This window comes from Triticum urartu, chromosome 1 (assembly GCF_003073215.2).
Source record: "Triticum urartu cultivar G1812 chromosome 1, Tu2.1, whole genome shotgun sequence".
NCBI classification, from domain to species: Eukaryota; Viridiplantae; Streptophyta; class Magnoliopsida; order Poales; family Poaceae; genus Triticum; species Triticum urartu.
Window position 1 is genome coordinate 76534551 of NC_053022.1, and position 72089 is coordinate 76606639.

The following is a 72089-nucleotide window of genomic DNA, read 5'->3' on the forward strand; positions in this document are numbered from 1 at the left end:
AGTTTGGATGAACCATTGATGATCAATTCGGACTAGGTGCATGCGATTAAAATTAATTTTACCTAAATAGATGGTGCAAAATAAACTACAACAACTAGATTTGCAACCAAGGGATGCTGACGATATCTTCAAAGAACATTACAACAACAGCTAGGCTTCACAGTGGTAAGCCAATGTGTTTTAGTACATGTGAAATGTAATGAGAGTGGGCTGCTTTCTTGGCTTGTGCCCTCAATGTGTAATCCTACCGAATTACAAATAGTTCAGTTGTCTGCTTTGCTATATTGCTTGATTCGAATGCTTATTTGTTGTTACGCTATACCTGAGTTGGCCAATATGTCAGCAGTGCCTACTGTACTATCGTAAAGAAATGCATGCCTATTTCATTTGAGTCCTTAACTTTCCTCTCAACTTCATCACAAGACTGTCTTCATAGTTTATATGAGGCCACACTGTTAAATGCTTTCTCAGATTATTTCAACTGCTTAGATGCCTTGGCAACTTAAATATAGCGGTTGTACACTCCCTTTCAACTAGGGATGTCAACTGGGTCCGGTTTAATCCCGATTAAAGTCCACTAGTGGTATGATAGTTCAAAAGAGTTTTTGTTTTTGTGAGGAAAATGAACTAGGGAGGTAGCAAAAACTAACTAGATGGGATTGACGGATTTCGTTTATTTGCCACTTACATCCCTAGTTTCATCTTACCATTTTAACTTCTTTTCGGCTGATGCTGCTTCGAACCATTTAAATATAGTTTGCCATGCTCGGCAATAATTCGTCCGTCGTTTACCATGTGAGCTTACTGCCTGCATCATACGATAACTATCTCTTACTGATGTCCAGCGGAAACCTTTCAGGATGCCGTTCACACTAGGACACAATGTACAACCCCAGAATCTATTTGTGGAAGCAGTGCGCCATCCATGTTACGATGGTAGCAGTTCAGAGGCAACACCGCCGGCGAGCAGTCTGAGCACAGATATTATAGTGCTTGAGGCTCTACTAGAGGTAGAAAGAGATGGTGTGGCTGCCATGAATGAGGTAATATTTATCTTGAGGCTGGAAATTACGGAATTAGCGGCACACATTATGCAAGCAACCCAAGAATTGGAGGAAGTAAGAATGTTGCATTTGAAGACGGAGGAGGTCCTGCTGTTTCTGCTATCTGAAGCCCAAGATAATCCCGGTTCTTCTTTAGATACCAGTTCAAATTTTCATTAGATTATTGTACTTGCATGTTGTGTCATGTCTCTGAATGGATTATGTTGCAAGACCCCCTATGTTGTCCATGTGTTGTAATGATCCGAATTTTTTAGGAGAGGTAATCCTCAGAACTTGTATGATTGACATAAGGTGAATTGTTTGTCGTGTGAGCATATTGTATTGGATGAAATAACTGTTTAACTCAGAGTGTATCCAACATACTGAATTCAAAGATCACGGCATTTCTAAATCATAATCATATGTAAAGGTGGAATAAATCTTTGTTGTGGTTTTGAAGAAATAAATAACAAAACATATAATTCTGTGGATATTCGTAATCGAATACAAATTGGATTTGAATTTAGTTTGCCAGGTCCCAGGGCAAACGTGAATGCTAATTCTCCCAAGTTTTGAACGAAGCGGCTAAACACCCACTATAATTTGTGGGCTGCTCGAAGCAAGTGTTTGCGAGATGGAAATTACTGTCTACCCCTGACACTTGACATCCTTATCGACAGGATTTACACTGCTGTCTATAGGGGTTGACTAGTAACTTCAATCAGACGTGACACGACGGCCTCTGAGCCCATTCAGACACGGTGGGCACCAAACGTGGGCGGCAAAACACATTTGATTCAAGCTCGTCCGAAAGACATGTGTCTCTTCCTCCATTTCCCCATTCATACACGGTGGGCGGCAAAACAAACTGTCCTCGTCCGAAATTGATGTAGGCTTATATTTTAAATAGGGGCAGATGTGTAACTTCCATCAGACGTGACATAACCGCCCTACCTGTCAGCCCCGTTCATACACCTTGGGCACCAACCGTGGGCGGCAAAACACCCTCTCCTCGCCCGAAATAGTTACCGGCAAATATTTGGGAGATGCGAGATTACCGTCCTATCCCCAACTGACGCGATGTCCGAAATTTTAAACGGGGGATAAGTTCGTAACTTTCCCCCATTTCAGAGAAGCGCGTCCCAAAGTTTGAGATCCCCCTCCCCTCCATTCCCCCATTCATACACCGTCGGCGGCACGACAACCTCCGCACTGCGGCCAGCCTCCTCCGTCCGCCACCCCATCCTCCACCTTGCCGGAGCCGCTACCCCTACCCCGTCGTCCACTGCAAGAGATGGACGTTTCTCATCCACGGCGCTGGACCAACATCCTTTCATCGCCTCCTCTCGCTTCATCGGCACCGTCGTCCACCTTGCAGTTGCCGCTCCTACGACCGCCTCGTCCACGGCAACAGGATATATCCCCTGACCCGGCCGTCTGCCGTCTAAAGTCTTCTTCTCTGCCGCCGACAGCCATCGCACCCGCAGCACCCTCAACGTATCAGCATAGGCCTACACGGCATCGCAAGAGAGGTGGTACTCTTCCATATGTGCTTAAGTTATTGATCTCACCCGAAAAATAGATTGTAATTTGTTTACTGTACTTTTCTTGTCCGTACCAAATCATAGTGGCTAGTTGAAAGCAAACATTGGTTGCGAAGTAGCTTTGTCCGGTTTGCACCTTCAGATCCGCCATGGCACGGGCACTATACTCGTAAAGCTTATGGTTTCCCCCCTTTATATTCACTACCATCATCGTAGGTGCTTCGTGTCGTGCTAGCACTGCTCCTTAAGACCTCAACCCAAAGCTTACGTGTTGAAATACGAATCTGATATGATGCTCATATACTAAAACAGAGAACGTTTAATTGGTCACCGAATGTTCCTATATTCGTTTCGAAAAGCATGTGTGCCACCCACTGGTCCAGCTAGTTCCACTTTCCTGATTTTCTCTTGATGCTTAGGGTTTTCCCCTTTTATCTACTCTACTATGATCTGCGTAGGTGCTTTCTGTTGTACTAGCATTACTCCACCCTTCAAGCTAAACAACACAACACTCAGAATTCTAAAGCTTAGTTGTTCAAATATGATTGTGATATGATACTGATATTAGTTAACCGACACATTTAATTGGTTAGCTAAAGGTCCCACTTGAGTTTCCAAATGCATGTCACGACATATAGAGAGACATCATAATTACATTTCTTTGTCACTTGTTGACCGTACTTTCTTATCCATACCAAATCTTAGTTGTTATTTCAAAGCAAACATCGGTTGCTAACTACCCTTTGTGGTTTGCAGCTTCAGTTCTGCCTTCCCACTGCCACAGTCAACACTGTACTCCTCATGCTTATGTTTTCCCCATTTTATGATGACCATAATCAGCCTACATGGTTCGTGTCGTAATAGCATTACTCCACCCATCGAGCTAAACAAGCTTAGTTGTACAAATTCATATCTGATATTATTGCTGATATTAGTAAAACTGAGAGATTTTTAATTGGTTAGCTAAATGTTCCTACTTTAGTTTTGAAATGCATGTGAGCCACATATGGAGAGACCGGAAAGAATATTATTTCTCTGTGCGCTCTGGTTCATCATGGGTGGCCAACCGACATTGTATTAAAAGACTTGTAATATCTTCAATCTTCTTGCTCTTCTCCTCTTCTTTAAGATGATACTCTTCTCTTGTGGTCGACTGGTCAGGTCGAGTTGTTCTCCCTTAGTATATTTTGAATCTGTCAGGTTAGGTCGACTTGTTCTTCTTTGCTATATGTTGAAGCTATCATCTGCGAAGTGTCATCACTTCTGGAGCTCTCATATTTTGAGTAGTAGGCCACATTATATTAATGAACACAACAAATTACAGCATGCATGGCATCTTTTAAAAGAATTGCAGAGATAGCACAAAGGGGTTTACAGGGAGGCAGTATTGGATTAGAATCACTTCTGCATTACAAAGAAAATCTCACTTGTTTTTATGTTTTCATGCATGTCAGATATTGAACATTATCAAAATGAATATGAGAATGGGTGCACGAGAGGAATATTGCGGAATGATCCACTGCCTAACAAACTTGGCATGGTGGAGGATGGCCTATCTTATTCACTCATCAAGGTGCTTGCTCTAACTTTGCAAAGTTGTATTGGTCGCACATATTTTGCTTCTGACCTCTTGCATTACTTCTACTTTGTTACACCATCTGCTTAGTTTAAGCATCATATATGAGTATATGCCATACCTATCCATTTTCTGTACCTATTCCATGTGTCGTCACACTATGTTTTTCCAGTCAAATGTTGTTCTTTTGTAATAGGTGTCCAAAAGGAAGAGGGTGAGTGCAGGTCGTCAAGGAGTACAAACTAGGTATTTGGAAAAGGTAGTGATACCTGTTAAATCAGATAGATCAGCAGCCACAGAAAACACAGGCCCAACTGTACCACACTTTACCCCTACTCCAGTGGCCAAACCCCTATTAGAACTGCCGGGAGCCCAGCGTCAGGTACTGTCTATGATATCAATTCAAAATTTGAACTCCTAAATTTCTGCTTGTGCCTTACCTTCTCTCTTGTATGAAAACTAATTTCAGATGAATCTCCTTGCTCAAAGGATCATACGATCTCAAAACAGTAATGAGCTCTGCAATGCTCTTGTCAGTACCTCTCTCCCTTTTTCCTTGTAACGCTGTACTTAATTAATTGCTATTTGATTATGTATCATCAGTCTGCATCTGAGCTTCATTATCCTCTGTTTCTTCCAATATTATTTGATCTATATTTACACTTTGCAAAATGTAGAATAATGGCAATGCTTATAAAGAGTTTTCTTTGGGGAATTTATTGAATTATCCTTCCATCAACATGGAGAAGGGCTTTGTCCAGCCCGTGTTAACATGTAATGTAAGTTCATCCTTCTCAAGCCTTCAAACTTTGTTCTAGTATAGATTTGGATAGGCATCATTTCCTCCACTGTTGTTTGCTTTGCTGTTTACATCTGATTGGATGTTTGCAACAACTACCAGTTTCAAATTGTAGTTGTAAAAACATGTTCCTTATGCAGAACAGATCCATTTATTTGCTTATATAATTGTGAAACCTGTTACGTGTCTCCTTGTTTCTCTTTCAGACTCGTATCTTACGCCAGGCAGAACTTTAGTGAAGATAGTGAGCCAAACCATCTTGAGGACAGCGAGATAACCCCAAGGTCCTGTCTTGATGAAGACAGTGAGTTGAAGCTACTCACTAGCAGGTGTGAGACAACCTCTATGCAGCCACTGCCTCAATCAGTTCGACTTCTTCAGTCTTGACTTAAAGCGGAAAGGCTTGCTTTAGCTCAGCTCCGACTTGAAGTCAAAGATGCAATGAAGATGTCAGAGGACTGCCGTGCGCACCATCATGCCTTAAATCTAGTGTTGATGCATCTATCGTTGAGACAACTGAGGTCTACTCAGCTTCTTCAGCTATTTGGGGGGGCCCGACCTGGCCAGGCCTAGTGCCTTCTGAAGTGCTCTCAGTTTTGTATATTCTTTTGTCGGCGCGTTTATTTTCACTGGTGGCGAACTTTGATGCCCAGTGGATGTAATATGTGTGATAGCCGTGATAGCCTAGCGTAAGTTGCTTGCTTATTTATTTCCTTGTTTTCTTGTTTATTTATTTGCTTCTAGTCATTGCAGTTCTTTTTCCGATGTTTGCTAGTGGCTGCAATAACCTAATTTTTAAAACTAGGCCACAATAACCATGGGCTAATATTTACTGTAGTGACACTGGGCCTCCTATGGGCCATAGAAACAGTGGGCCTTCTACGGGCCGTAGAAACAGTGGGCCTTCTACGGGACGTAGAAACAATGGGCCTTCTACGGGCCGTATCATCAATGGGCCTTATACGGGCAGTATGATCGATGGCCAAACATGGGCCAATAACAGGCCGCATTATGGCCGTAAACGGGCTAGAGTTGGAATCGTCCGTTGATGGGCCGACCATAACGGGCCATCGTTAATAGGCCATATTTGATGACGCTATGAAAATGGCCCAACGTATTAACGGACCACAAACGGGCCGACTGTAACCACGGGCTGAATTTGGCCCACAAGCAGAAAATGACAGTAACGGGCCGTAAGTAAACGAATGCTGGAAATGAGCCCAAGAATAAATGGGCTCTGAGAAGGCCGAAAGATAACATGGGCTGGAAACGGCCCAACGGAATAACGGGCTGTTAATGGTATAAAGTGATACACTGTTCATTACGGGCCAGTTTCACCACGGGCCGTTAATGGGTGTAAAGTGATACACTGTTCATTACGGGCCAGTTTCACCATGGGCCGTTAGTAGGCCAAGAGTTACATAGGGCCTCATATGGGCCGAAAGACGTCATGGGCCATACATGGGCCAGAAGTGAAAACGGGCTGGAATCATATTGGATGGCCTAGATTACACTACTGGGCCTAATTCGGATAGGGCGTAACGGGCCTTGGGTTAGCGGGCTGTAAATGGGCTCTATTTGAACAGGCCGTTAACAGGCTTTCCATGGGCCGGCCTGCTAGCTTTTGACCAAGTCAAATGGGCCAGCCTTTTCACAGGAATGGGCCTCTATTGGGTCGTGCCACGTGTCGACGTATCATAGGCGCCTTCCGTCAAATGAGTGGTTGACATCTGTCCCAACGATGAGCCGACACGTGTTTCCTCCAGCCAATGATGATTTTACACGTGGAAAATCCCCATTGGTCGGGGCTGTTAACGGGTTATCGGATCCAAAACCCGACCCGATAGCTTAACGGCGTTCCGTTACGGTGGATGCCATGTGTCGGTCACCCTTGACGAAAGCACTTCTGTGACGCGCGATTTATCGTCATGGAAGTGGACACTTCCGTGATGATAATTTTGGTAATGTCATGAAACACTTCTACGACAGCACAGGTATGACTATCTTGATTCTGTCATAAATTTGTCATGGATGTACATGCATGACAAAAAAAGCGACCTACTGTGACAAACACGTATCATCACGGAAGTGTATTTTTTTTGTAGTGCATAGTGCTATGTCCATGGCTCGCGCTCATGTATTGCGTGAAAGTTTATATGTTTGAGATTACTAAAGTATGAAACAATTGCTTGGCTTGTCATCGGGGTTGTGCATGATGAGAGCATTCTTGTGTGACGAAAATGAAGCATGACTAAACTATATGATTTTGTAGGGATGAACTTTGTTTGGCCATGTTATTTTGAGAAGACATGATTGCTTAGTTAGTATGCTTGAAGTATTATCATTTTTATGTCAATATTGAACTTTTGTCTTGAATCTTATTGATCTGAATATTCATGCCACAATTAAGAAGAATTACATTGAAATTATGCCAACTAGCATTCCACATCAAAAATTCTTTCTTTTATCATTTACCTACTCGAGGACGAGCAGGAATTAAGCTTGGGGATGCTGATACGTCTCCAATGTATCTATAATTTTTGATTGCTCCATGCTATAGTATCTACTGTTTTGAATGTTTATGGGCTTTATTATACACTTTTATATCATTTTTGGGACTAACCTATTAACCCAGAGCCCAGTGCCAGTTTCTATTTTTACCCTGTTTTAGGGTTTCGAAGAAAAGGAAAATCAAACGGAGTCCAATTGACCTGAAACTTCACTGAACTCATTTTTGGAAGGAAAGAAGCCCAGAAGACTTGGAGTGCATGTCAGGGGACCTGCGAGGAGGCCATGAGGCAGGGGGGCGCGCCCTCCACCCTCGTGGGCCCCTTGTGCCCCCCTGATATACTTCTTCCGCTTATATATCTCCATATACCCTAAAAACATCCGTGAGCACAATAGATCGGGAGTCCCGCCGCCAGAAGCCTCCGTAGCCACCGAAAACCAATCTAGACCCGTTCCGGCACCCTGCCGGAGGGGGCAATCCTTCTCTGGTGGCCATCTTCATCATCCCGGTGCTCTCCATGACGAGGAGGGAGTAGTTCTCCCTCGGGGCTGAGGGTATGTACCAGTAGCTATGTGTTTGATCTCTCTCTCTCTCTCGTGTTCTTGAGGTGATACGATCTTGATGTATCGCGAGCTTTTCTATTATATTTGGATCCTATGATGTTTCTTCCCCCCTCTACTCTCTTGTAATGAATTGAGTTTCTCCTTTGAAGTTATCTTATCGGATTGAGTCTTTAAAGATTTGAGAAAACTTGATGTATGTTTTGGTGATCAACTTGCGGGTTCCGCCCATGAACCTATGCATAGGGGTTGGCACACGTTTTCGTCGTGATTCTCCGGTAGAAACTTTGGGGCACTCTTTGAGGTCCTTTGTGTTGGTTGAATAGATGAATTTGAGATTGTGTGATGCATATCGTATAATCATACCCACGGATACTTGAGATGACATTGGAGTATCTAGGTGACATTAGGGTTTTGGTTGATTTGTGTCTTAAGGTGTTATTCTAGTACGAACTCTAGGGCTGTTTGTGACACTTATAGGAATGGCCCAGCAGATTGATTGGAAAGAATAACTTTGAGGTGGTTTTGTACCCTACCATAATCTCTTCGTTCGTTCTCCGCTATTAGTGACTTTGGAGTGACTCTTTGTTGCATGTTGAGGGATAGTTATGTGATCCAATTATGCTATTATTGTTGAGAGGACTTGCACTAGTGAAAGTATGAACCCTAGGCCTTGTTTCCTAGCATTGCAATACCGTTTACGCTCACTTTTACCATTAGTTACCTTGCTGTTTTTACAATTTCAGATTACAAATACCTTTATCTACTATCCATATACCACTTGTATCACCATCTCTTCGTCGAGCTAGTGCACCTATACAATTTACCATTGTATTGGGTGTGTTGGGGACACAAGAGACTCTTTGTTATTTGGTTGCTTGAGAGAGACCATCTTCATCCTACGCCTCCTACGGATTGAGGCCCAACAACGTCTACAAGAAGAAGGTTGTGTAGTAGACATCAATAATCAACAACCATCCTCAACGATCCATCCTTCTTCTCCACTAGAAGTACTGGTGATCCCCAAGGTGACGAGCTTGGGTGAATATATCCTTTATCCAGTAACTCCTTAATCCGCTTCTTAATTTCCTCTAAATCCTGTGTGGGCATCCTGTACAGTCTCTTAGATATTGGCCCCGTGCCTGGCAAAAGCTCAATCAAAAACTCGATGTCTCTATCCGGTGGCATGCCTGGCAACTCTTCTGGAAATACATCCGGGAAATCCTTCACCACTGGTACTTCCTCCTGTACAACTCCTGATAAGGAATTTACTTGAGTCCTAATCGACACATGCCGGGATACATACTTGATCCTTCTTCCTTCTGGGGTGGTGAGCAAAATCGACTTACTGGCGCAATCGATGTTTCCTCCATACATCGATAGCCAATCCATACTCAGAATCACATCCAAACCTTGCGACTCCAAAATTATTAGATCTAAGGGGAAAACATGCCTACCTATGGTCAATGGCATCTGAAAACATCCTTGGTTTGCCATATACTCTGCTCCTGGCGAGCTCACTAACATAGGTGTACTAAGAACTTTGGTGGGCAGTTTATACTTATTCACAAATCCCCTTGATATGTATGAATGCGATGCACCAGTATCAAAAAGAACGACTGCGTAAATGACTTAACCAAAAACTTACCTATTACTGCATCTGGCTGGGCTTCAATCTCCTCCACGTTAACGTGGTTCACTTGTCCCCTGTTGAAAGGGTTGGGCTTCTTCCCATAACTTCCATTTCCGTTTCCATTCTTAGCTTCAGGACATTCATTGGCGTAATGTCCAGTCTTCTGGCACTTGTAGCAAGTAACGTGGCTTAGATCTTTCTCGGCAGGTGTTGCTGGGTTGAACGGTTCTGGCCGTTGCTTCCTCCATTACTATTCCCATTCTTGGGGCCACTATGGTTGTGCGAACTTCCTCCCGTGTGATTGTGACCTCCATGGTTATGCTGAAGGGGTCCTCCCGAGTTCGGGGAAAAACGGGGTCTCTGCTGAGCTCCATAATTATACTTCCCTTGTCCATACTTCCTCTTGTGGTTGTCAACCTGCTGCTGCTTCCCTTCAATCATGAGAGCTCTATCTACCAACTGTTGGTAGTTATTAAAGGTTGCTACCATCAACTACATGCTCAGCTCATCATTCAGTCCTTCCAAAAACTTCTCCTGCTTAGCTGCATCCGTAGCAATGTCATCTGGGGCATAACGTGCTAGCTTGCTAAAGTCATCCACATACTGGCCAACGGTGCGTCCTCCTTGGCGTAAGTTGCGGAACTCACGCTTCTTCATGGCCATAGCTCCTGCTGGTACATGGACAGTGCGAAAAGCCCACTGCAACTGGTCCCATGTAACCGTGTTGATGGGATAGGTGACAGTGTAATTCTCCCACCATGCTGCTGCGGGTCCATCAAGCTGATGTGAGGCAAAACACACTCTTTCCGCATCTGTGCATCCTGCAGTGGTCAACTCCCTTCCAATCTTGTGGAGCCAATCATCTGCAACTATCAGCTCGGTGCTACTAGAGAACAACGGTGGATTCAGCCTTAGAAAACGGGCTAAGTGATCAACAAGTGGTAGTGGTGGTTTGTTGTTGTTGTTGTTGTTGCTGCTGCTGTTGGTTGTTGTTGTTTGTTGTTGTTGTTGTTGTTGTTGTTGTTGTTGTTGTTGTTGTTGTTGTTGTTGTTGTTGTTGTTGTTGTTGTTGTTGTTGTTGTTGTTGTTGTTGTTGTTGCTGTTGCTGTTGATGTTGCTGTTGCTATTGTTGTTGCTGTTATTGTTGCTGTTGTTGTTGTTGTTGTTGTTGTGTTGTTGTTGTGTTGTTGTTGTGTTGTTGTTGTTGCTGTTGTTGTTGTTGTTGTTGTTGTTGTTGTTGTTGTTCCCCTTATGCATTCTGTTGCTGGATCAACTGAGTGAGCTCCGGTGAGAAAGCAAATCCATTGTCGCGTCCCGGAGGCATCTGATGGGTTTAGAAAAGATGAGAAAATAGTGTAGAATGAGGTCTAGGGGGGAAAACACTACCCATATGCACATGATACAAACACAATCATATCACTCAATCAATAAAGCAAGGGCATACAATCGGTCTAGAACTATCGTTACAAAAGTGCTCGGACTATACTATATACATGGTGGAATACTACTACTGTCTTGGTGGTTGACTAGAAAAATTGATCGGTAGAAGACTCCATAATATCCGCTCCAGCTTCATCAACAAAGTCATCATCACTATCGTCGGGGTGTGAGTCGGTGTCGTCGATGATGATGTAGTTCTCCGGGCAAGTGGAATCGTCATCTTCTCCTCCTGGCGCGGGGTCTCCCATGAAGACTCCTAGCTTCCTTGTCAGGTCGTGATTCTTCTCCACTAGTACGACGATTTCCTCCTCATAATCTTCGCGAGTTGCCTTGAGTTCTTCTTCAAGGTCGGTGATCCTTGTCATTGCCTTCTTCAGATCTATCATGCTTGTGCACATCTGATTCTCCTGGCGACGTATGTGCTGGTTTAACTCCTGGATGAAAGCGACAATTGATCTATCCTTCCTGGTGCTGATCATCTCCCATTGCTCATCTCGGTGCCCACAAATCTGGTAGATAGTATCCTTGAAATCCTTGTGGTAAACTTCTCCAATGTGTCCCATGGTGATGTGGGCTGCCATACTCTTTCCTAGACTCCAGGTTGGTGCATCAAAGGAAAACTCTATGGGCTCAGTGACTGGCATAAATGTCCTTCCTGGAACTTGAACTTGAATCATCCAGCGCTCCTCTTCTGGTAAAATGGCGTTGTAAGTCCCGGTGAAGCTTGGTATTCCGATGTTCAGGTACCTAGTGACTTCCTTCAAGTGGCGTCCAAAATGTATGTCTTCATCCGATTGTGCAAACTTATTCATTGCGTCCGCCATCCTAAAGAGTAGAAAATGGAGAGGAGTCAGAAATGAGAAGAGAGTAGTGATCTAGGGCTTTAGCTTAGTGGTCGTGTCCTACAGTCAGCGTGTGCTTTGATACCATCTTGTAGCGACTAGACCTCAAACAGTCTGATCTCTGTGCATCAGTGTCATCCCTGGATCGGTAATGCTGACACACACAGTACTTGAGGATTTATAACAGAGTAGCAATCACACACTTATTACATCGAATGTCTCAAAAGAGAACTTATTACAATAAATATGGCTTAAGGCCATCTAATACGATAACAGCGGAAGGCTTGGAAGATAAAGTGAGTCCATCAACTCCAACAGCATCACTGAGTGAAAGAAAACGATCTATGGCTCCTTACTCGTCGTCTAAAAAGTCTGCAACATGATACGTTGCAGCCCGAAACGGGTTAGCACATGGAATATGCTGGCAATGTAACACAAGAGAGTAATGAACAGAATAATGCTATCACCACATGCATATTTGGCTGGTGGAGGCTGTATGGTTAATATGTTTTGCGGAAAGCCAATTTCTCCCTACAACAAAGGAATACATTTTATTTAACTATCATGCTAGTTGTTAAACATTGAGAAGGTTCACCCAACTCAATCCCAATTAAGCATAATCATTAAACCCAATCAAATTATATTAAGAGTGATGAGATCCACATCATAGTCCAAGAACTAGATACTCAAGATGTCCATAACCGGGGACACGGCTAACCATGATTAGTTTGTACACTCTGCAGAGGTTTGTGCACTTTTCCCCAGAAGACTCGATCTCCTCCGTTGGGTTTCTTGCACTACATAATGTTTGAGAAACGGATGACCGAGACACAATCTTTCCGAAGAGGTCCCTTTAACCGATGATAGGCCTGTACACCTACAACCCCCTACATCTGCTAGCCCATCATGGAAAGGTTTCCCACAACTTACTCAACTATGCCAGAGCCCATAATGGCATGTGGCTGCACACGAAAGTTCCTAGCATGAATAATCTTATGATCCCTTTGAGTCTGGGTGGCAGTCCATAGGAGAATCACATGGTACCCCGGGATTTCCAAAAATATAGGCAACACTAGGTTCCCCAGGTGCCTCAATCCACCCAGATGTGTATTAAAGTTGCCACCTTAAGTTAACCATTAATTAACAATACTCACATCTGTCATGAATACACTCAAACCCAAACCACGTCTACGAGCATAACATAGCAATATAAACAACGTAGAAGTAACTCCCAAAGGTTTGGTAATAAATAAGACAGTAGGTACTACCTCATCTACTTCCCAAAACCCACATATTAATCAGATCCTAATCATGCAATTGTTTGAGGATTGATCTAATGCAATAAAACTGGGTAGTAAAGAGGTATGATCAATGTGTTACTTGCCTTGCTGATGATCCGTGAAACCTAGAGACTCGTAGTAGCACGCTTCGCACTCCGGGTACTCAATCGCAATCAAACAAGCATACAATAAGCAATCAAGCAAAGATGCACGGGTAAAACTCAAATAAGAAGATCTAACCAGAAAGTTCAACTTAAGAACTCCGGTTTGCAAAAAGAATCAAATCAAACGAAGCAACGAAACTCAAACTGCGAAAGAAACAAGCTTCGGTTACTAATCTGGACTAAAGTCTAATTTTACAGTAGCAAAAACTTGTTTAAGTTGATTAGACAGAAAGAGGGTTTCGAGATGAAACTCTAGGCGCTTGAATCGCCTGATTCCGATAAACGAGCGAAAAGTTAAACTAAAACGAAAATCGTATTAGAAATCGCGAACGAAAATAATCGCGAAAAATCCGAAAAAAGAAAAACTGACGAACAGGCTAACGAACGAATGTTCGCTGTCTGCGGCTAACGGGCGAAAACCGTTCGTTAAAATGAACATACAGACGAACGTCCGCTATATAATTAAACCGAAAAAACCGAACCTGATCTGAATAAAACAGATCCAGGATTTTTTTTAAAAACCGTTCTGTTTTCGAGAAAACCGGCGGCGGCTACCTCGACGAGATCCGGCGAGGGCGGCGGCAACTCCGACGGCGGCGGCGCACTCCGGCGGGCGTCGGGCGGGGCGGCGGCGACGATTTCCGGCGGCGGCGGCGGCACACGACGGCGGCAGCACACGGCGGCGGCGCGGGGCTAGCGGCGGCGGCGGCGGCTCGGGCGGCGGAGCTAGGGTTCGGTTGGGCTGGGGAGGGGTCCCGGGCGGGCCTTACAAGAGGCCGGCCGGACGAGTCCGGGTCGGATACGGCTCATAGGTCGGTTCACTTTTTTTAAAAAAATCCGCTCAGAAAAACGAATAAAAAAATTACTAAACGGACTCCAAAAATCCTGAAATAAATTTTCCCCGTCCTATGAAAATCTACTGGACAAGGTGGACATTTATTTAGGACTCTAATGCGATTTAAAAAAAACGCATATTTTTCCTAATTCAAATAAAATAGCGGTAAAACTCTGAATAAAAATCACATTTGATTTCAATATTAACTCTCCAATATTTCTTTATTTTGAGGAAGTCCTTTTATCCCCTCTCTTTTATTTTTATAAAATAAATATTCGAAGAGGAAATAATTAAAATCAAACGATCCTATTTTCAAAATTTGAGAAAACTCAAATATGAAAATAACGAAATCCCCAACTCTCTCCGTAGGTCCTTGAGTTGCGTATAATTTCTAGGATCAAACCAAAATGCATTAAAAATATGATATGCAAAGATGATCTAATGCATAACATTCCAAATTGAAGAATTTGGGATGTTACAATTACATAAAATTTACCTTTTCGCTTCGGAATCGCCGATAATGTGTTTATCATGGAAGATATTAAGAATTCTCGGTTGTGATGTTGACAGGAAAGGCACACCACTCAAAACGTATTCATCTCTATTTTAAGCAATGAGCCCTGGCACCTGTGCAAATCCATGCTTCCCTGTACGAAGGGCTTATCTTTTACTTTTCTATTAATTTTATTCTTGTTGGGTCAAATTTCTTATTCCAACCTATTCTTTAGTTGGCAAGCATCATGTGGTGGGGAAAGATCCAGACATATATGGTGATACGTCCATTTTGCATCATGCTTATCTACTATTATTTATAATGTTTTTATGCATAATAATGATTTTTGGAGTAATTCTAATGCCTTTTCTCTCATAATATGCAAGGTACATACAAAGAGGGAGAATTCCGGCAGCTAGAAATCTGGACTTGAAAAAGCTACGCCAGGCTACCTATTCTGCACAACTCCAAATGAGCTGAAACTTCGCGGGGAATTTTTATGGAATAAACAAGAAATACTGGAGCAAATAACCACCGGAGGGGGCCACCTGGTGAGCACAAGACACCAGGGCGCGCCTGGCCCCCCAGGCGCGCCCTGGTGGGTTGTGCTCATCCCAGCCCACCTCTGGTGCCCATCTTCTGGAATATAAGTCATTTTTCCCTAGAAGAAAATGAGGAGAGGACTTTCGGGATGAAGCACCGTTGTCTCGAGGCAGAACTTGGGCAGGAACAGTTTTGCCCTCCGGCGGAGCGATTCCGCCGGGGGAGTGATACGTCTCCAATGTATCTATAATTTTTGATTGCTCCATGCTATTATATTATCTATTTTGGATGTTAATGGGCTTTATTTTACACTTTTATATCATTTTTGGGACTAACCTACTAATCGGAGGCCCAGCCCAAATTGCTGTTTTTTTGCCTATTTTAGGGTTTCAAAGAAAAGGAATATCAAACGGAGTCCAAACGGAATGAAACCTTCGGGAATGTGATTTTCTCAACAAACGTGATCCAGGAGACTTGGAGTGGCCGTTAAGAAACAAGCGAGGAAGGCACGAGGCAAGGGGGTGCACCTACCCCCTGGGTGCGCCCTCCACCCTCGTAGGCCCTCCGTTGCTCCACCAACATACTTCTTCCTCCTATATATATCCACGTAACCCCCAAACATCCAGGAGCACCACGAAAACCTAATTCCACCGCCGCAACCTTCTATACTCGAGAGATCCCATCTCGGGGCCTTTTCCGGAGCTTTGCCGGAGGGGGCATTGATCACGGAGGGCCTCTACATCAACTCCACGGCCTCTACGGTGACATGTGAGTAGTTTACTTCAGACCTACGGGTCCATAGTTATTAGCTAGATGGCTTCTTCTCTCTCTTTGGATCTCAATACAAAGTTCTCCTCGATTTTCTTGGAGATCTATTTGGTGTAATCTTCTTTTGCGGTGTGTTTGTTGAGATCCGATGAATTGTGGGTTTATGATCTAGATTATCTATGAACAATATTTGATTCTCCTCTGAATTCTTTTATGTATGATTGGTTTATCTTTGCAAGTCTCTTCAAATTATCAGTTTTGTTTGGCCTACTAGATTGATCTTTCTTGCAATGGGAGAAGTGCTTAGCTTTTGGTTCAATCTTGCGATGTTCGATCCCAGTGACAGAAAGGGAACCGATATGTATTGTATTGTTGCCATCAAGGATAAAAAGATGGGTTTATATCATATTGCATGAGTTTATCCCTCTACATCATGTCATCTTTCTTAAAGCATTACTCTGTTCTTATGAACTTAATACTCTAGATGCATGCTGGATAGCGGTCGATGTGTGGAGTAATAGTAGTAGATGCAGAATCGTTTCAGTCTACTTGTTTCGGACGTGATGCCTATATACATGATCATACCTAGATATTCTCATAACTATGCTCAATTCTATCAATTGCTCGACAGTAATTCGTTTACCCACTGTAATACTTATGCTCTTGAGAGAAGCCACTAGTGAAACCTATGGCCCCCGGGTCTATCTTTCATCATATTGATCTTCTAACACTTAGTTATTTCCTTTTCCATTTATTTTACTTTGCATCTTTATCATAAAAGTATCAAAAATATTATCTTATCATATATATCAGATCTCACTCTCGTAAGTGACCGAGAAGGGCTTGACAACCCCTTTATCGTGTTGGTTGTGAGGTTCTTATTTGTTTGTGTAGGTGCGTGGGACTTGAGCGTGATCTCCTACTGGATTGATACCTTGGTTCTCAAAAACTGAGGGAAATACTTACGCTACTTTGTTGCATCACCCTTTCCTCTTCAAGGGAACACCAACGCAGTGCTCAAGAGGTAGCAAGAAGGATTTCTGGCACTGTTGCCAGGGAGATCTAAGCCAAGTCAAGACATACCAAGTACCCATCACAAACTCTTATCCCTCGCATTACATTATTTGCCATTTGCCTCTCATTTTCCTCTCCCCCACTTCACCTTTGCCGTTTTATTCGCCTTCTTTTCCTCTCTCCCTCTATCTCCGTTCCCCTTTCCTTTTTCTATTTGCCATCTTTTGCCCGCTTCTTGTTTTGCTTGTGTGTTGGATTGCTTGCTTGTCACGATGGCTCAAGATAATACTAAGTTGTGTGACTTTGCCAATACCAACAACAATGATTTTCTTAGCACTCCGATTGCTCCTCTTACTGATTGTGAATCTTGTGAAATTAATGCTGCTTTGTTGAATCTTGTCATGAAAGATCAATTCGCCGGCCTTCCTAGCGAAGATGCCACTACCCATCTAAATAACTTCGTTGATTTGTGTGATATGCAAAAGAAGAAAGATGTGCATAATTATATTGTTAAATTGAAGCTATTTCCGTTTTCGCTTAGAGATCGTGCTAAAGCTTGGTTTTCGTCTTTGCCTAAAAATAGTATTGATTCATGGAATAAGTGCAAAGATGCTTTTATCTCTAAGTATTTTCCTCCCGCTAAGATCATCTCTCTTAGAAACTATATGAATTTTAAGCAACTTGATCATGAACATGTTGCACAATATTGGGAGAGGATGAAATTAATGATACGTAATTGCCCTACACATGGTTTGAATCTTTGGATGATTATACACATTTTTTATGCCGGATTGAATTTTGCTTCTAGAAATATTTTAGATTCGGCCACGAGAGGTACTTTTATGGAAATCACCTTAGGAGAAGCTACTAAACTCCTATATAATATTATGGTTAATTATTCTCAATGGCACACCGAAAGATCTACTAATAAAAAGTACATGCAATTGAAGAAATTAAATTTTTGAGTGGAAAGATGGATGAACTTATGAAATTGTTTGCTAATAAGAGTGCTCATACTGATCCTAATGATATGCCTTTGTCTACCTTGATTGAGAATAATAATGAATCTATGGATATGAATTTTGTTGGTAGGAACAATTTTGGTAATAACACGTATAGAGGTAATTTTAATTCTAGGCCGTTTCCTAGTTATTCCTCTAATAATTATGGTAATTCCTACAACAATTCCTATGGAAATTATAATAATATGCCCTATGATTTTGAATCTAATATTAAAGAATTTATTACTTCGCAAAAGAGTTTCAATGCTTTGATTGAAGAAAAATTGCTTAAGATTGATGAGTTGGCTAGGAACGTTGATAGAATTTCTCTTAATGTTGATTCTTTGAAACTTAGATCTATTCCACCCAAGCATGATGTCAATGAGTCTCTCAAAGCCATGAGAATTTCCATTGATGAGTGCAAAGAAAGAACCACTAGGATGCGTGCTAAGAAAGATTGCTTTGTGAAAGCGTGTTCTTCTAGTTTTGATGATAATAAAGATGAAGATCTAAAATTTATTGATGTGTCCCCTATTAAATCTTTGTTTTGCAATATGAATCTTGATAATGATGGGACTGAAGATGAGCCACCTTTACCTAGAAGGCGTTCCAAAAATTCGGAGTTTTTAGATCTTGATGCTAAAATTATTAAAAGTGAGATTGAAGAGGTTAAAACTTTAAATATCAATGAACCCACTATTTTGGTTTTCAAGGAATTTAATTATGATAATTGCTCCTTGATATATTGTATTTCCTTGTTGCAATCCGTGCTAAATTCTCCTCATGCTTATAGTCAACATAAAGATTCACTAAACATATCGTTGATGCTTTGATGCAATCTTATGAAGAAAAACTTAAGTTGGAAGTTTCTATCCCTAGATAACTTTATGATGAGTGGGAACCTACAATAAAAATTAAAGTTAAAGATCATGAGTGTTATTCTTTGTGTGATTTTGGTGCTAGTGTTTCCACGATTCCAAATACTTTATGTGATTTGCTAGGTTTCCGTGATTTTGATGATTGTTCTTTAAACTTGCACCTTGCGGATTCCACTAAACCTATGGGAAGAATTAATGATGTTATTATTGTTGCAAATAGGAACTATGTGCCCGTAGATTTCATTATTCTTGATATAGATTGCAATCCTTCATGTCCTATTATTCTTGATAGACCTTTCCTTAGAATGATTGGTGCAATTATTGATATGAAGGAAGGGAATATTAGATTCCAATTTCCATTAAGGAAAGGCATGGAACACTTCCCTAGAAATAAAATTAAATTACCATATGAATCTATTATGTGAGCCACTTATGGATTCCCTACCAAAGATGGCAATACCTAGATCTATCTTCGCTTTTATGCCTAGCCAGGGGCGTTAAACGATAGCGCTTGTTGGGAGGCAACCCAATTTTATTTTTATTCCTTGCTTTTTGATCCTGTTTAGTAATAAATAATTTATCTAGCCTTTGTTTTGGTTGTGTTTTTTGTGTTTAACTAGTGTTTGTTCCAAGTAGAACCGTTGGGAAGACTTGGGGAAAGTCTTTTTGATCTTGCTGTAGAAAACAGAAACTTTAGCGCTCACGAGAATTGCTGCCATTTTTATTTGGAAAGTGATATTTAGTTAATTATTTTTGAAGATTATTAATAGATAAATTCCTCACGTACAGAAATTTATTTTAGAATTTTTTGGGGTTCCAGAACTTGCCTTAGCTACAGATTACTACAGACTATTCTGTTTTTGACAGATTCTGTTTTTCTTGTGTTGTTTGCTTATTTTGATGAATCTATGGCTAGTAAAAGAGTTTATAACCCATAGATAAGTTGGAATACAGTAGGTTTAACACCAATATAAATAAATAATGATTTCATTACAGTACCTTGAAGTGGTTTTTTGTTTTCTTTCGCTGATGGAGCTCACAAGATTTTCTATTTTGAGTTTTGTGTTGTGAAGTTTTCAAGTTTTGGTTAAAGATTTGATGGATTATGGAACAAGGAGTGGCAAGATCCTAAGCTTTGGGATGCCCATGGCACCCCAAGGTAAAATCCAAGGACACCAAAAAGCCTAAGCTTGGGGATTCCCCGAAAGGCATCCCCTCTTTCGTCTTCATTTATCGGTAACTTTACTTGGAGCTATATTTTTATTCATCACATGATATGTGTTTTTATTGGACTGTCTTGTATGATTTAAGTATTTGCCTTTTAGTTTACCACAATCATCCTTTCTCTACATACCTTTTGAGAGAGACTCGCATGAATTGAAATTTATTAGAATACTCTATGTGCTTCACTTATATCTTTTGAGCTATATAGTTTTTGCTCTAGTGCTTCACTTATATCATTTAGAGCATGGTGGTGGTTTTGTTTTATAGAAACTATTGTTCTATCATGATTCACTTATATTATTTTGAGAGTCCTTTAGAATAACATGGCAATAATAAAAACTTTCATATAAGTGCATTGAATACTATGAGAAGTTTGATACTTGATAATTGTTTTGAGATATGGAGATGGTGATATTAGAGTCATGCTAGTTGAGTAGTTGTGAATTTGAGAAATACTTGTGTCGAAGCTTGTGATTCCCGTAGCATGCACGTATGGTGAACCGTTATGTGATGAAGTCGGAGCATGATTTATTTATTGATTATCTTCCTTATGAGTGGCGGCGGGGACGAGCGATGGTCTTTTCCTACCAATCTATCCCCCTAGGAGCATGTACGTAATACTTTGTTTCGATAACTAATAGATTTTTGCAATAAGTATGTGAGTTCTTTATGACTAATGTTGAGTCCATGGATTATACGCACTCTCACACTTCCACCATTGCTAGCCTCTCTAGTATCGCGCAACTTTCGCCGGTACCATAAACCCATCATATACATTCCTCAAAACAGCCACCACACCTACCTATTATGGCATTTCCCTAGCCATTCCGAGAAATATTGCCATGCAACTTTCCACCGTTCCGTTATTATGACACGCTTCATCATTGTCATATTGCCTGCATGATCATGTAGTTGACATCGTATTTGTGGCAAAGCCACCGTTCATAATTCTTTCATACATGTCACTCATGCATCATTGCACATCCTGGTACACCGCTGGAGGCATTCACGTAGAGTCATATTTTGTTCTAAGTATTGAGTTGTAAGTAAATAAAGTGTGATGATCATCATTATTAGAGCATTGTCCCAAGTGAGGAAAGGATGATGGAGACTATGATTCCCCACAAGTCAGGATGAGACTCTGGACGAAAAAAAGGGAGAAAGGCCATAAAAAAAGGAAGGCCAAAAAAGAGAGAAAAAGAGAGAAGGGACAATGCTACTATCCTTTTTCCACACTTGTGCTTCAAAGTAGCACCATGTTCTTCATATAGAGAGTCTCCTATGATATCACTTTCATATGCTAGTGGGAATTTTTCATTATAGAACTTGGCTTGTATATTCCAATGATGGGCTTCCTCAAAATGCCCTAGGTCTTCGTGAGCAAGCAAGTTGGATGCCCACCCACTTAGTTTGTTTTGTTGAGCTTTCATATACTTATAGCTCTAGTGCATCCGTTGCATGGCAATCCCTACTCACTCACATTGATATATATTAATGGGCATCTCCATAGCCCGTTGATACGCCTAGTTGATGTGAGACTATCTTCTCCCTTTTTGTCTTCTCCACAACCACCATTCTATTCCACCATAGTGCTATATCCATGGCTCACGCTCACATATCGCGTGAAGATTGAAAAAGTTTGAGAACATCAAAAGTATGAAACAATTGCTTGGCTTGTCATCGGGGTTGTGCATGATTTAAATATTTTGTGTGGTAAAGATAGAGCATAGCCAGACTATGTGATTTTGTAGGGATAACTTTCTTTGGCCATGTTATTTTGAGAAGACATAATTGCTTAGTTAGTATGCTTGAAGTATTATTATTTTTATGTCAATATTAAACTTTTATCTTGAATCTTTCAGATCTGAACATTCATGCCACAATAAAGAAAAATTACATTGAGAAATATGTTAGAAAGCATTCCACATCAAAAATTGTTCTTTTATCATTTACCTACTCGAGGACGAGCAGGAATTAAGCTTGAAGATGCTTGATACGTCTCCAACGTATCTATAACTTTTGATTTCTCCATGCTATTATATTATCTATTTTGGATGTTAATGGGCTTAATTTTACAATTTTATATCATTTTTGGGACTAACCTACTAATCGGAGGCCCAACCCAAATTGTTGTTTTTTTGCCTATTTTAGGGTTTGGAAGAAAAGGAATATCAAACGGAGTCCAAACGGAATGAAACCTTTGGGAACGTGATTTTCTCAACAAACGTGATCCAGGAGACTTGGAGTGGCCATCAATAAAAACAAGGGAGGAAGGCACGAGGCAGGGGGCGCGCCTACCCCCCTGGGCGCGCCCTCCACCCTCGTGGGCCCTATGTTGCTCCACCGACGTACTTCTTCCTCCTATATATATCCATGTACCCCCAAACATCCAGGAGCACCACGAAAACCTAATTCCACCGCCACAACCTTCTGCACTCGAGAGATCCCATCTCGGGCCTTTTCCAGAGCTCCGCCAGAGGGGGCATTGATCACGGAGGGCGTCTACATCAACTCCACGGCCTCTCTGGTGATGTGTGAGTAGTTTACTTCAGACCTACGGGTCCATAGTTATTAGCTAGATGGCTTCTTCTCTCTCTTTGGATCTCAATACAAAGTTCTCCTCGATTTTCTTGGAGATCTATTTATTGTAATCTTCTTTTGCGGTGTGTTTGTCGAGATACGATGAATTGTGGGTTTATGATCTAGATTATCTATGAACAATATTTGATTCTCCTCTGAATTCTTTTATGTATGATTGGTTTATCTTTGCAAGTCTCTTCAAATTATCAGTTTGGTTTGGCCTACTAGATTGATCTTTCTTGCAATGGGAGAAGTGCTTAGCTTTGGGTTCAATCTTCCGGTGTTCGATCCCGGTGACAGAAAGGGAGCCGATACGTATTGTATTGTTGCCATCGAGGATAAAAATATGGGGTTTATATCAAATTGGATGAGTTTATCCCTCTACATCATGTCATCTTTCTTAAAGCATTACTCTGTTCTTATGAACTTAATACTCTAGATGCATGCTGGATAGCGGTCGATGTGTGGAGTAATAGTAGTAGATGCAAAATCGTTTTGGTCTACTTGTTTCGGACGTGATGCCTATATACATGATCATACCTAGATATTCTCATAACTATGCTCAATTCTATCAATTGCTCGACAGTAATTCGTTTACCCACCGTAATACTTATGCTCTTGAGAGAAGCCAATAGTGAAACCTATGGCCCCCGGGTCTATCTTTCATCATATTGATCTTCAACACTTAGTTATTTCCTTTGACATTTATTTTACTTTGCATCTTTTTCATAAAAATACCAAAAATATTATCTTATCATATATATCAGATCTCACTCTCGTAAGTGACCAAGAAGGGCTTGACAACCCCTTTATCACATTGGTTGCGAGGTTCTTATTTGTTTGTGTAGGTGCGTGGGACTTGAGCGTGATCTCCTACTGGATTGATACCTTGGTTCTCAAAAACTGAGGGAAATACTTATGCTACTTTGTTGCATCACCCTTTCCTGTTGAAGGGAAAACCAACGCAGTGCTCAAGAGGTAGCTGGGAGCTTCCCACCCGGAGGGGGAAATCATTGTCATCGTCATCACCAACAACTCTCCCATATTGGGGAGGGCTATCTCCATCAACATCTACAACAACACCATCTCCTCTCAAATCCTAGTTCATCTCTTGTGTTCAATCTTTGTACCAGAACCTCAAATTGGTACTTGGGGGTGACTAGTAGTTTTGATTACATCTTGTAGTTGATTACTATATGGTTTATTTGGTGGAATATTATATGTTCAGATCCTATATGCTATTTAATACCCCTATGATCTTCAACATGATTATCAATTGTGATTAGTTACTTTTGTTCTTAAGGTCACGGGAGAAATCTTGTTGCAAGTAATCATGTGAACTTGATATGTGTTCGATATTTTGATAGTATGTATGTTGTGATTCCTTTAGTGGTGTCATGTGAACGTCGACTACATGACACTTCACCATATTTGGGCCTAAGGGAATGCATTGTGGATTAGTTATTAGATGATGGGTTGCGAGAGTGATAGAAGCTTAAACCCTAGTTTATGTGCTATTTCGTAAGGGACCGATTGGATCCAAAAGTTTAATGCTATGGTTAGAATTTATTCTTAATACTTTTCTCATAGTTGTGGATGTATATGAGGGGGTTAATCATAAGTAGGAGGTTTGTTCAAGTAAGAACAACACCTAAGCACCGATCCATCCACATATCAAATTATCAAAGTAGTGAACACAAATCAAACCAACATGGTGAAAGTTGTTGGAAATATGCGCTAGAGGCAATAATAAAATGGTTATTATTATATTTCTTTGTTCATGATAATTGTCTATTATTCATGCTATAATTGTGTTATCCGGAAATCGTAATACATGTGTGAATACATAGACCACAACACGTCCCTAGTGAGCCTCTAGTTGACTAGCTCGTTGATCAAAAGATAGTCATGGTTTCCTGACTATGGACATTGGATGTCATTGATAACGGGATCACATCATTAGGAGAATGATGTGATGGACAAGACCCAATCCTAAGCATAGCTCAAAGATCGTGTAGTTCGTTTGCTGTAGCTTTTCCGAATGTCAAGTATCATTTCCTTAGACCATGAGATTGTGCAACTCCCGGATACCGTAGGAGTGCCTTGGGTGTGCCAAACGTCACAACGTAACCGGGTGACTATAAAGGTACATTACAGGTATCTCCGGAAGTGTCTGTTGGGTTGACACGAATCGAGACCACTCGGTAATGCATCATCATAATGAGCTCAATGTGACCAAGTGATTGATCACGGGATCATGCATTACGGCATGAGTAAAGTGACTTGCCGGTAACGAGATTGAACGAGGTATTGGGATACCGACGATCGAGTCTCGGGCAAGTAACGTACCGATTGACAAAGGGAATTGTATACGGATTGATTGAATCCTCGACATCGTGGTTCATCCGATGAGATCATCGTGGAGCATGTGGGAGCCAACATGGGTATCCAAATCCCGCTGTTGGTTATTGACCGGAGAGGCGTCTCGGTCATGTCTGCATGTCTCCCGAACCCGTAGGGTCTACACACTTAAGGTTCAATGATGCTAGGGTTGTAGAGATATTAGTATGCAGTAACCCGAAAGTTGTTCATAGTCTCGGATGAGATCCCGGACGTCACGAGGAGTTCTGGAATGGTCCGGAGGTAAAGATTTATATATAGGAAGTCCAGTTTCGGCCATCGGGAAGGTTTCGGGGGTCATTGGTATTGTACCGGGACCACCGGAAGGGTCCCGGGGGTCCACCGGGTGGGGCCACCTATCCCGGAGGGCCCCATGGGCTGAGTTGGGAGGGGAACCACCCCTAGTGGGCTGGTGCGCCCCCCTTGGGCCTCCCCTGCGCCTAGGGTTGGGAAACCCTAGGGGTGGGGGCGCCCCCCACTTGGCTTGGGCGGGGAAGCCACCCCTTGGCCGCCGCCCCCTTGGAGATCCATCTCCTAGGGCCGGCGCCCCCCCAAGCCCCCTATATAAAGAGGGGGGGGAAGGGAGGGCAGCCGCACCCTTGCTCTTGGCGCCACCCTCTCCCTCCATTACACCTCTCCTCCCCGCTTGCGCTTGGCGAAGCCCTGCCGGGATCCTGCTGCATCCATCACCACGCCGTTGTGCTGCTGGATCTTCATCAACCTCTCCTTCCCCCTTGCTGGATCAAGAAGGAGGAGACGTCTCCCAACCGTACGTGTGTTGAACGCGGAGGTGCTGTCCGTTCGGCACTTGGTCATCGGTGATTTGGATCACATCGAGTACGACTCCATCAACCCCGTTCTCTTGAACGCTTCCGCACGCGATCTACAAGGGTATGTAGATGCACTCCTCTCTCCCTCGTTGCTAGATGACTCCATAGATTGATCTTGGTGATGTGTAGAAAATTTTAAAATTCTTCTACGTTCCCCAACAAAAGTGACTAGATGAAATTCCCGTGTGCCCTCAAGAACGCTTTGCTTATTATAAGAGACTGTTTTGGTCTGTCCTTTGCCTCAAAAGGATTGGGATACCTTGCTACACTTTTTTTAATATTATCGTTACTTGCTCATTACAAATTATCTTGCTATCAAACTACTCTGTTACTTACAATTTCAACACTTGCAGACATTACCTTGTTGAAAACCACTTGTCATTTCCTTCTGCTCCTTGTTGGGTTTGACACTCTTACTTATCAAAAAGGCTACAATTTATCCCATATACTTGTGGGTCATCATATGGCCATTCAAATATATTTTAACATGAATTATTATTGTTGACAATTTTCTTTAAGATAAATGAGTTGGGAGGCGAAACATATTAAGCCCCTATCTTTCTCTGTGTTTGATGGACGCTATTTATTCTTAAAATATACTTTGAGTACTAGCAGTCATAGAAGACTATATGATAATTGAGTATGTGGAGCTCTTACATAGATTTTGTCAAAAACAATTTGAATTGAGATTGTTTGGTGACTAAGAACGTAGGTCGTTAAGTTTCAAGAGAATGCATTGTTTGAACCATAACATGTGAATTCATTGCTACTTGATCATAAGAAGTTTTATGAGATGAGCTACTGTTTGTGATATATAATGATTCTAGCAAAAGTGTTTGGACCTATCATTGATCAAACTTATGCACTATGCTGGCATTCACACTTCATAAATTATTTCTTTTATCAATTACCTACTCGAGGACGAGCAGGAATTAAGCTTTGAGATGCTGATACGTCTCCAACGTATCTATAATTTACAAAGTATTCATGACATGTTTATAAAATTTTTATATGGTTTTGGTATGATTTGAATGGAACTAGCCCAGACTAATGTTATTTTGAGCCAAACTACCATGGTGTTGTTTTTTGTGCAGAAATAAAAGTTCTCGGAATGAGCTGAAAATTTATGGTGATTTTTATGGACCAAAAGAGACCCTCGAAGCTTCATGGAAGGATCAGAAGACTCATGAGGAAGCAAAAAGCCTAGGCACGCGCCTACCAAGCTTGTCGCTCCCTCGTGGGCCCCCCTTGACGTGAAACCAACGCCAAAAATTCCTATAAATATAGAAAACCCTAGAAACAAACCTAGAACTTCCGCTCCGCCGCCGCAAGCCTATGTACCGAAGCGATCTCATCTATATCCCTGTTCTGGTACCCCTGCCAGAGGGGCAAATCATCATCGGAGGCCATCTTCATCATCCAGATGGTCACCATGACGAGGAGGGAGTAATTCACCCTCGGGGCTGAGGGTATGTATCAGTAGCTATGTGTTTGATCTCTCTCTCTCTCTCTCGTGTTCTTGATTTGGCATGATCTTGATGTATCGCGAGCTTTGTTAATATAGTTGGATCATATGGTGTTTCTCCCTCTCTATTTGTTTAATGAATTGAATGTTTACCTTTGAGGTTTCACTATTATTGGATTGAATACTTTTTTGGATTTGAGAACACTTGATGTATGTATTGCATGTGAATACCCATGGTGACAATGGGGTGTTCTATTGATTCATTTGATATATGTTTTGGTATTCAACTTGTGGATTATCATGGCATTGGGGTAATCTATGCATAGGGGTTGATACACGTTTTCGTCCTACATTCTCTGGTAGAAACTTTGAGACACTCTTTGAAGTTCTTTGTATTGGATTGAATATTATGAATCTGAAGTTGTTTGATGCATATCGAATAATCGACTCACTAATACTTGTGGTGACATTAGAGTTGGTTGATGTGTATCATAATGTGTTATTTTAGTACGAACTCTAGGGTTGTTTGTGACACTTATAGGGATGGCTCAATAGATTGGCCGCAAAGATAACTTTGAGGTGGTTTCATACCCTATGACAATTTCATCTTATGTTCTTTGCTAGATAAGAACTTTGGAGGATTCTTTTTCACACGTTGAGGGATTGTTACATGATTCAATTATGTTAGCACTATTGAGAGATTGCACTAGTGAAAGTATGAACCCTAGGCCTTGTTTCTAAGCATTGCAATACCATTTGTGCTCACTTTTGTTACTTGCCAACTTGTTGCTTTTATACTTTCATATTACAAAAAATTATATCTACTATCCATACTAAACTTGTATCACCATCTCTTCGCCGAACTAGTGCACCTATACAATTTGCCATTATATTGTGTGTGTTGGGGACACAAGAGATTTCTTGTATTTGATTGCAGGGATGTTTAAGAGAGACCATCTTCATCCTACGCCTCCCATGGATTGATAAACTTTAGGTCATCCACTTGAGGGAAAATTGCTACGGTCCTACAAAACTCTATGCTTGGAGGCTCAACTCGAGTCTACAAGAATAAGTTGTGTAGTAGACATCAGACATCACGTCCCAGCAAGGCGTGGTAGCCACTTTGGAATGGTACGATGTGGAAGGTCAACTCCTCGGATCGGTAGTTCTCGGGAGTTCCAAAGACTACATCGAGGGTGATCTTTCGGTTGCATCGCGCCTCTTTTCGAGGAATTAATCCCATAAATGTAGTATAACTCTGTTCGATGCACAATTTATCAATTTGCATCCTGTCCAAAGTATCCTCATAGATGAGGTTTAGACTGTTGCCGCTGTTCATTAGGACCTTGCGGAGTCGACACCCACCTATGATGGGGTCGAGGACTAGGGTGGCTGAACATCAGTTCAAGCCATACTTCGGACTATCTCGTTGTTCAAAGGTGATCGGCGTGTCTAACCACAAATCCGAGCTCCTGATCTAGTAGACTTGGCTTAGCTCCCTAAGGGCTCTTTTCATCAGGCCTTTTGACGTGTAAGTTTCATAGATCATTAGGATCTCATCTTCGTCTGAATATGCTATCGGATGCTTATGACTCTGCATGTTCCGAGGAGGGCTTCACCTTTCTTAGCCACCTGTTGCACCACCCAGTAGTCTCAAAGGCTGTGATTTGGGCTAGTATTTAGTAGGGCAGAGTGGATTGGTAATGGCTTGTCCAGCAGGTTGTCGAGGGATGTTTTGGTTCCTGTGACAGGTTTCTTTCTTTTTCGTGAAGGTTCCCCCTCTGGCGCGTTTGCCTATCACATCTTAGCATTTCGGCGCAGATCGAATCTGCTTGTTCCTTTTGAGCTAGCCACATGTCCTCAATGGCGCAAAATTTTGACACCAGGTCTGATAACTCGGAGAAGGCCTGAACGCGACATTGTGCGAGGGCATTTAAAATTCCTTCGTCTTTGTAGTTAAGCTAAAAAGTTGCCAAGATACCTTAATGGTGACAATCTCGTATCTTATTCTTGACAAATAGGAACCTGGTGTAACATCCCAAATTTTCAATTTGGAATGTTATACATTAGATCGTCAATGAATATCATATTTCTTTTGCATTCTGGTTGATCCTAGAAATTCGACGCAACTCAATGACCCACGGAGAGAGTTGGGGATTTCGTTATTTTCATATTTGAGTTTTCTCAAATTTTGAGAATAGGATCATTTGATTTTTTTTATTTTATCATCAATTATTTCTATTACAAAACTATGAGAGAGGGAATCAAATGACTTTCCCAAAATACAGAAATATTGAGGATTTAATAATAAAATCAACTAGGATTTTATTCCGGAGTTTTTTCGGTGTTTTATTTGAATTTAGGAAAAAAGTGCGTTTTTCAAAATTGCATTTAGGTCCCAAATAAATGTTCACCTTGTGAGGCTTGATTTTAGAAGCCCGTAAAAATTTATTTCGAAATTTTTGGAGTCCGTTTAGTATTTCTTTTTATTCTTTTTCTTCCGAGCGGAATATAAAAAAACGCGCCGCGCGTCGACTGGGCCAAGGCCCAGCCGACGGCCCACCCCGCCGCCTGCCGTCTCCCTCTAGGAGACTGGAGCCGCCGCCGCCGCCCGAGTCCGGCTCGGAGCCGCCCCGCCGTGTCCCCTTCTGTTGGAAATATGCCCTAGAAGCAATAATAAATTAGTTATTATTATATTTCCTTGTTCATGATAATCGTTTATTATCCATGCTAGAATTGTATTGATAGGAAACTCAGATACATGTGTGGATACATAGACAACACCATGTCCCTAGTAAGCCTCTAGTTGACTAGCTCGTTGATCAATAGATGGTTACGGTTTCCTGACCATGGACATTGGATGTCATTGATAACGGGATCACATCATTAGGAGAATGATGTGATGGACAAAGACCCAATCCTAAGCCTAGCACAAGATCATGTAGTTCGTATGCTAAAGCTTTTCTAATGTCAAGTATCATTTCCTTAGACCATGAGATTGTGCAACTCCCGGATACCGTAGGAGTGCTTTGGGTGTGCCAAAACGTCACAACGTAACTGGGTGGCTATAAAGGTACACTACAGGTATCTCCGAAAGTGTCTGTTGGGTTGGCACGAATCGAGACTGGGATTTGTCACTCCGTGTAAACGGAGAGGTATCTCTGGGCCCACTCGGTAGGACATCATCATAATGTGCACAATGTGATCAAGGAGTTGATCACGGGATGATGTGTTACGAAACGAGTAAAGAGACTTGCCGGTAACGAGATTGAACAAGGTATCGGGATACCGACGATCGAATCTCGGGCAAGTATCGTACCGCTAGACAAAGGGAATTGTATACAGGATTGATTAAGTCCTTGACATCATGGTTCATCCGATGAGATCATCGTGGAACATGTGGAAGCCAACATGGGTATCCAGATCCCGCTGTTGGTTATTGACCGGAGAGTCATCTTGGTCATGTCTGCATGTCTCCCGAACCCGTAGGGTCTACACACTTAAGGTTCGATGACGCTAGGGTTATAGAGATATTAGTATGAGGTAACCCGAAAGTTGTTCGGAGTCCCGAATGATATCCCGGACGTCACGAGGAGTTCCGGAATGGTCCGGAGGTAAAGAATTATATATAGGAAGTGCTATTTCGGCCATCGGGAGAAGTTTTGGGGTCACCGGTATTGTACCGGGACCACCGGAAGGGTCCCGGGGGTCTATCGGGTGGGGCCACCTGCCCGGGGGGGGCACATGGGCTGTAGGGGTGTGCGCCTTGGCCTATATGGGCCAAGGGCACCAGCCCCAAGAGGCCCATGCGCCAAGAGTCAAAGGAAAGGAAGAGTCCTAAAGGGGGAAGGCACCTCCGAGGTGCCTTGGGGAGGAGGGACTCCTCCCTGGCCGCACCCTTCCTTGGAGGAAGGGCCAAGGCTGCGCCCCCTCTCCCTTGGCCCTATATATAGTGGGGAAAGGGAGGGCAGACGCACCTAAGCCCTGGTGCCTCCCTCTCCCTCCCATGACACATCTCCCTCCTTCCGCAGCGCTTGGCGAAGCCCTGTTGGAATCCCGCTACATCCACCACCACGCCGTCGTGCTGCTGGATCTCCATCAATCTCTCCTTCCCCCTTGATGGATCAAGAAGGAGGAGACGTCGCTGCTCCGTACGTGTGTTGAACGCGGAGGTGCCGTCCGTTCGGCGCTAGGATCATCGGTGATTTGGATCACGACGAGTACGACTCCATCAACCCCGTTCTCTTGAACGCTTCCGCGCGCGATCTACAAGGGTATGTAGATCCACTCCTCCCTCGTTGCTAGATGACTCCATAGATAGATCTTGGTGACACGTAGGAAAATTTTGAATTTATGCTACGTTCCCCAACAGTGGCATCATGAGCTAGGTCTATGCGTAGTTTCTATGCATGAGTAGAACACAAAGTAGTTGTGGGCGTTGATTTTGTTCAATATGCTTACCGTTACTAGTCCAATTTTGATTCGGTGGCATTGTGGGATGAAGTGGCCCGGACCGACCTTACACGTACTCTTACGTGAGACTGGTTCCACCGACTGACATGCACTAGTTGCATAAGGTGGCTAGCGGATGTCTGTCTCTCCCACTTTAGTCGGATCGGATTCGATGAAAAGGGTCCTTATGAAGGGTAAATAGCAATTGGCATATCACGTTGTGGTTTTGCATAGGTAAGAAACGTTCTTGCTAGAAACCCATAGCAGCCACGTAAAACATGCAAACAATAATTAGAGGACGTCTAACTTGTTTTTGCAGGGTATGCTATGTGATGTGATATGGCCAAAGGATGTGATGAATGATATATGTGATGTATGAGATGATCATGTTCTTGTAATAGGAATCACGACTTGCATGTCGATGAGTATGACAACCGGCAGGAGCCATAGGAGTTGTCTTAATTTATTTATGACCTGCGTGTCAACATAAACGTCATGTAGTTACTTTACTTTATTGCTAACCGTTAGCTGTAGTAGTAGAAGTAATAGTTGACGAGACAACTTCATGAAGACACGATGATAGAGATCATGATGATGGAGATCATGGTGTCATGCCGGTGACGATGATGATCATGGATCCCCGAAGATGGAGATCAAGAGGAGCAAAGTGATGATGGCCATATCATGTCACTATTTGATTGCATGTGATGTTTATCATGTTTATACATCTTATTTGCTTAGAACGACGGTAGTAAATAAGATGATCCCTCACTAAAATTTCAAGAAGGTGTTCCCCCTAACTGTGCACCGTTGCGAAAGTTCGTCGTTTCGAAGCACCACGTGATGATCGGGTGTGATAGATTCTTACGTTCGAATACAACGGGTGTTGACGAGCCTAGCATGTACAGACATGGCCTCGGAACACATGCGAAACACTTAGGTTAACTTGATGAGCCTAGCATGTACAGACATGGCCTCAGAACACAAGAGACCGAAAGGTCGAGCATGAGTCGTATGGTAGATACGATCAACATGAAGATGTTCACCGATGATGACTAGTCCGTCTCATGTGATGATCGGACACGGCCTAGTTGACTCGGATCATGTAATCACTTAGATGACTAGAGGGATGTCTATCTGAGTGGGAGTTCATAAGATGAACTTAATTATCCTGAACATAGTCAAAAGGTCTTCGCAAATTATGTCATAGCTCGCGCTTCAGTTCTACTGTTTGGATATGTTCCTAGAGAAAATTTAGTTGAAAGATGATAGGAGCAATTATGCGGACTAGGTCCGTAAACTGAGGATTGTCCTCATTGCTTCATAGAAGGCTTATGTCCTTAATGCACCGCTCAGTGTGCTAAACCTCGAACGTCGTCTGTAGATGTTGGGAACATCTGACATACACATTTTGATAACTACGTGATAGTTCAGTTAAACGGCTTAGAGTTGAGGCACCGAAGACATTTTGAAACGCCGCGAAACATATTAGATGTTTTGAGGGCTGAAATTGGGATTTCAGGCTCATGCCCACGTCAAGAGGTATAAGACCTCCGACGATTTTCTTAGCCTGCAAACTAAGGGAGAAAAGCTCAATTGTTGAACTTGTGCTCAGATTGTCTGAGTACAACAAATCGCTTGAATCGAGTGGGAGTTGATCTTCCAGATGAAATAGTGATGGTTCTCTGAAGTCATTACCACCAAGCTGCTTGAGCTTCGTGATGAACTATAATATATCAGGGACATATATGATGATCCTTGAGATATTCGCGATGTTTGACACCGCAAAAGTAGAGATCAAGAAGGAGCATCAATTGTTGATGGTTGGTGAAACCACTAGTTTCAAGAAGGGCAAGGGAAAAAAGGGATGCTTCATGAAACGGCAAATCAGCTGCTGCTCTAGTGAAGAAACCCAAGGTTGAACCCAAACCCGAGACTAAGTGCTTCTGTAATAAAGGGAACAGCCACTGGAGCAGAATTACCCTAGATACTTGGTAGATAAGAAGGCTGGCAAGGTCGATAGAAGTATATTGGATGTATTATGTTAATGTGTACTTTACTAGTACTCCTAGTAGCACCAGGGTATTAGATACCGGTCCGGTTGCTAAGTGTTAGTAACTCAAAATAAAAGCTACGGGATAAACGGAGACTAGCTAAAGGTGAGATGACGATATGTGTTGGAAGTATTTCCAAGGTTGATCAAATATCGTACGCTCCCTCTACCATCGAGATTGGTGTTTGCGTTAAGCATAGACATGATTGGATTATGTCTATCGCAATACGGTTATTCATTTAAAGAGAATAATGGTTACTCTGTTTATTTGAATAATATATTCAATGGTCTTACACCTGAAATGAATGGTTTATTGAATCTCGATCATAGTGATACACATGTTCATGCCAAAAGATAGTAATGATAGTACCACCTACTTGTGGCACTGCCACGTAAGTCATATCGATATAAAACGCATGAAGAAGCTCCATGTTGATGGATCTTTGGGCTCACTTGTTTTGAAAGGTTTGAGACATGCGAACCATGTCTATTGGTGTATATGCATGAAGAAACTCCATGCAAATGGGCCGTTTGGACTCACTTGATTTTGAATCACTTGAGACATGCAAATCATACCACATGGGCAAGATGACTGAAAGCCTCGTTTTCAGTAAAATGGAACTAGAAAGCAACCTGTTGGAAGTAATACATTTTGATGTGTGCAATCCAATGAGTGCTGAGGCATGTAGTGGATATCGTTATGTTCTTACTTCACAGATGATTTGAGTAGATGTTGAGTATATTTACTTGATGAATCACGAGTCTGAATTATTGAAAGGTTCAAGTAATTTCAGGGTGAAGTTGAAAGATCTTTGTGACAAGAGGATAAAATATCTATGATATGATCATAGAGATGAATATCTGAATTACGAGTTTGGCACAGAATTAAGACATTGTGGAAATTGTTTCACAACTAATACAGCCTGGAACACCATAGTGTGATGGTGTGTCCGAACATCATAACTGCACCCTATTGGATATGATGCATACCATGATGTCTCTTATCGAATTACCACGATATTTTATGGGTTAGGCATTAAAGACAACCACATTCACTTTAAATAGGGCACCACGTAATTCCGATGAGATGACACCATATGAACTGTGGTTTAGAGAAACCTAAGCTGTCATTTCTTAGAAGTTTGGGGCTGCGACGCTTATGTGAAAAAGTTTCAGGCTGATAAGCTCGAACCCAAAGTGGATAAATGCATCTTCATAGGACACCCAAAACATTTGGGTATACCTCCTGTCTCAGATCCGAAAGCAATAAGGGATTGTTTCTAGAATCGGCTCCTTTCTCAAGGAAAAGTTTCTCTTGAAAGAATTGAGTGGGAGGATGGTGGAGACTTGATGAGGTTATTGAACCGTCTCTTCAACTAGTGTGTGGCAGGGCACAGGAGTTGTTCCTATGGCACCTACACCAATTGAAGTGGAAGCTTATGATAGTGATCATGAAACTTCAGATCAAGTCACTACCAAACCTCGTGGGATGACAAGGATGCGCACTACTTCAGAGTGGTACGTAATCCTGTCTTGGAAGTCATGCTGCTAGACAACAATGAACCTACGAGCTATGGAGAAGCGATGGTGGGCCTGGATTCCAAAATGGCTTGAGGCCATATAATCCGAGAGAGGATCCATATATGAAAACAAAGTGTAGACTTTGGGAGAACTACTTGATGGTCGTAAGGCTGTTAGGTACATATGGATTTTAAAAGGAAGACGGACAATGATGGTAGGTATCACCATTAAGAAAGCTCGACTTGTCATTAAGATGTTTTCCGACAAGTTCAAGGAGTTGACTGCGATGAGACTTTCTCACTCGTAGCGATGGTAAGAGTCTGTTGGAATTATATTAGCAATTACTGCAAAATCTTGCAGATAGGATGCCAAAAACCATTGTTTCCTCGACGATTTTTGAGGAAAGGTTGTATGTGATACAACTGGAAGGTTTTGTTAATCCTGAAAGATGCTAATAAGTATGCAAAGCTCCAGCAATCCTTCTAAGGACTGGAGTAAGCATCTCGGAGTTGGAATGTATGCTTTGATGATGATCAAAGATTTTGGTTTTATACAAAGTTTATGAGAAACTTGTATTTCCAAAGAAGTGAGTGGGAGCACTATAGAATTTCTGATAAATATATGTTGACATATTGTTGATCAGAAATGACATAGAATTTCTGGAAAGCATATAGGGTTATTTGGAAAGTATTTTTCAATGGAAAGCCTGGATTAAGCTACTTGAACATTGAGCATCAAGATCTATAAGGATAGATCAAAATTCTTAATGGTACTTTCAAATGAGCACATACCTTGACATGATCTTGAAGGTGTTCAAGATGGACCAGTCAAAGAAGGAGTTCTTGCCTGAGTTGTAAGGTATGAAGTTAAGACTTAAAGCTTGACCACGGCAGAATAGAGAGAAAGGACGAAGGTCCTCCCCTATGCTTAAGACATAGGCACTACAGTATGCTATGCTGTGTACCGCACCTGAAATGTGCCTTGCCATGAGTCAGTCAAGGGGTACAAGAGTGATCCAACAATGGATCACAAGACAGCGGTCAAAGTTATCCTTAGCAACTAGTGGACTAAGGAATTTTCTCGATTATGGAGGTGGTAAAAGAGTTCGTCGTAAAGGGTTACGCCGATGCAAACTTTGACACTAATCCAGATTATTCTGAGTAGTAAACTGGATTCGTATAGTAGAACAGTTATTTGGAATAGCTCCAAATGTAGCGTAGTAGTTGCATCTACAAGATGACATAGAAATTTGCGAAGTACATACGGATCTAAAAGATTCAGACCCGTTGACTATAACATCTCTCACAAGCATAACATGATCAAACCCAGAACTCATCGAGTGTTAATCACATGGTAATGTGAACTAGATTATTGACTCTAGTAAACTCTTTGGGTGTTAGTCACATGGGGATGTGACCTTGAGTGTTAGTCACATATCGATGTGAACTGAATTATTGACTCTAGTGCAAGTGGGAGACTGTTGGAAATATGCCCTAGAGGCAATAATAAATTAGTTATTATTATATTTCCTTGTTCAAGATAATCGTTTATTATCCATGCTAGAATTGTATTGATAGGAAACTCAGATACATGTGTGGATACATAGACAACACCATGTCCCTAGTAAGCCTCTAGTTGACTAGCTCGTTGATCAATAGATGGTTACGGTTTCCTGACCATGGCATTGGATGTCATTGATAACGGGATCACATCATTAGGAGAATGATGTGATGGACAAAGACCCAATCCTAAGCCTAGCACAAGATCATGTAGTTCGTATGCTAAAGCTTTTCTAATGTCAAGTATCATTTCCTTAGACCATGAGATTGTGCAACTCCCGGATACCGTAGGAGTGCTTTGGGTGTGCCAAACGTCACAACGTAACTGGGTGGCTATAAAGGTACACTACAGGTATCTCCGAAAGTGTCTGTTGGGCTGGCACGAATCGAGACTGGGATTTGTCACTCCGTGTAAACGGAGAGGTATCTCTGGGCCCACTCGGTAGGACATCATCATAATGTGCACAATGTGATCAAGGAGTTGATCACGGGATGATGTGTTACGAAACGAGTAAAGAGACTTGCCGGTAACGAGATTGAACAAGGTATCGGGATACCGATGATCGAATCTCGGGCAAGTATCGTACCGCTAGACAAAGGGAATTGTATACGGGATTGATTAAGTCCTTGACATCGTGGTTCATCCGATGAGATCATCGTGGAACATGTGGGAGCCAACATGGGTATCCAGATCCCGCTGTTGGTTATTGACCGGAGAGTCATCTCGGTCATGTCTGCATGTCTCCCGAACCCGTAGGGTCTACACACTTAAGGTTCGGTGACGCTAGGGTTATAGAGATATTAGTATGCGGTAACCCGAAAGTTGTTTGGAGTCCAGGATGAGATCCCGGACGTCACGAGGAGTTCTGGAATGGTCCGGAGGTAAAGAATTATATATAGGAAGTGCTATTTCGGCCATCGGGACAAGTTTCGGGGTCACTGGTATTGTACCGGGACCACCGGAAGGGTCCCGGGGGTCCACCGGGTGGGGCCAGCTGCCCGGGGGGGCACATGGGCTGTAGGGGTGTGCGCCTTGGCCTATATGGGCCAAGGGCACCAGCCCCAAGAGGCCCATGCGCCAAGAGTCAAAGGAAAGGAAGAGTCCTAAAGGGGGAAGGCACCTCCGAGGTGCCTTGGGGAGGAGGGACTCCTCCCTGGCCGCACCCTTCCTTGGAGGAAGGGCCAAGGCTGCGCCCCCCTCTCCCTTGGCCCTATATATAGTGGGGAAAGGGAGGGCAGCCGCACCTAAGCCCTGGCGCCTCCCTCTCCCTCCCATGACACATCTCCCTCCTCCCGCAGTGCTTGGCGAAGCCCTGTTGGAATCCCGCTACTTCCACCACCACGCCGTCGTGTTGCTGGATCTCCATCAACCTCTCCTTCCCCCTTGCTAGATCAAGAAGGAGGAGACGTCGCTGCTCCGTACGTGTGTTGAACGCGGAGGTGCCGTCCGTTCGGCGCTAGGATCATCGGTGATTTGGATCACGACGAGTACGACTCCATCAACCCCGTTCTCTTGAACGCTTCCGCGCGCGATCTACAAGGGTATGTAGATCCACTCCTCCCTCGTTGCTAGATGACTCCATAGATAGATCTTGGTGACACGTAGGAAAATTTTGAATTTATGCTACGTTCCCCAACACCTTCCCCAAGGCAGCACACCCCCTCCTTAAATACCGGACCCCCCGCCGCCCCTCACCTCACCCCACCCTGCCCCGAGCCGCCCGCCGAGCCCGCCGCCGCGCCGCCGCAAGCCGCCCCGCCGCCCGTGCCGCCGCCGCCCGAGCCGCGCGCCGCCGCCCGCCGCCTCCCGTCACCGCGCTGCACCCCGCCGCACCCCCGCCGACCCGCCGGAGCCCTGCCCCGCCCGCTGGAGTGCCTCGCCGGAGGTATAGCCGCCGCCGTTCGCCGTTCGGTTTTTTTATAAAAAAAACCACCTCGGTTTATTTTTTTCTCTGGTTTATTTAATTAGTGAACGTTCACCGATCCGTTCGTTTTAGCGAATGTGTTCACCGGTTAATTCCTGTTAACGAACGTCCATTCGATTAACTGTTCGTCAGTTTTCTTTTCTCGGATTAAATCCGTGATTTTTTCTGATCGCGATTCCTGATCCGATTTTCGTTTTAGTTTATCTTTTCGCTCGTTTATCGGAATCAGGCGATTCAAGTGCCTAGAGTTTCGTCTCAAAACCCTCTATCCGTTTAACCAACTTAAACATGATTTTGCTACTGTAAAATTTGACCTAGATCCAGATTATTAGAACGAAGTTGTTGTCTTTCGCCGTTTGACTTTCGTTGCTTTGTTCGATTTGATTCTTTTTGCCAACCGGAGTTCTTAAGTTGAACCTTCTGGTTCGATCTCTTATTTGAGTTTTACCTGTGCATTAGATGAGTACTTATTGTATGCTGGTTTGTTTGTCTATGATAGAATACCCGGAGTGCGCCGCCTGTTACTTCGAATCGTTAGGTTTCGCGGAACATCAGCAAGGCAAGTAACACTTTGATCATACCTTCTCTACTACCCAGTTTTATTGCATTAGATCAATCCTCACACATTGCATGATTAGGATCTAATTAAATTGTGGGATGGGAAGTAGATGAGGTAGTACCTATTACCTGTTTATTTTCAAACCTTTGGGAGTTACTTCTACGTTTGCTTATTATGCCATGCTATGCTAGTAGACGTGGATTGGGTGAGTGAAATCCATGACAGATGTGAGATTTTTAATTAATGGTTTATCTAAGGTGGCAACTTAAACACACATTTGGGTGGATCGAGGCACCTGGGTATTCCAGGACTTGCCTGTTTTCTTTTGGACCGCCACCCAGGCTCAAAGGGATCATAAGTCTATTCATACTAGAAACTTCTGTGTGCAGCCACAAGCTATTATGGGCTCTAGCATAGTTGACTAAGTTGTGCGAACTCTTACAGTGGTAGACTAGCAGATGTAGGGGATGTAGGTGGTACGGTCTACCCGATCGTAAGGTGCTAGCGCTTCTGAAAGACTATGTCTAGATCATCCGTCTTCTCAAACACCTTATAGTGCGAGAAACCAAACGGAGGCGATCGAGTCTTGTGGGGAAAAGTGCGCAAACCTCTGCAGAGTGTAACAAACTAATCATGATTAGCCGTGTCCCCGGTTATGGACATCTTGAGTATCTAGTACTTGGATTTTCATGTGAATCTCAACATGTTACTCTAAATTAATATTGTTGGGTTTTAATGATGTTACTTAATTGGGATTGAGAATGCTATCAACCATTCTCAATGTTTAACAACTACCATGATAGTTAAATAATTTTTATTCCTTTGCAGTAGGGAAAAATTGGCTTTACGCAAAAACTGTAACCATAGAGCTTTCCACCAGCCAAATATGCATATAGTATAGCTGTTTCATTCCATTACTCTCTATGTGTTACCTTGCCAGCATATTCCATGTGCTGACCCATTTTTGGGCTGCAACGTTAATGTTGCAGACTTTTCAGACGATGATTAAGGAGTTTTAGGTCATGGTTCTATACTCAGTGATGCCGTTGGAGTTGATGGACTCACTTATCTTCCAAGCCTTCCGCTGTTATCGTTATTAGATGGCCTTAAGCCATATTTATTGTAATAAGTTCTCTTATGAGACACTCGATGTAATAAGTGTGTGATTTCTACTCTGCTATAAGTCCTCCGAGTACTGTGTGGTGTCAGCATTACTGATCCAGGGATGACACCGGAGCACAGAGATCAGACTGTTTGAGGTCTGGTTGCTACACCTAGTCTACAATTTTTGCCCTGTTTCATCAGACTTCTGTTTTAGGTAGATTAGATCCCAGATATCGGAAGGCCTTGAGTTACTCAGGGAATATTCGATGTGGGGGTGGGTGGGATCAAAAATTCATTACCAACCGTTTGTGAGCTCAAGGCTCCGACAAGTTTGTCCCTAGAGGGGTGGGCCGATGATGAGCCAGCCAAATTAGTTTTGAGATTCGAGTCTTCGACTCCTCCTGACAGACTGACCCTTCGATCATCCGATGACTGACACTTCGGTGCCTGGTCCTCTTTTATGTAGACATCTCTGGCCGAAGTAGGAGAAGGAGTGTGCGGCTCTGGAGTTGACTCAAGCTTATCATGCCTCGACTCTTGATGGACGAAGTGTGATCTGCTAACAGGAGATTCGGACGTATAGATTATCCTGTGAAGGTTTTGATCGTTAACCGATACTTCCATCAATCTTTTTTCTTCGCACAACGAGGCTCTCAGTGAAAGCAACAATGTTGGTACTAAAACCGGCAGATCTCGAGTAGGAGGGGGCCGAGCTGTGGATCTCGGGTCGATGGGTAGCAGGAGACGTGGGGGACAATATTTATCTTGGTTCGGACCCTCTCGAAGAGGTGAAACCCTACGTCATGCTTTGATTCTATTGATGATGATGTATCGAGCATAGGCCTGATCTATCTCGAGAGCGTATGTTGTGTTCTAACCCTAAGGTGTAATGATGAATCTGTCTCTACGGACTAAATCCCCTCAGCTTATATAGGGGGTATCTAGGGTTACACATAGTCGGTTGCTAGCTAGGGAAGCATATGCCAACTACTGAAGCAATCCTTGGGGTACACGCCAAGTCTTCGGCATAGTCCATCTTCACCATGCCAGGGTTTGAGGCTTCAGTCCTTCCTTATGAGATCAGTGTGCCATAAGCTTGGACCATGGACTATAGGACAACTAGGTTGGTACCCCTTAGTCTGGGACACCGTCACCACCTATGACAAGACAATTTTTACTTGGCAGAGTGATATTGGCTGCATCTTTCATATGGTGTATACCTTGCAGTGCTTCTAATTTGTTGAAATGCCTTCTTCTTAGTTTCCACATAATACGTGTGAATATGTCATGTCGTCCTATTTTTCGTACATATTACATCCTTGTATCATGTGTTTGCTTTTCATCTGAGTAGTGTTCGTCAGTATCATGCATGAATGAGTTCTGAAGAGCGAATTTTATTCCTTTTTCTTGTCGGTTTGACTTCACAATGCAAAATCAATAAAGCGGAAGGAAATTAGTATGGCATTGGATGATGGTGGTCCTTCCGAGCAACTAAAACGGAGGGTCTCTACCGATTATACTCTACCATCCTCCCATCAAGATTCGCAAGACGACGAATGGCTAGGTAGTCAATGTAGTTGTGTAGATGATGAGCACATCTCCCCTACTCCACCATCACAAGTGTTTGCTCTAACTTGGCAGTATTATATGTGGTTGCATGTTGCGTGTGTTGTCTAGCTTGTATTGCTTCTAATTTTGTTATATTGCATCTGCTTAGTTTACACATTATACCTGTGAATATGACACATGTTCCTGTTTCTAGAACATACTATATCTGATCACACCATGTTCTGATACGTCTCCAACGTATCTATAATTTATGAAGTATTCATGTTGTTATTTTATCATTCTTGGGTGTTTTACAATCATTTTATAGAAACTTTATATCATTTTTTGGGACTAACCTATTGACCCAGTGCTCAGTGCCAGTTGCTGTTTTTTGCTTGTTTTCTACATCGCAGAAAATCAATATTAAACGGAGTCCAAACACCACGAAACTTTTTGTGGATTTTTTATGGACCGGAAGGAACCCAATGGGCCAGAGGTGCACCTAGGGGGTGCACCGAGGGGGGCACAACCCACCAGGGCGCCCTAGGGCCCCCTGGCGCGCCCAGGTGGGTTGTGCCCACCTCGGTGGCCTCTCGTACCCCTTCTTTGCACTATAAATTCCCAAATATTCCGAAACCCTTGGGGGTTAACCTAGATCAGAAGTTCCACCGCCGCAGGGCTCCGTAGCCACCAAAAACCAATCTAGACCCGTTTTGGCACCCTGCCGGAGGGGGATGTCAGATCACGGGTTCCGGCAAAACCCTTAAGGTTCGAACACCGGGGTGCGCGCGAAGATCGCCCCCCCTATCGATTCGCGTCCTAACTTAGCCCAGATCTCACGAACTAACTCGATGAACTCGCAACACAAGGGACACAAGATTTATACTGGTTCGGGCCACCGTTGTGGTGTAATACCCTACTCCAGTGTGGTGGTGGTGGATTGCCTCTTGGGATGAAGACGAACAGTACAAGGGGAAGAACAGCCTCCTAAGGTTGAGGTGTTCTTGTGCTTGGTGAACTTGTGTGGTTGAGGATGATCTTGGTGATATTGAGCGGGAAGGGAGCCAACAACGGTCAATTTAAAAGGGGACAACCAATACAAGCTATCCTGACAAAAGGTGGTCTTCGCTTGCCAAAGGTTCTGGCGGTGACGCTGTCTTGGGCTCCATGGTGACCTCCGTCTTGCCATCCTTCTGGTCTTGGTCTTGTTGCACCAATATGGAAACCTTTGCTTGATGCCTCGGTACTCCGCGCCTGCGCTTGCCCCCTTAGCACTAAAGAGGAAACAAGGACGCTGCGTGTGTTGGCGCCCGCCTGGTCTCGATCGTCATGGCTTACGTCACGAGAACCTCGCGAGGTTTTCCCGGCCTTGAACTCTCCGCCCCTCACGAGCCAGCCCAGTGAGGCCGCTCCTGAGGAGGTCTTGTGTCGTCCGCCTCGCGAGGCTTGGCCCCTCGCGAGGGTCTTGATTCCTTGTTGATGAAGATGGGCCGTACAGGCCTGCCAACAGAAGCCACGCCATGGGCCGCAGGCAGGCAAGTCTGGGGACCCCCGTTCCCAGAACGCTGACAGTAGCCCCCGGGCCCAAGGCGTGCTCAGGCTTGGCTTCGAGGCGAAGCCAATGGTCAAGTGCGGAGCACCGCGGGCCCCAATAGCCTGCAGCCTCGGTTGACGCGTGGCGGTTGATTGGACGTGGGCGTCTCCGCTTCCCCATGCTGCCTTGGCAACTGCCCGACGTGACAAGTCCCTACGACATGCAAGGAAGACCATCATTACCTGTGATCGTGGGGGGTGCTGGTTGGCCTTCTCCTGGTATAAATGGGAGGGGGGCGGAGCCCCCGTCTCCCATCCTTCTTCTGCCTCTCCCGCTTCTTCTTCTTCTTCTTCTTCTTCCTTGCTCCGCTCCTCACTCGTGTAGACGTGGCGCCGATCCGGAGGTTCTCGGCCGTAGAGAAGGGCAATACCCCCCTCAACATGCCCGAGCTGCTCCCACCGAAGAAAAGGAGGTCTCATCATCGCGAGGTGGTCGTGAGGCCGGTGGTGTCGCAGCCTTGGTATAAGAGGCCGTCTCCTGGGTACCCGCTGCCCTTGTACGCTCTCGCCAACGATTCTGGAGGGAGGAGCGGTGAGCGGTGCCGCCCGCGCCAAAGCCGTGGTCGCCGTGCCACGGTGGCGCACGCCTTCGCCCCAGGGGTCCATGCTGCGGACTCTTCGCGCGAGTTCGTGCTGTGGGCGGCGATGCCCCCGAGCACCTGGATATGCATCCCGCCGTTCTTCACCGCCGAGGGGCCTTCACAAACTTTGGCTGCAGCATGCCGACTGCGACGCCCCAGTGACTAGAGCGGAGATTGGAACCGTTGCCTCTGGGAAGATCTTCATGACCCGAGTCTGGGGTGAGATTGCCCGAGTCTGCCGTGCGGAGGGCGCCCTCGCGATCCACTTCGAGTACGACGGCGCCTCCGTGCTGTTCTTCAAGGTCTTCGACGAGGAAGGCTGCCGCCTAGAGTGCTGCCTAGATGGAGGTCGCCAGTACGACGCTGGGGTGGGCGCGGGGCCCGCCATCGGTCTCGGCTGCAGCTCCTATAGCGACAACGGAGACTCCTGGTGGTCCAGCGACTCTCCTGAGCTCTTGGAGTCTCCGGAGACGAGCGACGACAGCTACGTGCCCCCGAGCTCCCGCCGAGCCTGGAACAGGGCCGCGGCGTCCAGCCGCCGCCGCCGCTGATCTGGATGGGGTTGGCGCAGGCCTCACGTGGCCCACTGTTGATGACGGCGTCGGCGACACCTGGTGCGCATAGATAGAACCCCTAGGAATTCCTTCCCTTTTGTTCCCTGCGAGGAATCAAGAAACGGACCCCGTGGGGGTGTGTGAAGTGTCTATAATGCCTTTTGTCAATATAGCCCTTATTATGGAGATTTGTGTGCGCATATCCTGCCGAGGCTCGGCCTCCCCTTTCCAATCCCGCGGCAGCTTGGTGCTCTACGCTGACAGGTCCCGGTTTGTGATGGGTACTTGGTATGTTGACTTTTGCGTAGACCTCCCCGGCAACGGCACCAGAAATCCTTCTTGCTACCTCTTGAGCACTTGCATTGGTTTTCCCTTGAAGAGGAAAGGGTGGTGCAGCAAAGTAGCATAAGTATTTCCCTCAGTTTTTGAGAACCAAGGTATCAATCCAGTAGGAGGCTACTCGCGAGTCCCTCGCACCTACACAAAACAAATAAATCCTCGCAACCAACATGATAAGGGGTTTTCAATCCCTACACGGTCACTTACGAGAGTGAGATCTGATAGATATGATAAGATAATATTTTTGGTATTTTTATGATAAAGATGCAAAGTAAAATAAAAAGCAATGAAAATAACTAACTGTTGGAAGATTAATATGATGAAGATAGACCCGGGGGCCATAGGTTTCATTAGTGGCTTCTCTCAAGAGCATAAGTATTTTACGGTGGGTGAACAAATTACTGTTGAGCAATTGATAGAATTGAGCATAGTTATGAGAATATCTAGGTATGATCATGTATATAGGCATCACGTCTGAGACATGTAGACCGACTCCTGCCTTCATCAACTACTATTACTCCACACATCAACATCTATCCAGCATGCATCTAGAGTATTGAGTTCATAAGACTAGAGTAACGCCTTAAGCAAGATGACATGATGTAGAGGGATAAATTCATGCAATATGATAAAAACCCCATCTTGTTATCCTCGATGGAAACAATACAATACGTGCCTTGCTGCCCCTACTGTCACTGGGAAAGGACACCGCAAGATTGAACCCAAAGCTAGCACTTCTCCCATTGCAAGAAAGATCAATCTAGTAGACCAAACCAAACTGATAATTCGAAGAGACTTGCAAAGATAACCAATCATACATAAAAGAATTCAGAGAAGATTCAAATATTTTTCATAGATAAACTTGATCATAAACCCACAATTCATCAGTCTCAACAAACACACCGCAAAAGAAGATTACATCGAATAGATCTCCACAAGAGAGGGGGAGAACTTTGTATTGAGATCCAAAAACAGAGAAGAAGCCATATAGCTAATAATTATGGACCCGAAGGTCTAAGGTACACTACTCACACTTCATCGGAGAGGCTATGGTGTTGATGTAGAAGCCCTCCGTGATCGATGCCCCCTCCGGCGGAGCTCCGGAACAGGCCCCAAGATGGGATCTCGTGGATACAGAAAGTTACGGCGGTGGAATTAAGGTTTTGGCTCTGTATGTGATCGTTTGGGGCTACGTAGGTATATATAGGAGGAAGGAGTACGTCGGTGGAGCAACAGGGGCCCCACAAGGGTGGAGGGCACTCCTAGGGGGGGGGTAGGCGCGTCCCCTACCTCGTGGCCTCCCTGTTGGTTGCTTGACATAGGGTCCAAGTGTCCTGGATCCTGTTCGTTCCAAAAATCACGTTCCTGAAGGTTTCATTCTATTTGGACTCCGTTTGATATTCCTTTTCTTCAAAACCCTAAAATAGGCAAAAAACAGCAATTCTGGGCTGGGCCTCCGGTTAATAGTTTAGTCCTAAAAATAATACAAAAGTGAATAATAAAGCCCAATAATGTCCAAAACAGAAGATAATATAGCATGGAGCAATCAAAAATTATAGATACGTTGGAGACGTATCAAGCACCCCCAAGCTTAATTGCTGCTCGTCCTCGAGTAGGTAAATGATAAAAACATAATTTTTGATGTGGAATGCTACTTGGCATAATTTCAATGTAATTCTTCTTAATTGTGGCATGAATGTTCAGATCCGAAAGATTCAAGACAAAAGTTTAATATTGACATAGAAATAATAATACTTCAAGCATACTAACTAAGCAATTATGTGTTCTCAAAATAACATGGCCAAAGAAAGTTATCCCTACAAAATTATATAGTCTGGCTATGCTCTATCTTCACCACACAAAGTATTTAAATCATGCACAACCCCGATAACAAGCCAAGTGTCGGTGTCAAAACCGGCGGATCTCGGGTAGGGGGTCCCGAACTGTGCATCTAGGCGGATGGTAACGGCAGGCAGGGGACACGATGTTTTACCCAGGTTTGGGCCCTCTTGATGGAGGTAATACCCTACGTCCTTCTTGATTGTTCTTGATAATATGAGTAGTACAAGAGTTGATCTACCACGAGGTCGAAGAGGCTAAACCCTAGAAGCTAGCCTATGGTATGATTGTTGTTGTTCGTCCTACGGACTAAACCCTCCGGTTTATATAGACACCGGAGGGGGCTAGGGTTACACAGAGTCGGTTACAAGGAAGGAGATCTACATATCCGTATTGCCAAGCTTGCCTTCCACGCCAAGGAGAGTCCCATTTGGACACGGGACGAAGTCTTCAATCTTGTATCTTCATAGTCCAACAGTCCGGCCAAAGGATATAATCCGGCTATCTGGATACCCCCTAATCTAGGACTCCCTCAGTAGCCCCTGAACCAGGCTTCAATGACGATGAGTCCGGCGCGCAGATTGTATTTGGCATTGCAAGGCGGGATCCTCCTCCGAATACTTCATAGAAGATTTTGAACACGAGGATCATGTCCGGCTCTGCAAAACAAGTTCCACATACCACCGTAGAGAAGATAATATTTCCACAAATCTAATCTGCTGACGTACCCCGTATCATGACATCACACCACAGTCAGGTCTTTATTCGAATCATTTTTCATAACTTTTCTCAGCGTGTTTCACGAGGCAGTTTCCTTGGCACGTCTTGTCAAAGCAGGGATCGTGTCCCCTTATTACGGGATTCCCATCAATACGGACGTGGGTAACCCAACCGCGCCATCAATTACGGCGCTTGGGGGATAAGCGGGTTTTACCAAGCTGGTGGGGGCGCATAGTTTCGTCCGCCCTTATAAAGGGATAAGGTTTCACCTTTTTCTACCCACGCCTTCTTCCTCCTTGCTCATCCATTCTCGCGCACTCGAGCTCCAGCACCCAAGTCCACATCCTTCTCCTCAATCCTCTCCAAACATGTATGGAGCGGGAGGCAAGTGGATGGTCTCCTCCGTCACGGAGGGACACATAAAAAAACTACGTGGGGCCGGATACTTAGCCCCGGATATTGCGCACCGGCTACCAGCCGCGGGGCAGATCGTCCCTACCCCGGAACCTTACGAAAGGGTGGTTTTCCTCACCCACTTCGTCCGCAGACTGGGGTTTCCCCTCCATCCATTCGTCCGCGGCCTTATGTTCTATTATGGGCTGGACTTCCATGATCTAGCCCCGAATTTCATACTCAACATCTCGGTGTTCATCATCGTGTGCGAGGCTTTGCTCCGCATCCGGCCCCACTTCGGCCTGTGGCTGAAGACCTTTAATGTCAAACCGAAGGTAGTAGGCAGCCAACAAGCGGAATGCGGCGGAGCCATGGTGGGCAAAATGCCCAACGTTACATGGCTCGAGGGCTCCTACGTGGAGACCATAAAAGGGTGGCAATCGAGGTGGTTCTACATCACCGAGCCGCGCGACACCAACTGGGTGGCGGCCCCCGAGTTTTGATCCGGAGTCCCCACTCGGCTCACTTCTTGAAAGGAGAAGGGCCTGTCCTGAGGCTCATCGGTGGAGCTGGACGGACTCCAGAAGTGTATTCGGAACATGATAGGCAAGAAACTCAAGCTTGTCAACATAGTCCAGGTCATGCTCTTCCGTCGGATCCTCCCGTGTCAACAACGGGCTTTCAACTTATGGGAGTTCGACCCGGCCCAGCACCAGACTCTATGCGAGCTCTTCGACACGATGCATCAGGACGTCTGGAAGGTGCTGTTCAAGGGCGCCGAGGTCCCCCCTTATCGAGGACCGCGGGCTAAGCGTGACGCGCCCTGCGAATCCGGTAAGTTCTGTACATTTTGTAGGGTATTTATTTTCCATAGTGTAACCATGGGCGGGATCTGAGCTCCCATGCCTTTGACAGGACTGGGTGGAGACATCGGAGCAGATTGACTACCCGGCCCCTCTGCCCGAAGACCTGCAGATGCTCTCTTGACGGAGATGCGGACTCCGGCTCCTTATGAGGTGCCGGAGAAGACCAAGAAGAAGGCCACGGGAACCCGAAAGAGTTCCCGGCGCCAGGTGGTATCGGACTCATCGTCCGATAACTCCGAGACGCACTCCTCCCGTGAAAACGAGGAGGAGGAAGATGAAGATTCTCCCCCTCCAGCCGGGGGAGACAAGAAAAGGAAGGCCGCCCCAACCGGGGAGGCCGAAGGGTCCAAGAAGGGAAGGACTCTCCTTCCGGACTGTTCCACCACCGCCGCCGACGGCGAAGATGAGTGGTTACTTAGGGCCAAGCCCCTGGCGAAGTCGTAAGTATTCGGATACCAGAGTAACTCATAGCATACTTTTGTTGCACTGCTTCTCCTAACGTCAAATATGATTATGCAGTCCGCCCCGAGCCTGTATCGACGTATCCTCGTCGGACGGTTCCTTGGACTCGTCGGATATGAATAGTGATACACTTCCAACCGCCTCCTCTCCTCGCCCTACGGACGATGTCGAGGTACTGTCTCAAGGGGCACCGAGCCGGGGGGAGATAGTCCCGGAGGCGCCTCAAGGCGACCTTCCGGACTCCAGGCGTGAAGGGAGCAAGACTCCCAAGGGCTCCAAGTTCGGCCCCCAGCCGAACGCCGCGCCGGAACCTCCAGTGGTTTCGGACTCCGGCAAGCGGCCCCCTTCCAAGAGGGGCAAGCCACCCGTGTCGGTGACCTCTGTCCATCCAAAGGCACCGGACAACCTGCTGGGAGCACTTCGCGGCGCTTCCATCGATGAAGAGCACCACACTATTATGAGTGCGGTGATCAAGAAGGTTCAGTCCGCCAAGAGCGGACTGACTGAAGCCTGTGCCAGCCTTCTAACAGGCTTTGAGGTAAGTATTTAAAATATAGGAAAATATTACCACATAGACAGTAGCCCCTGATGCTCTGTTTGGTGTTCACAAAGAAAAGCCGAATAGAGGATCGAATAATATCTGCAGGTGTCTAATACAAGTATGTCTATATGCGTATGCAGGCTTCGCTGCTGACCTCTGCCGCACTAACTGCGGAGGTCGCCACACTGAAGCAGAACCTCGACCGGTCCGAGACAGAGCTCAGCCTTGACAGGAGGTAGCTCGAGGAGAACAAAGGTAAGTAATGCCTTGTCTATATATATATAAAGATGAAGTTGCAAAATGATAGGATCATCATGGATGTGCCAGGGGCCACGACCAAAGTGGCGACCCTGAAGCAAGCGTCGTCCGAGGCCGAAAACAAAGCGGCCAAGGAGCGCACCGAGCGGGAGAAACAAGAGGCTAGGTGGGCGAGGTGCAGCAAGAGCTCCAGGCTCTCGTGAAGAAGCACGAGACTTTGGAGCTTGACTCGAAGACGCGAGAGTCCGAGCTTGCCGCGGCCCTCGAGAGCACAAAGCATGCCAAGGCTGAAGCCCAAAAGGCCCTCCAGGAAATTGAGGCAATGAGGAAGATAGCGGCGGGTAAGGCATTCAATATGCAAAGCAAGCATGTGAAAGTAAATTACTTGTTACATACCCGAGTCCGGAGCTCTCCCGGAGCATTCGCAGATTTGCCCCGCAGCATGTCGGATTCCGCGGAGTATTACCAGGCCGATGAGGGAAGCTCGACAGAGAAGTTGTTCTGGTCTCAGTATACTGGGACCGAACACCCGATGCCTGTGAGCGACCAGCTGAAGCAACTGGTCGAGCTGCACAAGGCGGCCGAACAGGCCATGAGGGGCCTTATAGTCCGGATGTGGCCTGGCGACTCCCTTCCCAATAGCTACTTCGGCCTGGTGAGGCGGCTTGTGGATGCCTGCCCACGGCTGGAAGTCATAAAGCGGTCCGTCTGCATCGAAGGTGCACGCTGGGCTTTTGCCCGTGCGAAGGTGCACTGGGCCAAGATGAACGCTGAGAAGCTGGTGAAGGAGGGGCCGCCGCAGGGCAAGGAGCATCGCCACCCTGAAATGTATTATGAGGATGTCCTGAAGGGTGCCCGTCTTGTGGCGGACGAGTGTGCGAAGGATGTAATTTTTGAATGAACTTGCTCGTGTGATCCTGTATTATGAAAACTTGTTCATATGCGTTATGCAACGCTTGTTTGAATTTAGAATATTACCTTCTGTGCGGCTGTTTATTAAATCTGAGAGATGGCCAGTCGTCGGCTTTTGCTCCCATGCCACGAGTGCCGGGGTGTTCGGGATAAATCTAAGCACTCTTTTTCCCATTGTTGGGTGCTTCGAGGGAGGTGCTCAGCACAACGAACAAGGCAATCAGACTATAATGCTTTATCACTCTCACTTAGCCATAGAAGTCTACAATTTTAAAATTTTGGCGAAGCCCCTATTATTTGGAAGGCCGAATTCGGGGCGCTATACACGCCTTAAGCCGGACAAAGCCGACTCCTCACTCTAAGCGGCATAAGTCTTTAGGGACTCGAGACCTCTCGAACAACGACCAACTCTCGCCTTGTCATGACAGTCAGTTTTAGCTTTCTCTACTGAGGTGCTTGCCTAGATGAACCAGGGCACAATCGCAGTAGTTCTCCCAGTGCTATCTTAGCCGATATAGCGGAACGGAAGGTACCAAAACATGGGAGCCGGGCAAACCCAACTATTGACCCAAGACATGATTCAGAGCTGATGCATATAATGCTATAAGTTCGGGGTGCCGCACTGTCGAAAGTGTTCGGACTTCTCACACCGTATTATGGGGTACACTTAAGCCCCCGGCGTATTGGCCGTACCAGAGTGTACGGGTGCTGAATGTCATGAATGAACATATATATAAAAAGAATAAAGAATGCAGTAATAGTCTAGTGCTATGCATTGTTTATTCAAAAAGGTGCATCGAATCAGAATGATACAAGTAGTGCGATAAGCAAAAGGTAGGACTATTTGACATGTCCCCTCCAAGGGCAAGCTGAGGAATGGTATTTAAAGCAAGTATTTCACTCGTTATCACAGACCACCAGGGAGTTCCATGGTGCGATGTAGCTTTCTGCCTCCTTGGTTGTTGCATCGTGTGTCCGGCAATCGTACTGCCGTACGGGGTTTCCAGAGAGTAAAGTCCTGAAAGAGAGAAAAATAACAAAGCGGGAAGCCCCTAGTGCGGTTGAGCCACGTCTTGGGGCGTGCCGTAGTCGTGCCCCCCTCCCCACCTATGCCCATGGTATTTTCAATGCGTAATTATGTACGCGTGGCACGGATTTCGCTGTTTGGCTGGGACTAGGGTGGGGGCCGCATTGCTATGCGAGCTCGGAACGTGCCAGGAGGTCTTGTTGCCGATTACTCTGGGCGCGCTTGAAGGTGTCCGGGTGTTTAATCGCCGAACTGGTGGATTGCCTTAAGAGGCTGCTTTGTGCTTCTGCTACGAGGGCCGCAGTGTGCTCCTCCGTGCCGAGAGAGTGCTCTGTGTTTCCATTGACTGTGATGACCCCCCGAGGTCCTGGCATCTTGAGCTTGAGGTATGCATAATGCGGTACCGCATTGAATCTCGCAAATGCGGTTCGCCCGAGCAGTGCATGATAGCCACTGTGGAACGGGACTATATCGAAGATTAACTCCTCGCTTTGGAAGTTATCCGGGGATCCGAAAGCCACTTCCAGTGTGACTGAGCCTGTGCAATGGGCCTCTACACCTGGTATGACGCCTTTGAAGGTCGTTTTTGTGGGTTTGATCCTTGAGGGGTCTATACCCATTTTGCGCACTGTGTCCTGATAAAGCAGGTTCAGGCTGCTGCCGCCGTCCATAAGGACTCGAGTGAGGTGAAATCCGTCAATGATTGGGTCTAGGACCAGTGCGGCGAATCCACCATGACGGATACTAGTGGGGTGGTCCCTGCGATCGAAGGTGATCGGACAGGAGGACCATGGGTTGAACTTTGGGGCGACTGGCTCCAACACATATATGTCCCTTAGCATACGCTTCTGCTCCCTCTTGGGGATGTGGGTTGCGTATATCATGTTCACCGTCCGCACTTGTGGGGGGAACCTCTTCTGTCCTCCGGTGTTCGGCGGCTGGGGCTCCTCCTCGTCATCGCTATGTAGCCCCTTATCTTTGTTTTCGGCATTTAACTTGCCGGCCTGCTTGAACACCCAACATTCCCTGTTGGTGTGGTTGGCTAGCTTGTCGGGGGTGCCGTGTATTTGGCACGAGCGATCGAGTATACGGTCCAAACTGGACGGGCCCGGAGTGCTTCTTTTGAATGGCTTTTTCCGCTGACCGGGTTTAGAGCCTCTGAATTCGGCATTGACTGCCGTATCCTCGGTATTGTCACTGTTGATACGGCACTTGTGCTTGTTACGACGTGACCTGCCATTGCCATCCTTGGTATCCGAAGTACCATGGTTCTTTGATATATTATTGCTGCGAGCCAGCCAGTGGTCCTCTCCCACGCAAAAGCGGGTCATGAGTGTCGTGAGGGCTGCCATAGATTTTGGCTTTTCCTGGCCGAGGTGCCGGGCGAGCCACTCGTCGCAGATGTTGTGCTTAAAAGCTGCTAGGGCCTCTGCATCTGGATGGTCGACGATTTGATTTTTCTTTGTCAGGAACCATGTCCAGAATTGCCTGGCCGATTCCTCTGGCTGCTGAATTATGTGGCTCAAGTCATCGGCATCTGGTGGTCGCACATAAGTGCCCTGGAAGTTGTCAAGGAATACGGCTTCCAGATCTTCCCAATAGCCAATGGATTCTGCTGGCAGGCTGTTGAGCCAATGCCGAGCTGGTCCTTTGAGCTTGAGTGGGAGGTATTTGATGGAGTGTAGATCATCACCGCGGGCCATGTGGATGTGCAGGAGGAAGTCCTTGATCCATACCGTAGGATCTGTTGTGCTGTCGTATGATCCGATATTTATGGGTTTGAAACCATCTGGGATTTGGTGATCCATTACTTCATCTGTGAAGCATAGGTGGTGTGCGGCGCCTCTGTACTGGGCTATATCGCGACACAACTCAAATGAGTCTTGTCCACTGTGTTCGGCCTGGCCGGATATACTTTTACTGTATCCGGCGTGACAATTATTGAGGGAGTCCTGGATTAGGGGGTCTCCGGACAGCTGGACTATATCCTTTGGCCTGACTGTTGGACTATGAAGATACAAGATTGAAGACTTCGTCCCGTGTCCGGATGGGACTCTACTTGGCGTGGAAGGCAAGCTAGGCAATACGGATATGTATATCTCCTCCTTTGTAACCGACCTTGTGTAACCCTAGCCCCTTCCGGTGTCTATATAAACCGGAGGGTTTTAGTCCGTAGGACAACATACAATCATACCATAGGCTAGCTTCTAGGGTTTAGCCTCTCCGATCTCGTGGTAGATCAACTCTTGTACTACTCATATTATCAAGAATAAATCAAGCAGGACGTAGGGTTTTACCTCCATCAAGAGGGCCCAAACCTGGGTAAAACATCGTGTCCCCTGCCTCCTGTTACCATCCGCCTTAGATGCACAGTTCGGGACCCCCTACCCGAGATCCGCCGGTTTTGACACCGACATTGGTGCTTTCCTCTGTGTCGTCATCATTAGGCTTGATGGCTCCTTCAATCATCTATAGCGATGCATTTCAGGGTGAGACTTTTCTCCCCGAACAGATCCTTGTATTCGGCGGCTTCGTACTGCGGGCCAACTTGCTTGGCCATCTGGAGCAGATCGAGAGTTACGCCCCTGGCCACCAAGTCAGGTTTGGAAGCTTAAACTACAAGGCCGATATCCGTGGAGACTTGATCTTCGACGGATTCGAGCCCCTGCCTAGTGCGCCACATGGTCACTATGAGCATGATTTAGCTCTGTTATCGGACAATGTTCGGGAGATCGCGCCGGCAACCACTCCGACCCTCAATTCGGAGCCAGATGCGCCATCCATGGTCGGGTGGATAGACCCCGCCACGGAGGCCGCACTCTCATCGGCGATCAATCCGAGTATCGACCTTACCCTTCACTGGAGCCGTGACGCCGAATTACCGGATTCTTCCCCAGCCACAAACTCCGAACCGCCTGCGCCCGTGCCTATCGAATCCGACTGGGCGCCAATCATGGAGTTTACCTCCGCGGATATTTTTCAACACTCGCCCTTCGGTAACATGCTGAACTCGTTAAGGTCTCTCTCCTTGTCAGGAGAGTCCTGGCCGAACTATGTCTGACAGGATTGGGATGCGGATGACGAAGAAATTCACCGCCCACCCACCACCCACTTAGTAGCACCTATCGACGATTTGACCGACATGCTCGACTTCGACTCCGAAGACATCGACGGTATGGACAACGATGCAGGAGACGAACAGGAACCACTGCCCACAGGGCACTGGACGGCCACTTCATCATATGATGTATACATGGTGGACACACCCAAAGAAAACGACGACGAGGAACGGAAGGACGCGGCGAAGGGTTGTTCCCTCGAGAAGCAGTCAAAGCGGCGGCGTAAGCACCGCTCCAAATCCCGCCTCAGCAAAAACAACGGTCATATAGACCCAGCAATAGAGCAGGGTGAAGCATCGCCCGACCAGGGCAACACGGAGAATCAAACTGAACAACCCGACCCCATCGAAGATAACAAGTCCGGACAACATCACACCGGACAGGCACCCGGAGCAACAGAATGCCCATCAAAGGCTGGTTGCCACTGCGAGGAGTCTGAAAAGGCAGAAGCAAAGGCTCAGGGTTGCACAAGACACACTCAAAATCAGATGGAGTGAAGTACTCAACACTACAGCGAAGTACGGCGGTAACCACCACACCAAGAGCTACCCGAAGCAAAAGCTACTACCTGAATTCGATGAGGAGGCCTTAGATCCCCCGCAATCAAAAAACAAAACGGCCATCCAGTCAGATAGACGACCTCGTGGCCAACATAGAACGGCAAACGACGCCGCACATAAGCCGGTACGCGACCCACGTGAGAACTCGCATCAAAAGTACGGCGCAACCAGATCCATCTACGGGCCATGCAAGTGCGCTCCTGCACGCAATGCAACACAACAAACATCCCAATACCCCGGTACACCCAAATACAGGGGTGCCGCACACCCACTATGTTTCACCGATGAGGTGCTGGACCATGAATTTCCAGATGGATTCAAACCCGTAAACATAGAGGCATACGATGGAACGACAGACCCTGGGGTCTGGATTGAGGACTACATCCTCCATATCCATATGGCTCAAGGGGACGATCTCCATGCCATCAAGTACTTACCCCTCAAGCTCAAAGGGCCAACTCGGCACTGGCTTAAAAGCCTCCCCGAAAACCCCATTAGAAGCTGGGAAGAGCTCGAAGACGCCTTTCGGGCAAATTTTCAAGGGACCTACGTCCGACCACCGGATGCAGACGATTTAAGTCATATAACTCAACAGCCCGGAGAGTCAGCCCGAAAGCTTTGAAACAGGTTCCTCACTAAAAAGAACCAAATAGTCGACTGTCCGGACGCCGAAGCCTTAGCAGCTTTCAAGCACAGCGTTTGAGACGAATGGCTTGCCAGACACCTCGGCCAAGAAAAGCTGAGAACAATGGCAGCATTAACAAGCCTCATGACCCGCTTTTGTGCGGGCGAGGACAGCTGTTTAGCCTGATGCAGCACCAGTGACCCAAGTACATCCAAAGTCAGGGACGGAAACGGGAAATCATGACGCAGCAAAAACAAGCGCCGGAATAAAGAAGACAACCCGAAGAGCATAGCGGTAAACGCCGGATTCAAAAGCTCTCGGCCAGGTCAGCAAAAGCCACCCCCAAAGGCAACAGAGATGTTGTCCAGCCTAAACAAGATTCTGGACCAAATGTGTCAGATCCATAGCACCCCCGATAAACCTGCAAATCATACCCATAGAGAATGTTGGGTCTTCAAGCAGTCCGGCAAGCTCAACACCGAACACAAGGGGCATGATACACCAAGTAAAGACGAGGACGAGCCTCGCAAGCAAAGCACTGGGGAACAGAAGAAGTTCCCACCAGAAGTCAAAACAGTAAATGTATTACATGTGACAAAGGGGAGAAACAAAGCGGCACTCCTAGAGACACATGCCCCAGGGCCTATCACCGCGGAGTCCTGCCACTGGTCGTTCCAACCGGTCACCTTCGACCATCGAGATTACTCGGTAAGTATCCAGCGTACATGATGGGCTGCCTTGGTATTAGACCCAATAATTGACGGATACCACTTCACACGAGTCCTGATGGACGGTGGCAGCAGTCTAAACCTGATATATCAGGACAAAGTCCGCAAAATGGGGATAGACCCAACAAAAATTAGCCGCAGCAATACTACCTGTAAAGGAGTAACGCCAAGCCTAGAGGCCCATTGCATGGGCTCCCTGCTACTAGAGGTTATATTCGGCTTTCTCGATAACTTCCGTAGCGAAAATTTAACGTTCCACATCGCTCCGTTCCAAAGTGGCTATCAAGCACTACTTGGACGCGAAGCTTTCGCTCGCTTTAACACAATACCGCATTACGCTTCCCTCATGCTTAAGATGCCCGGTCCACGTGGCATCATTACAGTAAATGGAAATATTGAGCGCTCCTTGCGCGCGGAAGACCGTGCGGCTACCTTGGCAGCCGCACACTAAACGGCCTCACCAACTAAAGCATCTGACAGGTCGTTACAACCACGGACACGGTTGGACGAGTCTGGTACTGCTATATGTAGTTGATACAGGTTTGATGGCTATACCCCTATTACAATACAAGGGGCTCAACGCGCGCGCACAAGCGACAATTAGGCTCAACTTTACTCGTATTGTTTATTTAGTATAACTTACCTTTTATACGGCAACTTTTCAATTAAGTTCCTCTCTTTTTTAGATGACCATCGTGCTACACCCGTCCTGAATACGGCACAACAGAGACACAGGCGCAGACGTGCAACAGGGACCCATTCCAAGGATTCTTTTTAGATTAAGACCCTGCGTAAACCTTTTTTACTGTCTCTTGTTGATACACATCCCTCTGATTCTCAGTACAATTGAGAAGGATGCTGATGTATTGGCATGTGGCCACGTCAGAATATTGCACGTACCTGGACACCAGGGGCTTATTACAAAGGGCACTGTCTAGGCCCGGTTTATACCATAAAGACCAAATACCTTAGGGAGTGTTCGGTGTCGTGAGTTTGGCCTTATATGCATCAGCTCCGAATCATGTCTTTGCTCAAATGTTGGGTTTGCCCGGCTCCTATGTTTTGTTGCCTTACATTCCGCTCTATCAGCTAGGTGGCACCAGGAGAACTACTGCGATTGTGCCCTGGTTCATCAGGATGAGCACCTCAGTAGAGAAAGCCGAAAACTGACTGTCATGATATAGCGTGAGACTGGTCAACCACTCGATGACCTATCGGAATCTTCGGGATTCCTCCGCCTTAACGAAGGGCCGTTTCCCGGCCAGGCATGTACGCACCCCGAATTCGGATGGGTGCGGAGCCACCAGGGGCTATATAGTAGCCCCACTGTCAAAATCCTCTGGCTAAGTGAAAGTGTTAAAGCATTATAGTCCGGTTGCCTAGTTCGCTGCGTTATCACCTCCTTAATGGACCAAGACGTTGGGTCAAGTGTGAACATGCGTCTTCTGCGAACACCCCCGCATTATATGCGTGGGGGCTGAAGCCGACGACTGCAATCTTTCAGGTTATATACATATATACATGAACGGCCGCACAGGAGGCATCATAATACTTTTGGGCAAAAGTATAAATACAGCCTTGATAAACTTAATAAATCATTGTTTTTACAATGGGAATACATGTCACTCAAACATAATATTCTTCAAGCACCGGGCCTCTATCGAACGAGTGCCTTCAAGAACTTCTTCAAAATAGTGCTCGGCAGCCACTCGGCCTATGGCCGAACCCTGCGCCGCAACAGTGGTGGCATCCATCTTCGCCCAGTATGTTTTGACATGGGCAAGGGCCATCCGCGAGCCTTTATGCACGCCGACCTCTTCATCGCATTGATGCGTGGCACCGCACCAAGGAACTGCTGCACCAAACTAAAATAGTTGTTCGGCTTCGGCCTTTCCGACCAAAGATGATCCACAACAGACCTCATGGCGAGTCCGGACAATCTATTCAACTCAGCCCATTCGGCAAGCCGATCAGTCAATGGAAGCGGATGCTCTGGAATGTTAAATTGTGACCAGAATAGCTTGTCCACTTCATGATCTATTTGATCTCGGAAGTATTCGGCCGCATCGACAGCACTCGCCGCCAAGTCCAGATATGCGTCCGCCGAACTCCACAGCCGGTCCAGAGGGGCACACCGAGGATCTCCAAACTTCCCCCGCAACATAAAGGGTTTCCCAGCCGCGATTTCCCCGGCTTGACGCAACTCCTCCTTTTTTGCTCTCATCGCAGAGCGGGTGTCTTTGGTCGCCATCGTGGCCTTTTCCAGGTCTGTCGCCTTCGCCCGGTTTTCTTCTTCAAGAAGCTGGCAACGGTCGGTAGTATCTTTTAACTTTACAGCCATCTTGGCCATTTTCTCTTTGCTCTCGCAATGTGCGGCCTATTCGGCCCTTAACTCTTCGGCCGCTTGCAAAGCAGCCGTATTGCTACTCCTGGCTTACTCCTTGGCTCGGGCAAGCTCCGCCCGAAGGGTCTCCACGGTGGCCGCTCCATCCGCAGTCACAACATATTAAAGATACTGGCATCATGCTGCTCTTATTATGTGACGATCACCAGAAAGGCCACTCACCCTGTGCCTCGTCAAGCCGCTCGTTGACAAGCACGATGTCGGCATCTGCCGCATCCAGCTGCCGCTTTAGTTCGGCATACCCATCAGTCTGGCTAGCCACCGGAGCTTCCATCACCTGCACATAAAGGCAGTCTGGTTATTACCTGGGACTATGATTCTCTGTTGGCAACCGTTTTCGACGACAACCAGAGTCTCAGGGGCTACTATCTACACAGGCACATCCAAAAATGTGTTGTACCGTTAAAAATATACATCATTTCACGTACCTCAAAACCCGTCAGTAGACTCATAAAGGCTTCATGCAGCCCGCTTTCGGCAGACGAAATCCTTTCAATCACCATACCCATCAATGTGTGGTGCTCTTTTGAGATAGCCGCCTTCTCCAGCAGATCCCTCCGTACATCCGACCGTGCACCAGACGATGCCGGACTCTTTTGATTGCTCTCTTCAAGAGCCGGATACTGAGGACTTCGGGTGGCCATAGGATTACCTTCTGGCCTTGCCGGATTAGGAGAAGCCCTCCACGACGATACCTCAGGGTCGCCCGCTTCGTAAGGCGGTGTGGCAGGGGGAGGCGTTTCGCTCTCCATCATCTCCGGAAGAAGATCCCCCGAAGACGAGCTCAGCTGAGAAGGGCTAAGATCCGAACTGCAAGATAAACACTTCGGTTATTTTTCTCAGAAGTAAGGTAGGATATCTTCACTATTAAATACCTTTTGATTACTTACAGCTCGTTAGAGGGCTGATCCCCGCGCGGACATTGTGCGGCAAGAGCACCCTCCGAGGCAGGACCCTCTGGCGGAGATTTCTTCTTCCGTTTGGAAACCTTCATTTCCGGATCTTCGGAGGTAGTCCTCTTCCTTCCCCGGGGAGAGAGAATGTTGGATTCTTCCCCTCGGTTATCCTCCCTCGTGGAGGCACTCATTCCCTCGGTTGGAGTAGGTAGCGATGGAGGCCCACTTTCGCCCTCTTTATTCCCCCATTCACCTTCCTTTGAGGGCACTGGACAAGGTGCTGGCTCGAGCATCTTTTCCAGCACCAGATTGTCCAAGCCTTCAGGAAGGGGGGCCGAACACCGGATCATCTTCGCCTTTGTTATCCAGTGCTGGTCAAAGAGCGATTCTTCAGAATGATATCATGATAAATAAAAGGACGGTGTGTTCGGCCATGGGATTACTTACTTGGGCAGCGGTGCGGTTGCTGCTCAGGCCCACGTCCTCGGTAGTGTCCGGACACTCTATTTGGGGTCCGAAGAACGATTTGTACATCTCCTCATGCGTCATGCCGAGGAAATTCTGAATAGTGCACGGTCCTTCTGGGTTGAACTCCCACATGCGGAGGGGCCAGCGTTTGCAAGGCTGGACTCGACAAACCAGCATAACTTGCATTACCATAACCAGACTGAAATCTCCCTCAAAGAGATCTCGAATGCGGCTCTGCAGTATGGGCACGTCCTTGGCTGGACCCTAGCTCAGCCCCCTGCTGATCCATGACATCAGTTGTGGTGGAGGGCCCGAGCGAAAGGCGGGGGCAGCTACCCACTTGGCACTTCTGGGAGCTATGACGTAGAACCACTCCCGTTGCCACAATCCGGACACCTCTGGAAAGGAACCCTTTGGCCATGGAGCGTCAGCAATTTTGCTAATTAGAGCACCTCCGCACGCTGCGTACTACCCCTCGACCATCTTTGGCTTCACATCGAAGGTCTTGAGCCACAGGACGAAGTGAGGGGTAATACGGAGGAAGGCCTCACACACGACAATAAATGACGAGATGTGAAGAAGGGAATCCGGGGCCAGATCATGCAAATCCAGCCCGTAATAGAACATAAGACCCCTGACAAAGGGATCCAGAGCGAGGCCTAGTCCTCGGAGGAAGTGGGAGACGAACACAACACTCTCGTTGGGTTCGGGAGTAGGGATGACCTGCCCTCGGGTGGGAAGCCTATGCGAAATTTCGGCGGTCAGATATCTAGCCTCCCTCAACTTCTTGATGTCCTCCTCTGTGACGGAGGAAGACATCCACCGGCCTTGAAGGCTGGATCCAGACATGATTGAAGGTCCGAAGCACCTGACCTTGGCTTTGGGTGTTAGAACTCAAGGCGGAGGAGGGATTCGATTGAGCACGGGAGGGAAAAAAGTAACAGCCTTGTCCCTTTATAAACAGGGTGAATATCAAGCGTCCTCCTCGTGGCCGTTTGGGACTTGCCTAAAATCTAGGAGTCCTAGGCACGGTTAGGTTACCCACGTCTATATTGATGAGAATCCTGTAATAAGGGGAACCCGATCTCTGCTTTGACAAGACGTGTCAAGAAACCGCTTCGCGTTATGTGCGGGGCTGGTTAAAGAAGAACGGTTCAAATAATTACCGGGCCGTGGCGTGATGTCATGCTGCCAAAACATGTCAGGAGATTAGATTTGTGGAAATATTATTCTCTCTACGGTGGAATGTGGAACTTATTTTGCAGGGCGGACACTATCCTTGTATTCAAACTCTTCTGTGGTATATTCGGAGGAGGAACCCGCCTTGCAATGCCGAAGACAACACTGCGCGCCGGACTCGTCGTCATTGAAGCCTGGTTCAGGGGCTACTGAGTGAGTCCTAGATTAGGGGGTCTCCAGACAGCCGGACTATATCCTTTGGCCGGAGTGTTGGACTATGAAGATACAAGATTGAAGACTTCGTCCCGTGTCCGGATGGGACTCTACTTGGCGTGGAAGGCAAGCTAGGAAATACGGATATGTATATCTCCTCCTTTGTAACCGACCTTGTGTAACCCTAGCCCCTTCCGGTGTCTATATAAACCGGAGGGTTTTAGTCCGTAGGACAACATACAATCATACCATAGGCTAGCTTCTAGGGTTTAGCCTCTCCGATCTCGTGGTAGATCAACTCTTGTACTACTCATATTATCAAGAATAAATCAAGCAGGACATAGGGTTTTACCTCCATCAAGAGGGCCCGAACCTGGGTAAAACATCGTGTCCCCTGCCTCCTGTTACCATCCACCTTAGACGCACAGTTCGGGACCCCCTACCCGAGATCCGCCGGTTTTGACACCGACAGTTATCGTCTTGCGTAGTGGCGCACCCTCGTGATCCGTAGATCGATCTTGCGTTTTTTGCTTTGTCCTCCAGTACTTCTCATAGGTCTAGCGTGTTTCCCCGTGCCTTGACATTTTTATTTGAGTGGCGTCAGGGTGCGGGCTGAGCTTTTGGCTGAAATGCCTCTCTGTCGCGGCCACGAGGTGGCCGATCAGCCGCGTCATACGCTGGAGATGTAGGTTTTAATGCTTCCTCCTCCAGTCGGGGTAGCAACCTGCGCTTTGGGTAACTCTTGGAGGGGCGTTCGAGTTCATATTCCTCGGCCGCAAGGACTTCAGTCCATCTGTCAGCTAGCAAATCTTGATCAGCTTGAAGCTGTTGTTGCTTTTTCTTAAGGCTATTTGCCGTGGCGATAAGCCGGCGCTTGAAGCGCTCTTGCTCGACGGGATCCTTAGGCACGACAAATTCGTCATCATCGAGGCTTGCCTCATCTTCGGAGGGAGGCATGTAATTATCATCCTCTGCCTCTCCATTTGCATCTCTCTCGGGAGGGTTGGCTTCTCCGTCCTCCTGCTCTAAATCTCGCTGGAGGGGATTGTCGTTATCTTCGGCACTGTCCGGAGTGCTATTATCTCCTGTGCCGGTATCACCGCTTTTGCTTTGGCGAGACTTAGATCGGTGCCACTGACGTCGGCGCTTGGGTTGCTTCTTGGAGGGGTCATCCTCCGCTGTCCCAACGCCATTGCCTTCTTTGGGTGTGTCCACCATATATATATATATCATATGATGAGGTGGCTGTCCAGTGCCCTGTGGGCAGTGGTTCTTGTTTGTCTCCTGCATCGTCATCCATACCGTCGATGTCTTCGGAGTCAAAGTCGAGCATGTCGGTCAAATTGTCGACAGTGGCTACTAAGTGGGTGGTGGGTGGGCGGCGAATTTCTTCGTCATCCGCATCCCAGTCCTGCCGGACATAGTTCGGCCAGGACTCTCCTGACAAGGAGAAAGACCGTAATGAGTTCAGTATGTCGCCAAAGGGCCAGTGCTGAAAGATATCCGTGGAGGTGAACTCCATGATCGGCGCCCAGTCGGATTCGATAGGCACGGGCGCAGGCGGTTCGGAGTCCATGGCCGGGGAAGAATCCGGCAGTTCGGCGTCAGGACTCCCGTGAAGGGTAAGGTCGATACTCGGCTCGATCGCCGTTGAGGATCCGGCCTCGGTGGCAGGGTCTATCCACCCGTCCATGGATGCTGCAATTGGCTCCGAATTGAGGGTTGGAGCGGTTGCCGGTGCGATCTCCCGAACACTGTCCGATGGTAGAGCTAAATCATGCTCATCGTGACCGTGTGGCGCACTCGGCAGGGGCTCGAATCCGTCGAAGATCAAGTCTCCGTGGATATCGACCGTGTAGTTTAAGCTTCCAAACCTGACCTGGTGGCCAGGGGCGTAACTCTCGATCTGCTCCAGATGGCCAAGCGAGTCGGCCCGCAGTGAGAAGCCGCCGAATACAAAGATCTGTCCGGGGAGAAAAGTCTCACCCTGGACTGCATCGCTATCGATGATTGAAGGAGCCATCAAGCCTAATGATGACAGCACAGAGGAACTCTCAATGAAATCACCAATGTCGGTGTCAAAACCGGCGGATCTCGGGTAGGGGGTCCCGAACTGTGCGTCTAGGCGGATGGTAACAGGAGGCAGGGGACACGATGTTTTACCCAGGTTCGGGCCCTCTTGATGGAGGTAATACCCTACGTCCTGCTTGATTGTTCTTGATAATATGAGTAGTACAAGAGTTGATCTACCACAAGATCGAAGAGGCTAAACCCTAGAAGCTAGCATATGGTATGATTGTTGTTGTTCATCCTACGGACTAAACCCTCCGGTTTATATAGACAACAGAGGGGGCAAGGGTTACACAGAGTCGGTTACAAGGAAGGAGATCTACATATCCGTATTGCCAAGCTTGCCTTCCATGCCAAGGAGAGTCCCATCCGGACACGGGACGAAGTCTTCAATCTTGTATCTTCATAGTCCAACAGTCCGACCAATGGATATAATCCGGCTGTCCGGATACCCCCTAATCCAGGACTCCCTCACCAAGCAATTGTTTCATACTTCTAACATTCTCAACTTTTTCAATCTTCACGCAATACATGAGTGTGAGCCATGGACATAGCACTTTAGGTGGAATAGAATAGTGGTTGTGGAGGAGCCAAAAAAGGGAAGATATTCTCACATCAACTAGGCATATCAACGGGCTATGGAGATGCCCATCAATAGATATCAATGTGAGCGAGTAGGGATTGCCATGCAACGGATGCACTAGAGCTATAAGTATATGAAAGCTCAACAAAAGGAACTAAGTGGGTGTGCATCCAACTCGCTTGCTCACAAAGACCTAGGGCATTTTGAGGAAGCCCATCATTGGAATATACAAGCCAAGTTCTATAATGAAAAATTCTCACTAGTATATGAAAGTGATAACATAGGAGACTCTCTATCATAAAATCATGGTGCTACTTTCAAGCACAAGTGTGGTAAAAGGATAGTAGCATTGTCCCTTCTCTCTTTATCTCTCATTTTTTTTATTTGGGCTTCTTTGGCGTCTTTTTATTTTATTTTATTTTTCGTCCGGAGTCTCATCCCGACTTATGGGGGAATCATAGTCTCCATCATCCTTTCCTCACTTGGGACAATGCTCTAATAATGATGATCATCACACTTTTATTTACTTACAACTCAACAATTACAACTCGATACTTGGAACAAAATATGAGTCTATGTGAATGCCTCCGACGGTGTACCGGGATATGCAATGAATCAAGAGTGACATGTATGAAAGAATTATGAACAGTGGCTTTGCCACAAATACAATGTCAACTACATGATCATGCAAAGCAATATGACAATGATGGAGCGTGTCATAGTAAACGGAATGGTGGAAAGTTGCATGGCAATATATCTCGGAATGGCTATGGAAATGCCATGATAGGTAGGTATGGTGGCTCTTTTGAGGAAGGTATATGGTGGGTGTATGATACCGGCGAAAGGTGCGCGGTATTAGAGAGGCTAGGAATGGCAGAAGGGTGAGAGTGCGTATGATCCATGGACTCAACATTAGTCATAAAGAACTCATATACTTATTGCAAAAATCTACAAGTTATCAAAGCAAAGTATTACGCGCATGCTCCTAGGGGGATAGATTGGTAGGAAAGGACCATCACTCGTCCCCGACCGCCACTCATAAGGAAGACAATCAATAAATAAATCATGCTCCGACTTCATCACATAACCGTTCACCATACGTGCATGCTATGGGAATCACAAACTTTAACACAAGTATTTCTGAAATTCACAACTACTCAACTAGCATGACTCTAATATCACCATCTCCATATCTCAAAACAATTATCAAGTATCAAACTTCTCTTAGTATTCAACACACTCATAAGAGAATTTTATTATTAATCTTGTATACCTAGCATATTAGGATTATTTAAGCAAATTACCATGCTATTTGAGACTCTCAAAATAATCTAAGTGAAGCATGAGATATCAATAGTTTCTATAAAACAAATCCACCACCGTGCTCTTAAAAGATATAAGTGAAGTACTAGAGCAAAACTATATAACTCAAAAGATATAAGTGAAGCACATAGAGTATTCTAATAATTTCCGAATCATGTGTGTCTCTCTCAAAAGGTGTGTACAGAAAATATGATTGTGGTAAACTAAAAATCAAAGACTAAAATCATACAAGACGCTCCAAGCAAAACACATATCATGTGGTGAATAAAAATATAGCTCCAAGTAATGTTACCGATAGAAGTAGACGAAAGAGGGGATGCCTTCCGGGGCATCCCCAAGCTTTGGCTTTTAGGTGTCCTTAGATTATCTTGGAGGTGCCATGGGAATACCCAAGCTTAGGCTCTTTCCACTCCTTGTTCCATAATCCATCAAATCTTTACCCAAAACTTGAAAACTTCACAACACAAAACTTAAAGTAGAAAATCTCGTGAGCTCCGTTAGCGAAAAAAAACAAAAGACCACTTCAAGGTAATGTAATGAACTCATTCTTTATTTATATTGGTGTTAAACCTACTGTATTCCAACTTCTATATGGTTTATAAACTATTTTACTAGCCATAGATTCATCAAAATAAGCAAACAACACACGAAAAACAGAATCTGTCAAAAACAGAACAGTCTGTAGTAATCTGTAGCTAGATCAAGATATGGAACCCCAAAAATTCTAAAATAAATTTCTGGACGTGAGGAATTTACTATTAATCATCTTCAAAAATAATTAACTAAATATCACTTTCCAAATAAAAATGGCAGCAGTTCTCGTGAGCGCTAAAGTTTCTGTTTTTTACAGCAAGATTAACAAGGCTTTCCCCAAGTCTTCCCAACAGTTCTACTTGGCACAAACACTAATTAAACACAAAAAACACAACCAAAACAGAGGCTGGATAAATTATTTATTACTAAACAGGAGCAAAAAGCAAGGAATAAAAATAAAATTGGGTTGCCTCCCAACAAGCGCTATCGTTTAACGCCCCTAGCTAGGCATAAAAAGCAAGGATAGATCTAGGTATTGCCATCTTTGATAGGCAATCCGTATGTGGCTCTCATAATAGATTCATAAGGTAATTTAATTTTCTTTCTAGGAAAGTGTTCCATGGCTTTACTTAACGGAAATTGGAATCTAATATTTCCTTCCTTCATATCAATAATTGCACCAATCGTTCTAAGGAAAGGTCTACCAAGAATAATAGGACATGAAGGATTGCAATCTATATCAAGAACGATAAAATCTACGGGCACATAATTCCTATTTGCAACAATAAGGACATCATTAATTCTTCCCATAGGTTTCTTAATAGTGGAATCCGCAAGGTGCAAGTTTAAAGAGCAATCATCAAAATCACGGAAACCTAACAAATCACACAAAATCTTTGGAATCGTGGAAACACTAGCACCCAAATCACACAAAGCATAGCATTCATGATCTTTAATTTTAATTTTAATAGTTGGTTCCCACTCATCATAAAGTTTTCTAGGGATAGAAACTTCCAACTCAAGTTTTTCTTCATAATATTGCATCAAAGCATCAACGATATGTTTGGTAAAAGCTTTATTTTGACTATAAGCATCAGAAGAATTTAGCACGGATTGCAACAAGGAAATACAATCTATCAAAGAGCAATTATCATAATTAAATTCCTTGAAATCCAAAATAGTAGGTTCATTAACATCTAGAGTTTTGATCTCTTCAATCCCACTTTTATCAAATTTAGCATGAAGATCTAAAAACTCTAAATTTTTGGAACGCCTTCTAGGTAAAGATGGATCATATTCAGTCCGATCATTATCAAGATTCATATTGCAAAACAAAGATTTAATAGGGGACACATCAATAACTTTTAGATCTTCATCTTTATTTTCAAAGTTCTCCAGTTTAGCGGCCATCTTATTAACTAAGGTGTCATGCTTATCCGATATTTCAGCTGTCAACTTTTCAAGACGAGCAATTTGGGATCTTAAACCATCAAATTCTTTAGACATATCATCGAGCTCTTTATTCATATAACTCATAAAACTTTTTTGTTCTTTAAGCTCATTTCTGAAGAAACTATTATGCTCAAATTGTAAAAACCATAAAACTCCTGACGTTGCTTTCGATCTCTTCAAACCTTTTAAGGTGAGGATCACCTAATCTAGGTAAAGCCATCGTGACAAACAAGCAATCCAATCACACAAGCAAACGAGGAACGGGCAAAAAGAGGCAAATAGAGAAAGAGAGGGAGGATAGAGAGAGAGGGCGAATAAAATGGCAAGGGTGAAGTGGGGGAGAGGAAAACGAGAGGCAAATGGCAAATAATGTAATGCGGGAGATAAGGGTTTGTGATGGGTACTTGGTATGTTGACTTTTGCGTAGACCTCCCCGGCAACGGCGCCAGAAATCCTTCTTGCTATATCTTGAGTACTTGCGTTGGTTTTCCCTTGAAGAGGAAAGGGTGGTGCAGCAAAGTAGCGTAAGTATTTCCCTCAGTTTTTTAGAACCAAGGTATCAATCCAGTAGGAGGCTATGCGCGAGTCCCTCGCACCTACACAAAACAAATAAATCCTCGCAACCAATATGATAAGGGGTGGTCAATCCCTACACGGTCACTTACGAGAGTGAGATCTGATAGAAATGATAAGATAATATTTTTGGTTTTTTTATGATAAAGATGCTAAGTAAAATAAAAAGCAATGAAAATAACTAAGTGTTGGAAGATTAATATGATGAAGATAGACCCGGGGGCCATAGGTTTCACTAGTCGTTTCTCTCAAGAGCATACGTATTTTATGGTGGGTGAACAAATTACTGTTGAGCAATTGATAGAATTGAACATAGTTATGAGAATATATAGGTATGATCATGTATATAGGCATCACGTCTGAGACAAGTAGACTGACTCCTGCCTGCATCTACTACTATTACTCCACACATCGACCACTATCCAGCATGCATCTAGAGTATTAAGTTCATAAGAACAGAGTAACACCTTAAGCAAGATGACATGATGTAGAGGGATAAATTCATGCAATATGATAAAAAAACCATCTTGTTATCCTCGATGGCAACAATACAATACGTGCCTTGCTGCCCCTACTGTCACTGGGAATGGACACCGCAAGATTGAACCCAAAGCTAAGCACGTCTCCCATAGCAAGAAAGATCAATCTAGTAGGCCAAACTGTAGGATCTAGAAGTAGATGTGTCTAGAGGGGGGTGATTAGACACCTAATGCTCAAGTTGCAATTTTTTAAGCTTTTTCGGTTTAAGTGGAGTTTAGGCACAATTTCAACACACGTAATACATATCAAGCAAGCATGCAAATAGTATATGAGCAGCGGAATGTAAAGCATGCAACTTGCAAGAATGTAAAGAGAAGGGTTTGGAGAATTCAAACGCAATTGGAGACACGGATGTTTTTCCCGTGGTTCGAATAGGTGGTGCTATCCTACATCCACGTTGATGGAGACTTCAACCCACAAAGGGTAATGGTTGTGCGAGTCCACACAGGGCTCCAACCAAGGGTAATGGTTGCGCGAGTCCACACAGGGCTCCACCCACGAAGGGTCCACGAAGAAGCAACCACCCACGAAGGGTCCACGAAGAAGCAACCTTGTCTATCGCATCATGGCCATCGCCCACACAGGACTTGCCTCACTAGCGGTAGATCTTCACGAAGTAGGCAATCTCCTTGCCCTTACAAACTCCTTGGTTCAACTCCACAATCTTGTCGGAGGCTCCCAAGTGACATCTAGCCAATCTAGGAGACACCACTCTCCATGAAGTAACAAATGGTGTGTAGGTAACGAACTCCTTGCTCTTGTGCTTCAAATGATAGTCTCCCCAACACTCAACTCTCTCTCATAGGATTTGGATTTGGTGGAAAGAAGATTTGAGTGGAATGCAACTTGGGAAGGCTAGAGATCAAGATTCATATGGTAGGAATGGAATGTCTTGGTCTCAACACATGAGTAGGTGGTTCTCTCTCAGAACATATGAGTTGGAATGGTGTATGTGTTCTGATGGCTCTCTCCAAGAATGAAGAGGAGGTGGAGGGGTATATATAGCCTCCACACAAAATCCAACCGTTACACACAGTTTTCCAATCTCGGTGGGACCGAATCAACAAACTCGGTCGGACTGAAAATGTAAACCAAGTGACCGTTAGAGATTTTCGGTGGGACTGACATGCAACTCGGTAGGACCGATATGATTAGGGTTTGGGCATAACGTAATCTCGGTGAGACCGATTACACAAACTCGGTGAGACCGAATTTGGTAATTAGCTAACCAGAGAGTTGGTCAGGCAAACTCGGTGGGACCGATTTGCTCTTTCGGTGAGACCGAAAAGTTACAAAGGGGAAACACTGAATTTACATTGCAATCTCGGTGGGACCGATTCGCTCTTTCGGTGAGACCGAAAAGTTATGAAAGGGAAACAGAGAGTTTGCAACCCCATCTCGGTGAGACCGAGATCCCTATCGGTAGGACCAAATTGCTAGGGTTTGGCAGTGGCTTATGACAAATGAAAACTCAGTGGCGCCGGATAGGAAGAATCGGTAGGACCGAGTTTGGCTTAGGGTTTAGGTCATATGTGGATATGGGAAAGTAGTTGAGGGTTTTGGAGCATATCACTAAGCACATGAAGCAAGAGGCTCATTAAGCAACACCTCATCCCTCCTTGATAGTATTGGCTTTTCCTATGGACTCAATGTGATCTTGGATCACTAAAATGTAAAATGAGAAGTCTTGAGCTTGAAGCTTTAGCCAATCCTTTGTCCTTAGCATCTTGAAGGATTTCCCACAACTTTTAGTCCATGCCACTCCATTGTTGAACTTATCTGAAACATGCTAGATAGAAACATTAGTCCAACAAGAGATATGTTGTCATCAATTACCAAAACCACCTAGGGAGCACTTGTGCTTTCAATCTCCCCCTTTTTGGTAATTGATGGCAACATACATCAAAGCTGTAGATAAAGATATAAAGGCCAGCAAGTAAAGCTTTGGAAGGACATGTAACAAGCATAGGCTCCCCCTACATGTATGCACTCATGTAAATATGAAATATAGAGGCATGTGAGAGCATAACCATGACAGAGTAGGCAATGTGTTACATGTATCTTGGCCATATTCATCAGAGCAAAAGATTATCATGCTCATGAGTCCTTCTTGCAAACAGTATGTACATAAGCAAGAACTCCTCATACTCATGATTTTGATGCATATACTTACCTTGTGGTCTTGAGTTGGCTTAGGATGGAATGAACCTGCACAAACAAGGTTAGATAACACAGGTACATCCACTAGCCAGAGTAAACAAAAGAAAACACAAGAATACCAAGACTGGGATGACATGTAGAGAGTGAGTACAAAGTACCACATTGAATTCAACATGTCCCCAAGAGTAAAGATATGCAATGAATTTGACAGAATTTCTTTCATATATGAACATGTCTTTCCCCCAAAAAGACATGTGGCATATTTCCTCTTGAACATCAAGCATCTGGGATCCTTGAGTATTCTCTCCCCTTGGAGATTTCTTTCTCCCCCTTAATATTTGGGATCCTTGAGTATTCTCCCCCCTTAGTACTTTCTCCTTTGTAGATCTCTCTCTCTCCCTGATGATAAGCTTTGATGTGATCTCTCTCTCCCCCT